General features: G+C 38.1%; 8 protein-coding genes, 5 non-coding genes and 1 pseudogene across 21 annotated transcripts in view; 4 read left to right on the top strand and 10 right to left on the bottom strand.

Moving 5' to 3' along the window:
* The window catches only part of LOC125193417 (scarecrow-like protein 21), a 3,006-nt gene extending 2,995 nt beyond the window's left edge, over window positions 1–11 (top strand). For all 3 annotated transcript variants that reach the window (XM_048091204.2, XM_048091202.2, XM_089056265.1), the window contains one exon: window positions 1–11. This exon is cut by the window's left edge. The gene's annotated coding sequence lies outside the window, so the exon portion shown is untranslated.
* Window positions 12–75: 64 nt separating this feature from the next.
* LOC125193418 (GTP-binding protein-like protein) lies at window positions 76–4,528 on the bottom strand. The gene is made up of 11 exons (XM_048091207.2): window positions 4,213–4,528; window positions 3,729–3,917; window positions 3,566–3,619; window positions 3,147–3,257; window positions 2,369–2,431; window positions 2,022–2,276; window positions 1,748–1,894; window positions 1,638–1,665; window positions 1,289–1,359; window positions 849–908; window positions 76–363 (listed from the first exon to the last, which is right to left on the bottom strand). The coding sequence occupies exons 1-11, from the start codon at window positions 4,438–4,440 to the stop codon at window positions 295–297; spliced, it is 1,275 nt and encodes a 424-aa protein (XP_047947164.1). The 5' UTR covers window positions 4,441–4,528; the 3' UTR covers window positions 76–294.
* Window positions 4,529–8,283: 3,755 nt separating this feature from the next.
* LOC148928664 (uncharacterized) lies at window positions 8,284–9,462 on the bottom strand (annotated as a pseudogene).
* A 13,101-nt stretch (window positions 9,463–22,563) lies between these two features.
* On the bottom strand, window positions 22,564–24,873 carry LOC125191820 (serine/threonine-protein phosphatase 7 long form homolog). The gene is made up of 4 exons (XM_048089242.2): window positions 24,021–24,873; window positions 23,831–23,918; window positions 23,340–23,759; window positions 22,564–23,268 (listed from the first exon to the last, which is right to left on the bottom strand). The coding sequence occupies exons 1-4, from the start codon at window positions 24,461–24,463 to the stop codon at window positions 22,627–22,629; spliced, it is 1,593 nt and encodes a 530-aa protein (XP_047945199.2). The 5' UTR covers window positions 24,464–24,873; the 3' UTR covers window positions 22,564–22,626.
* Window positions 24,874–26,524: 1,651 nt separating this feature from the next.
* On the bottom strand, window positions 26,525–26,647 carry LOC125197701 (small nucleolar RNA SNORD14). The gene has a single exon (XR_007172228.1). It is a non-coding gene; the product is annotated as a small nucleolar RNA SNORD14 (small nucleolar RNA).
* Window positions 26,648–26,913: 266 nt separating this feature from the next.
* On the bottom strand, window positions 26,914–27,000 carry LOC125197668 (small nucleolar RNA snoR116). Its single transcript, XR_007172200.1, has one exon. It is a non-coding gene; the product is annotated as a small nucleolar RNA snoR116 (small nucleolar RNA).
* Window positions 27,001–27,056: 56 nt separating this feature from the next.
* Window positions 27,057–27,131, bottom strand: LOC125197670 (small nucleolar RNA snoR117). The gene has a single exon (XR_007172202.1). It is a non-coding gene; the product is annotated as a small nucleolar RNA snoR117 (small nucleolar RNA).
* Window positions 27,132–29,002: 1,871 nt separating this feature from the next.
* Window positions 29,003–32,491, top strand: LOC125194437 (mitochondrial succinate-fumarate transporter 1-like). 7 transcript variants are annotated; one of them, XM_089057646.1, is made up of 6 exons: window positions 29,006–29,352; window positions 29,437–29,873; window positions 30,859–31,219; window positions 31,318–31,408; window positions 31,654–32,015; window positions 32,104–32,491. In XM_089057646.1, exons 2-4 carry the CDS (start codon window positions 29,481–29,483, stop codon window positions 31,338–31,340), a joined length of 777 nt encoding a protein of 258 aa, XP_088913772.1. In that variant the 5' UTR covers window positions 29,006–29,352; window positions 29,437–29,480; the 3' UTR covers window positions 31,341–31,408; window positions 31,654–32,015; window positions 32,104–32,491. The 7 variants fall into 7 exon arrangements, with proteins under 7 accessions (XP_088913769.1, XP_088913767.1, XP_088913768.1 ...); XM_089057645.1 differs by having other exon boundaries at window positions 31,506–32,015; XM_089057643.1 differs by having other exon boundaries at window positions 29,003–29,352; window positions 30,859–31,408.
* A 6,970-nt stretch (window positions 32,492–39,461) lies between these two features.
* On the bottom strand, window positions 39,462–39,585 carry LOC125197703 (small nucleolar RNA SNORD14). The gene has a single exon (XR_007172230.1). It is a non-coding gene; the product is annotated as a small nucleolar RNA SNORD14 (small nucleolar RNA).
* A 416-nt stretch (window positions 39,586–40,001) lies between these two features.
* On the bottom strand, window positions 40,002–40,076 carry LOC125197669 (small nucleolar RNA snoR117). The gene has a single exon (XR_007172201.1). It is a non-coding gene; the product is annotated as a small nucleolar RNA snoR117 (small nucleolar RNA).
* A 4,231-nt stretch (window positions 40,077–44,307) lies between these two features.
* LOC125196347 (heterogeneous nuclear ribonucleoprotein 1-like) lies at window positions 44,308–47,855 on the bottom strand. Its single transcript, XM_048094838.2, has 5 exons — window positions 47,536–47,855; window positions 47,337–47,463; window positions 46,851–47,075; window positions 44,877–46,059; window positions 44,308–44,786 (listed from the first exon to the last, which is right to left on the bottom strand). Exons 3-5 carry the CDS (start codon window positions 47,070–47,072, stop codon window positions 44,773–44,775), a joined length of 1,419 nt encoding a protein of 472 aa, XP_047950795.1. The 5' UTR covers window positions 47,073–47,075; window positions 47,337–47,463; window positions 47,536–47,855; the 3' UTR covers window positions 44,308–44,772.
* A 2,583-nt stretch (window positions 47,856–50,438) lies between these two features.
* On the top strand, window positions 50,439–52,322 carry LOC125197145 (28 kDa ribonucleoprotein, chloroplastic-like). The gene is made up of 4 exons (XM_048095855.2): window positions 50,439–50,924; window positions 51,384–51,485; window positions 51,702–51,977; window positions 52,112–52,322. Exons 1-4 carry the CDS (start codon window positions 50,523–50,525, stop codon window positions 52,175–52,177), a joined length of 846 nt encoding a protein of 281 aa, XP_047951812.1. The 5' UTR covers window positions 50,439–50,522; the 3' UTR covers window positions 52,178–52,322.
* A 1,608-nt stretch (window positions 52,323–53,930) lies between these two features.
* LOC125191720 (protein SIEVE ELEMENT OCCLUSION B-like) lies at window positions 53,931–57,008 on the top strand. Its single transcript, XM_048089126.2, has 7 exons — window positions 53,931–54,249; window positions 54,326–54,430; window positions 54,627–55,057; window positions 55,133–55,239; window positions 55,326–55,474; window positions 55,552–56,010; window positions 56,101–57,008. The coding sequence occupies exons 1-7, from the start codon at window positions 54,055–54,057 to the stop codon at window positions 56,764–56,766; spliced, it is 2,112 nt and encodes a 703-aa protein (XP_047945083.1). The 5' UTR covers window positions 53,931–54,054; the 3' UTR covers window positions 56,767–57,008.
* Window positions 57,009–57,641: 633 nt separating this feature from the next.
* On the bottom strand, window positions 57,642–59,482 carry LOC125196671 (centromere protein X). The gene is made up of 6 exons (XM_048095278.2): window positions 59,167–59,482; window positions 59,012–59,060; window positions 58,879–58,916; window positions 58,704–58,743; window positions 58,020–58,073; window positions 57,642–57,864 (listed from the first exon to the last, which is right to left on the bottom strand). The coding sequence occupies exons 1-6, from the start codon at window positions 59,188–59,190 to the stop codon at window positions 57,761–57,763; spliced, it is 309 nt and encodes a 102-aa protein (XP_047951235.1). The 5' UTR covers window positions 59,191–59,482; the 3' UTR covers window positions 57,642–57,760.
* Window positions 59,483–69,239: the final 9,757 nt, after the last annotated feature.

Here is a 69,239-nt window from a genome sequence, read left to right as displayed (position 1 = left end):
CATGGATCATACTTCCTTGTGCAAATACATGTGGATCCTCAACAGGTTTAAATTATATGCAGCCGGAGCCGAAAATAGTATAGCACCTTTTTTTATTAGTATAATAAATAAAATCAGTAAATATTATCATGTGAAATGTAAGTGTGGTACATGTAAGATTTAGTAAAAGAATGATGGCAGTATATCAGAAGAAGCAAAAATATGCCGCGGCTAAAAATAGGAAGGAATAAAGTCTTGATGCAAGATTTCCTCATTCCGCATGCTGACCAACTCCAATCAATCTTTCATTTCCTATCAGACGTTAAACCTAAATAGCATCACATCCCCTTCTTGCACCACATAATCTTTACCCTCAGATCTCAACTGCATGATATTCACAAATTAAATGTATAATCAACATGTGAATTTGGAAAAGTAAAGCAATAACTGAAATTGCACAACAATATTATCTTTAAAAGTAAAAAGGTGTGTGTGTAACGAGCATATTTAGATCCTTTTTCACAATCATGCAAAGTGCACAAAATATCAAGACATCCAACAAATGAGAAGTTTAACCTTCCACTTGATCATAAGTATCTCCAAAATCAGTACACGGGAAAGAAAACGATTCAACTATAGGAACTATAAGCACAATTATGAAATATTAGAAATCCCCTTCATATAGACATAGGTTGTTTTCCAGCTAAAACTGCTTAGTATATTTGGAGTGTATTGTATTTTATGTTTCAATAGGGCTTGGGGTTGGGATGGGAGAATTTGACGATACACTGAGAACAGACAAGATATAAGCCTATTAAATTAGTACAGTAGCCATAGGAATAAGAGCTAAGAACGGAGCATCGACTTACCAGACCCTTCTCCCTTGCAGCCGAAAATGAACCAGCAGCAACAAAATCATCATAGGCAACCTAATAAACCAATTGATTTCAAAAGCTTAAATACAATTAGAGATGATGCACCGTGCATTCCTTCTACAATGATAGATTTCCTTGTACATTGCATTACTTAGAAAACTAGAATGCTCATCAATTCAATCGAGCAATCATGGTCTACTTTTAAATAAATTTTTTTACAATATCCACAGATTTAAAGAACACAGTTACTAGATTCTAGGTGATGTCATGATATCAAAAAATAATTGCAGCATAAAGTAGAGTATATGAAATGAATCCTTATTAAGAATATGCTGGATTACCTAATTTTATCACCATTACAGTTATTTGTGAAAAATATAAACAATTGTGGCCCTGCTATAGAAGGCTATAGTGTTTGTATACTTAACTATTACCGTTTCTGCTCTAATAAAGCCTCTCTCAAAGTCAGAATGAATAACGCCAGCTGCTTTTGGTGCAGTCATTCCTGCATATACTGAGAATTAATTAGGAATTTTACATGCATAGAATCAGCATCCATGTACCTTACATATCTCCACCCAGAAGACCATATAACTAATACCCCAGATTTGGCCAACATCATTAGGGCAGAAAACACAATTTCAAGGATTGTTTCCATAAGCAATCTTTCAAATTCTCAACCAAAGTTTCTATTCAGGCTGCTACAGTATAGCAATGACTATATTTATGGTCCGTCTCCATGAAATGTAAATAACAGCTGACAGAAAGAGAAATAGGAACAACCTGCTCGTATGGTCCAAGCTTTTGTTTCCTATATTTAAAAATAAAACAGAATTTTAGCACCAAAGTAAGAATACATTTATTGCTCAAAGAAATATTCAGTTTTGTTTCACCTTCTCGCCAGAAGTGAAATAAGTGCGCAGTCCAAGAAGGCTGTATGTTGCCCTTATCAGATTGCCCAGCCCGCTTTCTTTAACTCCAAGAGATGCCAAGTATTCAATTCTTTCTTCTGGTACCAATTCACTAAGCTCTGCCTCAACCTGAAGTTTGAGAAACATAAACTTAATTATCTGGAAGAAAGGTTCCATGAAATCTGTTTCTGTATGGGTGAGATGTCTTTTTAACAAATTATCTATTAATACGTTCTGATACACAGAAACATCTTACCTGTGCTGAGACAGTTATTAGTCCAGATTGTAAGTCAGAAGCAAGGTTCATGACTTCTTTAACATGAGAATTATTTCCAGGATCAGCTAGATCAGATTCTGCCACATTTGCCACATATATAACAGGTTTCATAGTAAGTAAACAGAGATGCCTCACGGCATCCTTTTCAAAATCTGTCAAAGAAACTGATCGTGCTGGTTTTCCATCCATGAGTGCCGGCTCGATTTTTTCCAGAGCAGACTTCTCTGCTTCCTCCTGCAAGCAAATTAAGAAAATATTCAGGACTTTTTGCTTGCATACCACTTATGAGCTAATTGTAATAGTTAAGAAGAGCATGAAGAGCTAACCTTCACTCTGGACTGTGTATCTTTGGCTTTTCCTTTCTTGAGCTTATCCAATCTTTTCTCGACCTGTACTCTTGCCCAAGGCACAAATTCATGTTACACTTTTCAAACAGGAGTGAATGCTAAGCTCTCAGATATTGCCAATGCCGCTGGGTGATCTTAAAGTGATTAGAACAGGATAGAAGGTGTATTCTCGATTTCTCGGCAGTCGGCACAAGAAGTGGCATAGCGGCCTGTTTAGTGTGTTTTATTGTTCAGTTATTGGTTATTAGTTGCTATTTTATTTACTTAGTACTTTCTTCAAAAGGCTTTTGCATGGGCCTTAGATGAGTCAGTTGAGTCGGGATTTAGATGGGTTATCAGGTAGATCATATTTTGTTGAACAGAAATATATATATAGCTCCTCGAATTCTCGCTGAGTTGCTGCAGAATGTCAGTATAAAAGAGAGAGAAGACTAATGTATTCGATCTAAAAAAAGCCACCAATCAGTTAAGTTACTCTTTACTTTTACTCTTTAAGTTATGTATCTTAAGTATGGTAGTCATGTTTAAGCTCTATCTACTTCTTGGTAGCTCCAACTAATGGATATTAGTACTTTTTCGAATTGGTCGAGATATGAAAGTAGCAGGGAAGTAGATTGATGTTGTACAATTTGGTAGTCATATTTAATTTGTTTGAAAATAATGAGATTGCGTACTATAATCTAGGCATGGACTATATTTTAAATGTCTTATACTACATGATGAAATAAAAATGGAATTGCAGGAAAGTATAGCATACCTGATCTATATCTGAAAATACCAACTCTAAATTGATGACGTCGATATCAGATTTTGGATCAACTTTTCCGTTCACATGAACAATGTCGTTATCATCAAAACAACGCACCACCTATAATATTATGCAAAATTTGAAACTAATATAAATAAATTAATAGTAATATACTCATGAGCTATTGCTATCATCTTGAGATATATGGTTGGTTCATCATGAAACAAGAACCACTTTGAGCTTTCCCCTCCCCTTTCATCAACAAAGCAACCCAAAATATAACAACAAATGTACATGAAACCAACAAAGGCTTCCAATAATCCAAGGAAAGCATAATATAAGTTTTATGTAAGCAACTCCAACAATACACCTACTAAGAAGATTTAATGATCAATGAAGATACTCAAATTCAATGTAAAGCTACATACTTGGAGTATAGAATCCACTTCACGAATATGTGATAAGAACTTATTACCCAAACCCTGCAACCAAAAAATCATAAACAAAACCACAAAACAAGAAAATTAGAATCCTCAACTATTGCTAATCATAAGGTATATACTACTCCACTATCAGATTAAAATGCTTCACCTCCCCTTGACTAGCTCCCTTTACGAGACCAGCTATATCGACAAACTCTATAGATGCTGGAACTCCTCGCTGTGATTTGCTGAGCTCTGAAAGTACATTGAGGCGTTGATCCGGGACAGCAACAATCCCTACATTCGGTTCTATTGTACAAAAAGGAAAATTTGCAGCCTGAGCCTTTCCATTTTCAACCTACAAACAATGTCATTCAAATCATATAATCACTGTACAGCTACAAAGCGCATCCAAATTTATTTCAAAGCATAATCCGAAACCAAAACGCGAATTTTCACTAAAATTCAAAATGTAAAATAACGGAAGCTGAGAAGTGCGGCGAAATAACTTTGAACTAACGAGCACCCGAACCAGAGGGATTTACAGTAATATTCAGATTAAACATGTGCAAACACCAATTGAAATGGAAATATTGACAAAAAGTTGCTCGACGGAAAAGAAAATGAGTTGAATAATTGAGAAAGGTGCATACAACAGCGTTGAAGAGAGTGGACTTGCCGACGTTGGGGAGACCAACAATGCCGGCTCTGAGGCTCATGCTTATCTTGGCGGCAGAGAAGCGGCGGTTGAATAAGAGCATCGACTGAGGGGGTTTGGATAGATTGGGGCATTGGAAAAGGAGGGGAAATTTGTGAGCAACAGATAATGATGCTGATGATACTGAAGGAATCAAATGAGGGCTCAAAATTAATCTCGACATTATTGATGAAGAGATTGTGTCAACTGAAGGTCGAGGTTTTGTGGTGAGCTATGGAATTAGTGTGTGTATTTGTGTTTTTTTTTTTTCTGTTTTCTTGATAAAAATTTCTAAAATTAACAATTTTTTCAAGGTACAACTGAGAGTTAAAATGGGTATTTTCTTGCTTCTGGAGTATTTTCTTTTTAATAAGCATCACCTAACATCTCCTACTACCGCCACTTATTTATTTATGTAGTACTCCCTCCGTCCCACTTAAAATGCAACATTTGGAAATCGGTACGGGATTTTATGTAGTGTTGTTTTGTGAGTTAATGAAGAGAGAGTAAAGTAAGAGAGATGAAAAAGTAGAGATAGAGTTGTTTCCATTTTAGGAAACGTTTCATTTTTAATGGGACAACCAAAAAAGGAAAACGTTGCATTTTTAATGGGACAGAGGGAGTATGTAGTATGAGATGTTATTAGTGACCCCTTGTGTTTTTCTATTTTTTCAAGTTTTCAAAGTAAGTAATAATGCTAAAAATCAAATGTACCCTAGGATTAATTTTAAAAGTACCTTGGTTTATACTCCAAAGTCCACATATTGCTTATTGAGAACTTCATGAATTTTAATAAATCGGTAGTATTGTTTGAAAATTAATACTGAAACCTCTGATGTTAGGCAAATAGTACTTGTATGACTATCTAACTAGATAAATATAGATGAAAAAAAGCATCATAGATTAAAAAAAAATTGCATACAAAAAATTTAATATAATACTTCATTAATTAAAGTATTTCTTTGCTACCAACGGGTTGCAGTTGGCAGCGCGGAGATATGGTGATATGGGTTCAAACCCCACCACCCGTTGGGAGACTTTCGGTCTTAATCCACAAGCTCAGTCGAACAGGATTAAATCCGAATGTAGATTCGGAACACCCGTGAAAAAAAAAAGTATTTCTTTGCTAATCATTCTACATGCTAGAATCAATACTATTCACTCATAACTGTCAAATTGATAAAGTAAAAAAATAAAAATAATTAGTGAATCGATGTTGATGGACAATCAAATCTACTTCAGTTCTAGTACTTTGACTCCACAAAAGTACTCAATTCATCCCTAAAAATTTACTACCTCCGTCCCCCAAATTTACTAACTCATTATCACTCATATTTTATATAAAACTAATACTCCGTATATAAAAAGTAGAACTCACATTTCACTATTTTTTGAATCCACTTTTTATTACATTTTTTAAAAATTGTGTTATGTCAAATGGTGACAAATTTTTGGGAACAAATGGAGTATTAAATTTCTACCTATATTTATTTGTCTAAAGTGATAAAAGTAGTCTCAATTCAAGATTTAGACTTATTTATAGGTGGGAGGAAGTTGTGTGTGCTTTGGCTTTGGACTTGGAAAAATCTAAATTAGCCATTTCAATTAAAATCAGGCATGGTCGCACGGAAAGGTTGAATTTGCTCTATTGTTCGCTAAAATATGAGCGGTCCATGCAGTTTGCCTCCAACCACACCGCACGTACGAAACGTCCAGATCTATTGCTGAGAGATTATGTGGGTTTGGGTTTGGCAGCAACAAACCCCATGGTCTACGTGTTTCATCGTAGAGTGAATAGTGTAAAAAGAATGGGTCAAATGGCTAATCTAGAGAATGGGAATAGGTAAGAAGATTCAAGGCCAATATCGGACACAACACATGGAAAAGGTGCAAGCCACGTCGATCCTTCAGAGGATCACAAGGTAACAATCACAAACACGTTAAAATCCATGTGATGTAGTATACTCCCTCCGTTCCATTGTAGTAGAGTCATTTTTCCATTTCCGTCCGTTCCATAGTAGTAGAGTCATTTCTACAAAAGGAAATAATTAGGGCAGTTAATGACAAATTAAAGGTTTTAATTAAAAACCCCTTATTACACTTAACAATTAAAAAAACAAAAATAAAAAAATTAGAAAATGCGGAACCCACAAAGTCTAATTCTTTGAATCTCTTCATCTCACACCCTTCTCTCTCTTCATCTCAAACCCTTCTCTCTCTCGACCTCACCCAAAAATTCCGGCGATTCGGTCGTCGTTCTGCTTAGAGAACTCTAATCTAACGCTCTATGTCCCAGTCGTCTTCTCTCACCTCCGTTGAGCCGATAAACCTGTGATTCCCTCGATGGTCAAACCCACGCAGCCCCCTCGCCGACGCATTGGAAAATTGGTGGTCGATCCCGCGGTAGAGGTCGTATTCGAGGCAGTTCCCAACACGGTAGAGATCGTGGAGCCTCATCAGCCCTTGTGATTGAGTCTGACAATGTTTCCCCACTTCTTTCCAAGAGAGAAAATGAGAGATATAAGGTTTGCTTTAGTGCTGATTTATTTCCTGGCTACTAGCGTTGGATCTTCCAGGATCCTTTTGCACGAGGTTATTAGTGTCTGCTTTTTTTTTTTTACAAATTTTACACACCATACCGGATTTTCATAAATGCCACCATACCAATTGTAGCAATATACATTAGGAATATAAACTTCTAAATTTCAAAATCCAAACCAAGCTTCTAGCACTTTGAATTTCTTCCGATTGGATGATTTTGATACATCAGATAGATGTGTGTCGCATGGTCCTTGGATGAATCTGTTATAACCTGCTCCTTCGTGTTTTTTGCAGGATAAACTAGATATGAGCCCTATAAGGAGGTCGACGCCAAGTTTTTGATGTAAATGTGCACAAATAATGATTTGGGTGAGATCTTTCTATACTATCTTTGCTTGAATTGTTGTGTCCCTAGTTTAGAGCATAAAATTGTGATTTGCTTGAACTATGGTGTCTCTGCCTCATTTTATTTATGTGGTGTACATTGTTGGCTGGTTGCTTGGAAAGTTGTTTGGAGTTTTGTGCATTGCTGCTTAGTTGTTGGTTGATGTGCATTGTTGGCTAGCTGTTGGCTATTTGTTGGGTTCTAAGCATTGTTGGTTGGATGTTGGCTTATTGTTGGATGGTTGTTGACTGGTTGAGCATGTCATGTGTGTTATATGTGCATTATTGAGGGATTTTGTAAAGCTATTTGATGGGAAGGTTTTGTAAAGCTATTTGATGGGTGAGTTGAACAAGTTTTGCTTAGCCATTTCATATCTGCATTACATTCAAAAAGCTTTACAAAAATATGCATGATTTATGCATTATGTTTCTCAACATAATGCAATACTCATGCAACCCTTTTAGCTTAACAAAATCTAACATGCACTACCATTTTTCACAAAAAAAACCCCATAATGTGCATTGTCATAGCTTAAACGTCTTCAGCCTCTTCAATCACTTTAGCCCCTTCAATATGCTCAGCCCCTACAATCACTTCAATCCCTGCAATATGCTCAGCCCCTTTAACGTCTTCAGCCCCGTCAATCACTTTAGCCCCTTCAATATGGTCAGCCCATGCAATCACTTCAGCAAACACTTCAGTCCCTGCAATATGCTCAGCCCTTTCAATCACTTCAGCCCCTGCAATGACACCTGCCCCTCCTATCTGTTGAATACCCAAAGCTTGAGATATTATATGAAGCCCTTCATTACAGCCCATTGTCTCCAAGTATTCAATAGCCTCAATGGCCAGGTCCACGAGAACCTCTAGATTGGTGGGAAGTTGGGCATGTCTCCTGAGGCTCGCCTTTTTCATATGTGGGATTTTGTATTTGTTTTGTCCCTGGACCTTCATTATCTCCACCATACAGCTTTGCAGGGATAAGAAAACATTCTCCAATGTCCGAGGAGCTAAATCATTGAAAGATTTCTCCATAGCTTGAACTAATTGATCTAAATTGTTGCATGCAGTCTAATGTTGCAATGACTGTATTGCCCTAAACTACCCTAAGTCGTTCACATTAGTGTCAGGTGAGTTTGGTGGTTGTTGAACTAGTGACATTGAGAACCCATTCTGATTGGCAGCCTGTATAAAATCTGGAACATCATTTGAAATGTGTGACTTTGCATTATCTTGTTGTATCTTGATATCCTTGGATGCCCTATCTGGCCATTTTACCATGATGGCAGGGATTATCTGAGTAAATACATGAAAATGATTGAAATGGGGTCATGAATGAAACTGGAAATAAATATTCTTGCACATTTTGCATTAAAACTAGTGGGTCATGAAGTTGTAGGCCCATTGGAATGCATTTAAAGTGTGCATATAGTAAAAGCATTAGGATAATGCACACATACACTTGTTATTAGACAATCCTTGATCACAATCTTTGTGATACTCTCTATGGGCTTTGTCTCTAGTGTGCCTGCGGGTCTGTTCTTGCTTGACCTTTGGGCTGCAACTTGTTGTGTAAAGGGAAAAATCCCAATTTTCCCGTCAAATAAGCATTCACTGTTTGATCCAAATAGTGGTCTGCTCACTGCACACATGAACATTATCTTTGAAATAAATTTCTTATTGCTACATGTCCTATGTGGTTCTTACTCCCCTGGTGCGAGATAGTATCGATCTGAACATTTTGTGATATAAAACCATTTTTCATCAATGTGAATGGTATTGTGCATGTTTTTGAATCTGATCCTATTCAGGATCATATCCAATTCAGGATCATATCCAATTCTAATGCTTCCAAGCTGAATCTCATGCATAGCAGCTTATTATCAGCTGGTAAATCTGGCGGATGGCCGAAGTATGTGGCCTGATCAAACCTGCTTTGACCCATCTCCAAACTGTGGTTTTGGAACATTTTAACCCAGCACTCAAGCTCAAGAGGTTGCTCCTCTTAGAGTACTGCAGGCTCACTAAGAAATCAACATCTAAAGTAACTCTCTTGGGATAATACCTGGTCTTTTTGTTGTTTACCAACTGAATTGCCTGACATGCAGCTTGTTGTTTTTTGGCAGCATTCCACAGCCTTGTGCATGATTGACGGGAAATCTTGAACTTCAGTTGCGCCTCCTTCATCGTACCCCGGGGTGGTTTTCCATTGACGCACTTCCCGACTATGAACTGCACAACCTGGTTTTTAAACTCGGGACGGAATTCAATTCGATCCATTTATTGCATTGAAGAAGTTATGAAGACTTGAGGTTGTTGGAGCATTGAATTTGAAGCATTGAATCTGAAGAAGTTGAAGTGAATGTGTTTATAGAAGTTGTTGAACATAAATTTCAATGTATATTCACTTCTGCCGCCCATTTTTTGGTGGCAAAACTGGCGTCTCATTTTTTGTTAAAATTTGATCTTATTTTTAATTTACAAGTGTTTCACAGGTGCTATTAAACATATTGTATTTTTGTGCATATTTCTTGAATTAATGGAAGTGGGATCTAGTGATAAGTGGTGGTATTAATAAGTGTTGGTAAATGCATAACATGTTATTACTAGCATTAATCGCGTTTATTGCATTATCTCAAATCACATGTTTGCATTATGACATTAATAAGTGTTGGTAAATGATTTAAATCATTTATTGCATTAAATGTGTTGGCAATTGAAACTAAAAATATAACATATAACTGTCCCACATCAGTGTCAAGAGAAAACTGAAACTAGTATATAAGTCTCATGGGCCCTCCTCCTATCACCAATTGGTTTTAGGATGGAACCCATGGATTTCTATTATGGTATCAGAGCGGGTCGCCGACTGTGGGTCAAATTTAACTGACCCAGCAGTATATCTGGGCCGAAACTGAAAAAATGACTTACCCAGTAGTATATCTGGACTTAAAATTTGGGCCAAGTGGTCCAACCGACTGAAAAAAATTTGGGCCAAGTGGTCCAATCGATCAGAAAAGACTTAAAATTTGGGCCAAGTGATCCAACCGACTGAAAAAAATTGGGCCAAGTGGTCCAATCGATCAGAAAAAAGTCCAACCCCTCCAAGGTTCACCTTGAAGGATTTGAGTGAGGGTGTTGGCAATTGAAACTAAAAATATAACATATAACTGTCCCACATCGGTGTCAAGAGAAAACTAAAACTAGTATATAAGTCTCATGGGCCCTCCTCCTATCACCAATTGGTTTTAGGATGGAACCCATAGATTTCTATCAAAATGTTTTAAGGAGTATGGAAAATTGATTATGAAAATAAATATTTATACCTTTTATTACCTCTATAAATATAGCATTAACATGATTGATGATCAAATCCAAAAATTTGCATTTAATGATTTGAATGATATATGGAAAATTGTATCAATAAAATACGTGCACATTTAACACATCCAAAAATGAGGAGTGAAAAGAGGGGGAATTAGCCTTGAATAATCTAAATTTGTTATAAGATGACCAAATAACAAAAAAATGAGTAGCAGTCTATAAAGAGCCTTTAGAAGTCATTCCATAAGTGCATTTCCATATAAAAAGTCATTCCATGATAATTTTCCATCACCAAATTCATTACAGAAACATTCAATACAACAACAAGAGCCATTAGAAGTCAAGTCCCCATTCTATACATGCCAAACTATATTAGCAAAAAACACCATTGATGTAACCATGGGGCAAAAATGAAATAGCACAGTTAGGAGCCAAAAGTAGCAGCAGCAAAAGTGGCAGCAGAATTTGGAGTCAAAACTAGCAACAACAACAACACTTATTTATGGATCACAAGCAAAACTTGAAACCCATTGTTGTTCACATTTGGCAGCAACTGTGGAACAAGTTAGAAAAGGAGAGCCAATAACATTTTAAGTCAAAGAAGAAAGGTCGAATCCGGATTATATGAATATATTAGTCCGGTCATTATCAGTGTTCCAACGATCAACCATACGAAAGATGGATATAATTGCAAATGTTTGCATCATCAAATATTTTTTTACGTAATTGCAAACCTCTAAACATAATGAACAAATATTGAACAGATTTATCATATTGAACAAATATTGAACAAATTCATCAGATTCAAATAATGAACAAACCTCTAAATATTTCAGACAACCTCCAAAAAACCAACATTTAGATTCAAACTCACCTGATTCTGGTGAGATGAACATCTCAGGCCAATATATTGCCAGAAATTCCATGACAACTCTCTCTGAATTATAAATAATCGGTTTTTTAATCCTGTTATCACCTGCTTCAGAAATCTGTGCACAAAACTCAGATTTTTTGCAATAACACAAAGGGAAAATTCAATTAATGGTTACTCTGCAATTGAAATTAAAGAGCTAATCGTTCAACACAAACAAAGAAACCTAAATATCACTGAAACAAGAGACTAAAATACCTTTGTCGATGTGGCCAAAAGCGACTGCGAGAAGTCAAATGGGAGTTTCATCTCTTGCACCACCGTGTCAGATTCGTCACAAGGAGGAATCATCTCTGGCACCACCATGTCGGAATCGTCAAACAAAAGAACCATCTCCTGCACTACCGCGATCAAGTCTTCGAACGGCAGAACGGTCTCCACCGTACCAGAGCCCTCAAACGAAATCAGAGTCTCTGGCACCAACGTTTCCGATTCCTTCACTGAAACATCCGGATCAGGCCCTGAACTTTTAAAATCCGAAATGGGGGCGACAAGAACTCTTCTGAACAAAGAGTGATTCACGATACGCCGGAGTGGAGGGCTGCGGCTGCGGTAACGCCAGGGGGGAGTGTCTGGCACGATAGTGTTCATTTCGGATTTCATTCACAGAAGATATGGAGGGAGATGAGAAGGAGAAAAGATTGATGAACTAGGATCTGATTTATTTTGGGGTGACTGCTTAATTGTTGATTTAGTTTGAATCTTGAGTGTGGAGTGGTGCCTCGATTATTTAGCTTTTAGGAGGGACCCAATTTATGTTGATTAAAATAAAAGGAAAATAAATACTTTATCTACTTTGTTAACAATCCCACTTAATACACTAAACATCCATTTCTTATTCTCAGTGCCGGAAAGAAGTGTCCATACTACAATGGAACGAAGGGAGTATGATTTTGATATGTTCATTATATATCTATATTACTTGCATGAAAACTAATTTAATCACATAATAACCTTAATAGATCCTTAAAGATCTGTTTGACTTTCGCGTAATTACGATATGCAACCCCAATAGATGTGGGGGCTATCACTCACGTGGTTGGATTTGGTGTCGCCACTCGTCGAATATTGGCCCACCCGTCGGACCTTCTCCCAAGTTGGGATATACTTGAAAGGCTTCTTGGCGTCCTATTGGTAGATACTGAGTGTCGACGTCATAACTTCGTTCTCACTTAATCCGCTACCGCATCGCTTCTCCTCATTGTTGAAGATGTCACAAAACTTTGAATCTCACTCGTTCAAAGTGAGAACGAGGCATCGTGTATTTATGGTGGGGAGCTCCAACGGGCTTGGTGGTGTTGTACGTCTCAGCGATCTTCTCCCAAGATACCTTCGAATTTTGTTGGTTGTTGATGATCGGATCCTATGAAATACCGATCAACACTTCAAACAATTTTTGCGTCTCGGACTGGGAGTAGGGCACATGGGCATCGTCGTCCAATTGTGGCTCAGGCACGTTGGACACCAATATTTCCTCCTATTACTGTGTTGGGTAAGTTGTTGGGCATGCGGCATATATGTGGGATATATACGCATTCTCATTTGAGCTCGGGTGGGCCGTTTGTGAGATGACGATCCGGGAATTTGGCGATCTGGCATGTTCAGATAAAATTCACTCCAACCATCGTTGTCTCTGGCGAACATTTTTGCAATAAAATGTGAAAGGAATTGAAGTATATCTGTAGAGAAAATTGAATGAGTTTTTTTTATGTGAAACAAATTCTGGGGTGCATATGATATTTATATACTCTATTAGTCCACCAATACAAGAAGATGACCCAACAGGGATTTTAAGAAGTAGAAAGTTGGTTGAAAAGTTAATTTTATAATAAAATATGAATGAAATAAGATAAAATTAGTGGAATAGGGGTCCATTACCAAATGTAGTGGAATAGGGGCGCATTACTTTCATAAAAATAAAACAAAACAAAATTCTAAACATACAAAAAGTCAAAAGGGTCCCAATTTCCTCTATCTCACTTCAATTATTACACACTCCAACAACCACTACTCATTTCATTTATTACACACTCCACCAATTTCTTAAAACTTAGAATTAAATCTTACTCTTAAACTGGGACGGAGGGAGTAACAAAATGGAAAGATTATTTGTGGACGGAGGTAGTATCATTTTAAAAGAAAAAGTATCATTTTAAAAGAAAATGAATGATTAAAAAATGAGAAACTGCAAAAATGGGTGAAAAATGATACTCCCTCCGTTTTTTAAAAATAGCAACTATTTCTGTTTTTTTCTGTTCCTTAAAAATAAAAACTTTAGAATATTTCTATTTTAGGACATGGATCCCACAATCCACTAACTCTACTTTCACTACTTTTTCTCTTCCTTTATGTTACTTTACTCATTTTTCTTTTCATCTCTCTTACTTTACTAATTATTCTCACATACTTTACCAACTGTGCATTAAAACCCGTGTCGTTTCAAATGTTTCTATTTTTTGAATATGGAGGGAGTAATATAAAAGTTATTTGGAACAAAGGAATAAAATTTGAATTAAAAAATATTTTTCTATAAAAATAAATTACATTTCATAAATCATATAAAAAGCCACTGGGGAAAATAGGCTTCATGTCTCGGAGTGAGGGGTTTGCGGAGGAAGGGCACATGGTGTTACCCATGTTCAGGGTCAGCAAAACATAATGCAACCTCTATTTTGCGAATGCCCTTAATGGCTTAAATATCTTTTAATGTAGAAAAAAACACTAACGTGCATCGCATTAAACATATGGTCATATAATGAATTTTTTCCATAACATTTAGTAATTTTTAGTAATTAAATTCCGAACAAATAAAATTTGTTCACAAATGGTCCTTTTTGGCCTGTATCATCACAAGACTAATGGTCAGCGCTAATTAACTAATTTTTACCTAATTAGGTCCAATTTTTCTTTTTAAAAAATAAGAAATTAAGATTATGCTGCCACCTTCTTCTTCGCCCAGCTGTCTCCAACGATATTCTTAAGATATTTAACTTCAAGTATATTATGCGATAAGCTATTTGACGAAAGAATCAAGGAGACGCTGAAGTCTTTTTTCCGCCGCATCTCCCACTACATCTCCCTCAACGTGCCGATTTAGTCCAATTCAATCAACATCTCCTCCTTCCACCATGCGTCCATGCCGTTACCAATTGGTCACCATCGTTCGTGAATGACAACCTTGGCTGCCCACAAGTGTTAAGTTACAAATTATGGGTAAAAATGATGTGAATAAATTGTCAGTCAAAAGTTATTTTTGGGTTATGTTATGGGCTAAAAATTTGTACATTTATAAATTTTTTAGTAAGTACTCTTTAATTAATGCATAATTGAAGAGTAAGAAAAATAAGTAGAAGAAAAAGTGCATAATTACAATAATAGTGTAAGTAGATAATAGAACTAATATTATTAGTAGTGTTTAATAGTGGATACTAGTGTTATAAATTGTAAACAAATTAAAGTATATGGATAATAAGTTTGGGAGAAATTTCGATAAATGAAAATAAGATATTTTTAAGAGATAGACAAAAAAAATTCCTTATTTTTCTGTGAGGGAATATGTATTTAAGATTTCATGTTATTTTCTCAACTTTCCACTTAATTTTTCATCATGTACGTAAAATCTAAATAAATTTATTGGAACTGAAAATACTCTCTTCATCCTCCATTATTAGCCTCAATTTTACATTTTGATATGTTCGTTATTAATTGTCTCAATTCTAATACTTTTGATAATAAATTGATTAGACAAATATTCCACAAACTAATTACCCCTCTTATTAATAAAACTATTACTCCTCCGCCTAATAAGAATATGAACTCTATCAGACCACCTCCACCGGTGACATTCCACACAATGTCACACATAAAAGACAAAATAAACATAAATAAAAGCAACTGTAAATTAATCAAAAGCAACCGCCACTCATCTCTCGGGAGCATCCTTCCGCCACTAGAAAAAGTGAGGGGGCACATGCCATATGTCTTAATATTATTGGCTGAATATTGAAATATTTCTTATTTTTGTTTTCTCACTTTTTATTATTAATTTATTTTAGGGTTTTTGGTTTTTTAAACCAAAACCTTTCCCCGAATTTCAGTTTTTCCCATAAATTATGAGATTTGTTTTTAAAACCACGAACTTTCATTTCGTTAGGATTTTCCCAACCCGACCCAAATAGCACATTTCCGACCCGAATAGGATAATTCAAAATGTTAAAGTTGTGTTTTGTTTATTCAGAAGTTGTCATTTGTTATGTAATAATTGTGACTGTATGTATTATTGTGCCAAATAGGATCAATGTAATCAATTTAGTGACAAATAGGATTAAAATTGATACGTAGACAACCCGGGTTTCGTCGTTGACCCGCCGGGGGAAAATCCTAACGAAATGAAAGTTCGTGGTTTTAAAAACAAATCTCATAGATTATGGGAAAAACCAGAATTCGGGGAAAGGTTTTGGTTTAAAAAGCCAAAAACCCTTTATTTTATTACTTGATTATTGGAGTACATGTCTATTGTAATAAATTTGCACAATAACAATATAATTCTACATCACATTTCCAATCTATGCACCACACTAAATTTTAATTGTTTTATTAATTATTAATTTAGTTTATTAAAGATTATTACATTTATCTCTATATATCTTTTCAAATATCATGTGAATTATTCTTCAAAGAAAATAAGGTGAACTACTTCATTTTTTATGATTCCATTTTAATTTATTATTTTTTATTATTTGCTACTACATTATATAATCATGCATAATATTATAGTAGAAGATGAACGTGATACATATACTCCCTTCGTCCCAGATAATTTGTCCCAATTTTCCATTTCGATCCATCCCACATAATTTATCCCATTTCACTTTTACCATTTTTGGTAGTGGACCCCATGTTCCACCAACTCATTCCTACTCACATTTTATTATAAAACTAATATGTAAAGGTAGTACTCATATTCCACTAACTTTTTCAACCAACTTTTCATTACAATTCTTAAAACCCATGCCCAGTCAAAGTGACCCGAATTATTCAGGACGTTGGGAGTAAAAATTACTATGATCCTACTAAATTTTTTAAAAATACACCTACAAGAACACAAGAAGGAAATGATGAAGCTTTTTGCTACTCAACTCAACAGATCAGGAGGCTGTTTTCTTATATAACAAATCAAGATCAATTCCACAAGCTAATATTTCCTATTGAGATGATTTGATTGAGCACATTTAGAAAAAATTTGGAACAAAATAATGAATGTGTAATATTTATCTTTTTTAGTAATCCTTCTGTCCCGCTTAAGATGACACGTTTTCCTTTTTAGTTTGTCCCAACTAAGATGACACATTTCCTTTTTTGGTAACTTTCTCTCTCCAATTAATACACTCAACCACTTTTTCTCACTCCTATTAAAATATTCATCTTTCTTTATCGGCTAAATTCTACAAATGGGGTTGTCTGGAAAAATGCTTCCATCAATAGGTGGTTTTTTTTTTTTATTTCTGAGAATGGGTGTTACGCATTCTTAGAATGCGTGTTTAAATACGCATTCTGACTTAGAATGCGTGTTTAAATACGCATTCTCAGAATGCGTATTTAAACACGCATTCTAAGAATGCGCAACTAAGTGATTTCGGCAGTCAAAACAGAAAGTCAATAATTCAAACTTAAAAACGCATTCTAAGAATGCGTATTTCATACGCATTCTTAGAATGCGTATTTGACCTGAATATAATTGGGCTTCCAGAACAGAATCGGGCAGAAGCATTCTGCCCTTTGCGCGAACTCCAGCCTCCTTGCCCGCGAATCTCTTCCAAGAATGCCACATTTCCGTCCGATTCTTGCATAAATCGCCCAAATTCATCTAATTGTTTCTCCCTCAAGGTAAGTTACGTGCTTTCTTCTTAATTTAGCATTATATCCATAGTTTGTGGTGAAAATTGTGATTCTAGGGTTTGTGGCTAAAAAAACAATTTAGGTTGTTGGTATAAATTGTATGTTCAATGTGTGTTATTAAATACTAAGATTTGGTAAGTAGTGTCTTTTGAATTGTTAATTCGTAAGATTTGGTATATAGTTTATTTTTAATTATTTAAATTTTGAGATAAAGTTGTGTATGTATTGCAGGATTATGGACACAGAATCTATTTGTGTCCTTTTATATTGGGATGGAAGAATAGTACAAATTGGAGGAATTGGTTTGTCTTATGAGCCACCCGTGGAAAATGCATATCTTGTCTTAGATGAGTTTCTTCCATATAATGAGTTGGTTAGCAGAATATGTGATTGCATTGGAATCAATGTGAGTGAGTATATGATTAGTTTGACATGGAAACGTGCAATTCAAGTGGGTAATGGATATCACTTTGTGGGCGTTCGACTTTGCGATGCATATATGAGGGATATGTTTGCAACAGCTATTCAATCAGGTCAAATTGAGTTATTTGTTGACTATCAAGCTAATTTAGCACAACAACGTACTCCACATACGGTCGTTGTCTATCAATCTAGAAGGGGACAACGAGAAGTTCAAGATAGAGTACAATATGATGATGGGCCATCTGGACATAATGAAGTTAGTCGCGATCCGGATAATGTTGGTGATGATGGGTATGGTTTTGGGGATGATGGGCCTGGCTTTGGGGATGGTGGGTCTCGTTTTGGGGATGGGGGACTATCTCCCCATAATGAAGTTAGTGACGATTCTGAATCTGAAGACCTTGTGTCAGAAAAATCAACAACCCCACCTGAATTGAGTGAAGAATCAGAAGCAAACCAAGATGCATCCGACAATGAGACATTGAATGTGCCTCGTAGGTACGTCCCAGTAGTCCCGCCAAGTGAGCAGGAGTATGAGCATCCAGGGTTATCTTATTTTCGTACTCTACCGACGACAGAAGGTAACTACTATGAAAGTAACCATGATGATTCCGAATCTAGCAGTTGGTTTTGGGATGAGAAGAATCCTACACGGATTGGGTTAGGAACCAAATTTGATACCAAGCTACAATTGAAGACTGCTGTTACTTTGTGGCATTTGGAGTCATCCACAAAAGAATACTACGTGGTGGAAAGTAAACCAACAAAGTGGAATGTGGAATGCAAAACTCTGAAGCCACCCAAAGAGTCGGAGAGCACGAGCTCAAATAGGAGACGACACAATCAAACAGGTTGTATTTGGAAACTTCGGGCAATATTGAGGAAGCACGACCGCAAATGGGAAATCAGACAATGGACTGATAGACACACTTGTGTAGGTAATCCCAACTCCAGGGACCACGCCAACGTCTCATCAGATATGGTGGCTTTGTGTGTTAAGCATCATATTCTAAAGGACCCCGGGTATACACCTAATTCCATTATTGAGGATGTGAAGCAAAAGTATCATGTTGAAATATCCTACAAGAAAGCATGGTATGCCCGGAGGATGGCTATAGAGCTTGCTTTTGGTGGATGGGAGTCATCATTCGAAGATTTGCCTAGTTATATGATTGAGTTGCAGAAGCGCACCCGTGGAACAATTGTTGAGTGGCATCATGATGAACGACATAGTACCGAGACACGGAAGTTTTTCAAGTATGTATTTTGCGTATTCGGGCCGTGTGTGGAGGCTTTTCAGCTTTGCAAACCAGTGCTAGCAGTTGACGGAACTCATTTGCGGGGCAGACTCAAAGGTAAACTTCTTTGCGCTGTTGGATTTGATGCAAACAAGAAGGGTTTACCTATTGCTTATGCAATTGTTGATAATGAAACAAGTGATAGTTGGAATTGGTTTATGAAGTTAATCAAACTTCATGTTATGAAAGGCGATAGAGATGTTTGCATTATATCTGATAGACACCCAGGAATGTTGAATGCAATGGAGTCTGATATATGGGAACAACCACCCCGAGGAATACACCGATTTTGCTTAGTACATGTACGGAAAAATGTGTTGCAACATCACAAGGGTGTGAGGGTGAAGGGTCTAGTGTGGAAAATGGGGATAGCCACAAAGGTGAGAAAATATTTCAGGAAAAGACGCCACCTAGGAAATGTTAGCCCAGAGGCAGTTGAGTACCTTGGGCGTATTGATGCAGAGCAATGGACAATGGCATACGACAAAGGTCGTAGATGGGGTGAAGCAACGACGAACATGGTAGAGTGATACGCTCGGATTTTGCACTGTTTTAAGGCCATTATTTGGTCCGTTTTTACTATCAAAATCACTCTACATGTCCATTATTTGCATATTTTATACATTTTGGTATTTTGACGTGTTTTGTGAGAAATGTGCATATTTGAGCCGAAAAGGGGAGTAAAAACGCATAGTCTGGAAATCTGGAGTCAGACGGCGACCAGCGACTGCCGCGAAGTTGTACGGCGACCGCCGGCGCCCGGCGGTCAGAGCCATGTGGTGGTCCGCCTCGGAAATTTACGCTAGGAGAAGAGTCTCGCCCGGCGACCGCCGGAGGACATGTGGCGGTCCGCCACCGAAGGGTCAGAGTCTCTGGACTCCAACGCGGCGACTGCCGGCCAAGGTGCGGCGGCCCGCCGGAGAAAGGCGGCGAATCCGACCAGCCCTAGATTTGCTCCAAGACTTACCAAATTTTGAAGATCTTTTCCTTCTATGATGAGGAATAATTTTCCCCTATAAATAGGACCTCAAGCTTCATCAAAAGAAGAGAACACATTCATAGAGAAAGAGAGTTACTACTTGCAATATTCATAGAGATCAAAAGCTAGAGTACTTCAATTGTGCAAGGAGTTGGAGAAGGATTTCAAGAACATCAAGAACGACAAGGATTCTACCTACGGGTTTTATTTGCTTTAATTTTATGTTCAAATTGTTTTCCCTTCAATCTATGTTTTTAGTTTATTCAATTATGTGTAACTAAACTCATAGGATTCTAGGGATGTGTTAGTAGCAACTTTGGTTATACAATTCCGTTTTCTATTTAATATCCGTTTTGTTTTTACTTTGTTTCTTCCCTAAGTTAATCATGATGCTTCGTAATTGAGTGACACAATTATGTATGATTTAATATAACTTGCTTCATAACTGTGACAGAGTTCTAGCGAGTTAGATCCACTTAGTAGACACACGGCACTGTTAATTGAGAGTGAGGACTTTTCAAGGGTCTTAGGAGCTTTTTGGAGTTACGTATTAGGATTGACAACCCTAATGTTAGTAATCAACGTTTGTATCGCATGAGCATAAGCTAGGTGACTCGTCCTTTCAAAGTATTAACTGTGCTAGGGTATTGTAGTTTGGAATTTGTATAACCATAAAAGTGAAAGCACATCCCTGGAATTCCCTTATCTCTATACTTTTCTCTCCGTGATTTGCTTGCATTTAGTTGTTTACTGCTTTTAATATTTTCTGTTTTCAAAAATTTTCAAAAAAATTCTTGTTTCTCCAGATAGTAATTGAGTTCTAGTAGGAGATAGACACTTTGTGTACGTCTTCCCCGTGTTCGATATCCGGTACTAACCTTTTGCTATACTATACCTACTCTGTATACTTGCAGGTATTTATAGTGCAAATAAAAAGTGCATCATAGAGGCATATAACAACGTCTTGAAAGGAGCCAGAGATCTACCTATTAGGGCTTGTATCGATTTAACATTTTGGAGAACAATTAAGTGGTTCCAGACAAGATCAACAGAAGCGGCACAATGCCAAACTGAGTTGACTCCGTGGGCGCATGACAAATTGACTGAAAATGATGCAAGAGGCCGAAAACATGTGGTTAGACGAGTCAACACTCTGGAGGGCAGGTATGATGTCTTATCGGAGGCACGATCCAAAGGGAAGGGTGGAAACTCTTATGAGGTCAAGTATTTGAGAAAAAAGTGTAGTTGTGGGAAATGACAGATGTGGAGGTTGCCTTGTTCTCACGCTGCGGCAGTTGCTAGAGATCGAGGAGATAACATTCTACGCCTTGTGAGTAAGAACTATTTGAAGTCAAATTGGGTGAAACAGTATTCTTTTGGTTTTCGTTCACTTAGGCACCAGGACTACTGGGAGATACCACCATGGACATTGGAGTGTTCAGTGGGGCAATTTGTTCCTCGTTCCCGCGGTCGGTATAGAAAAGCAAGAATACAGAACCAGATGGACGAAAATGAACCTGATCAACCCAGGCGACAGAGGAGTTGCAAGATCTGTAGACAAGTAGGGCATGACAGGCGTAACTGCACAACGGGGAGCACTGTGTGATTTAGTTGGACATTATTTACTACTATTTTGATTCGGTTTGTAACTAGACATTATTTACTAGTATTTGATGTTGTTGGTTTGTAACTAGACATTATTTACTACTATTTTGATTTAGTTGGACTTTATTTACTACTATTTTGATTTAGATGGACTTTATTTACTACTAGACTTTATTTACTACTATTTTGATTTAGTTGGACTTTATTTACTACTATTTTCATTTAGTTGGACTTTATTTACTACTAAACTTTATTTACTACTATTTTCATTTAGTTGGACTTTATTTACTACTATTTTCATTTAGTTGGACTTTATTTACTACTATTTTCATTTAGTTGGACTTTATTTACTACACTTTTGATTTAGTTGGACTTTATTTACTACTATTTTCATTTAGTTGGACTTTATTTACTACTATTTTGATTTAGTTGGACTTTATTTACTACTAGACTTTATTTACTACTATTTTCATTTAGTTGGACTTTATTTACTACTATTTTCATTTAGTTGGACTTTATTTACTACTATTTTGATTTAGTTGGACTTTATTTACTACTATTTTCATTTAGTTGGACTTTATTTACTACTATTTTGATTTAGTTGGACTTTATTTACTACTAGACTTTATTTACTACTATTTTCATTTAGTTGGACTTTATTTACTACTATTTTCATTTAGTTGGACTTTATTTAACTTTATTTACTACTAGACTTTATTTACTACTATTTTGATTTAGTTGGACTTTATTTACTACTATTTTCATTTAGTTGGACTTTATTTACTACTATTTTCATTTAGTTGGACTTTATTTAACTTTATTTACTACTATTTTCATTTAGTTGGACTTTATTTACTGCTATTTTCATTTAGTTGGAATTTATTTACTACTAGACATTATTTACTATGGAAGAATGGATTAAAAATTAAACAAAATGTAGTTAAGTTGAATATCACAAATGTTTACGTCTAACAAACAACCACAAACTACTTGTAACCACTTGGTGTAAACTTGTTTGCAGCTACCCCTTTGGATGTACGCGAAGATGTTCTCCTAGTAAAGAATTTTGTTATAGTCCGCGCCAATCCTTTACTGGAGGAAGCTGCCTCTAAGTCCTTACGAGCTTTCTCCCCAGAGTCATGATGAGCCTTTGTGCGTGACTCGCGCCAAGTATCATCATCTGAAGCGGCCTCCTGTGCCTCATCTTCCTCAGCATCATCATCCACTTCAGCCTCATCCTCCTCCGGTGTTTGTAATCTGACTCCAAAATATTCATCCAGGTTAACATCAGCATAACAATCGGCACCCCTCATCTGTGAAGAGGATCCAGCATGCCAAGAAGCACGAGGTGGGTCACTGCATCCCGTGCCCAGCTGCGATAAACCTGCATCCCGTCTAGACCCCGGTCCGCCCATACGGACACCTCTCCTTCCTTCGCGCCTACCCTTTTGAATGATTGGTCTTGTAGTGTCAATCGCTGATCGCTGGGTAGGCACAAAATCTAGACGATCAGCCTCCCCACATGTTCTCATACAAGACGACACCATGTTCAGAGCACGTTGGATGTCCGGATGATATGTCGTCTCAGATCCATTAAGGCAATGGTAGACATTGACCAACGTCTCCATCTGCACATAACAAAGTCATTTTAGTAATGATAATGCATTATAAACACAATGATAAAAAAAAAACTTATTACCATCATCGTATGTGTAGAGGTAGTCTCATGGATGCCTGGCTGGCCATGGATGCCGGGTCTAGTAATGTAAGTTACAGTGATGGTCCGAAACCAATTCATGTAGTCCGTATTCGAGGCTTCTGGATACACTCGTTGTTCTATTTCTCCCCGGTTACTCCAATATTGGATGTAGTTAGCATGATGAGCTACCCAATTTGTGGTTGACTTACCTCGCCGCGTACTGTCCCATCTCTCAAACACGTGGAATCGAGTCTCATTAGGAAAAATATGTTGGGGGAAGCCAAACTGTCGCGTAACCCGATGACCCCAATGCGGCTCCACAATATGATAGCAAATGAGGTAGTTAGTGCATCCCCAAACATTCATCCCACGCTTGCACTCATCTGGTAGAGGACGACCCAAATACGGCTCCCAAATAAACTGAAAGAAAAAAGGTTAATAAAAGTAAAATTTTCAAGAAAGGAGATTATGAAATATTTTAAAAGTGGCACCTGATTGTCATGCAAATGAGCCAACTGTTCCCTATAATAACTTTGGACATGTAGCGGCGCTCTACTCACATTCAATCGCCCCCTCCAACTAATTATTCCAAAACAATAATTCATTATTCCAAATAATACGAAAAAATTATAATCACGTGATATAGCTAAGTTATTGACAAAGAATAAAGATTTAACTTACATTATGCCACAAGGTGTCGTACCATCATACTCAACCCTATCAACAATCTCGGGTCGAATATTGGGTATCCTCTCCCAAGCCCACATCTGTAGAAGGGCCAATGGGCCACCGATATCTTTCCTCTTTTGACATGAAGCTTCACAAAGATAGTGATATAAAGTGGCAAGCGCTGCTGCACCCCAACTCAGTTGTGAACACTGATCCTCGTCAACTAGTAACAAAATATGGTGGAAGGGAATTTTTCTCCCCGAAGTGTCTGGGATGATCAAACAGCCTAGCAGGAGTAGTACAAATATACGTGCATGCTGCATGTAATAATGCTCAGGTAGATCGTCGTCAAGACGGTGGCGAACAACATCCTTCAGTGTAGAGGCATTAAATCCTCCCAACTTCAACTCAGCCTGACTTGGTTCGATACCCAAAAGCGACAAACACGTTTCCATCCAGTACTGCCTCGGGTAGTTCACTTGTGGAAGGATAACTGGTTCACCATCGACCCTTAAACCCAAAGCACCTCGATATCCTGAAGGGTCACTGTAGCTTCACCAACTGGAAGGTGAAACGTGTGTGTCTCAGGACGCCACCTCTCAATCAATGCCCCGATAAGTGAAACGTCCAACATTTTCGGTTTTCCACAGTGGTATATGCCACCAAACCCCATCCGCTCTATATGCCCCAACACACGGTCATGCATTTGAGCTTGAAAAATGTTATTATCCAATTTGCGCGGTTGGAAGGGGTCTGTATCATTCTCAGAGATTATGCTTTCGGTTATGTGATACGGTTGCAAGTAAAGTACGCTCGGGTCTTCGGGACCACAATACAAAGGATCCTCCCCAGTTGATGATGATGCCATTGCTATATATACATTAATTAAATTTTGTTAGCATTGAACATGCACAATAACATACTACTAGGAAAATCTAAATTGAAATAAGTAAATTTATGCATCAATTTAATTTCCAATTCCACCATTGTTCTATTTGCATTGCCTAATAAAGAATTAATGCATGATAATGTGTCACAATCTACATGCTACAATTAAAGAATCAATTCATATATACAAAGAATGCACAATAACCCAATTCCACCATTGTTCTATTTGCATTTGCATTTCTTGTTTCAATTCTTGCAAAAAAACCCAATTATATACAAACCCTAGGGCAAAGGGGAAACATGGATAGAGAGAGAGATATAAATACCGTGGAGGAGGCAGAAGGTCGGCGGCGGCCGCGGCGGCAGAACGTCGGGGGCGGCGGCAGATCGGCGGGAGGGGCGGCGGCAGATCGATGGAGGCTGGAAGTTCGCTTCTGCCCGATTCCGTTCTGGTAGGGAATTATATTTAGGTGAAATACGCATTCTTAGAATGCGTTTTTAACTGTGGTGTTTCACTTTCTGTTTTGACTGCCGAAATCAAGTAGTTGCGCATTCTAGGAATGCGTATTACCCATTTCCAGAAAAAAAAAAAAAAAAACTAGCCTATTGGTGGAACCATTTTTGTAGAAGACCCCATTTATAGAATTTAGCCTTTCTTTATCTCTCTACTTTAATACATACATCCATCTTCTCTCTCCAATTAAATACTTTAACCAATAACTCCTAAACCCCGTGCCGGCTAAGCAATGTGTCATCTTAGCCGGGACGAAGGGAGTATTTCACTTTAGTAGACTTGGCTAGTTTATTTTCTATTGTACCGTATTTCATTTATTTGTGTAATAATTTTCATTATAAATTTAAATTAAAAAATAATTTATATAATTTTTATATGAGTTTCTTAATATTTGAATAAATATAAAATTTATATTGATTGAAAGTATATGAAAAAGAAAATATATACCGATGTTGAGTTGGGGTCATTGATAGAAGTAAAAGTTCTAACAAGTTAGGGGTTGTATATGTGGATAAAAGAGAAATGAGTATTTTATTCAAAAATTGACTGGGATGAGGTTGGGTGAGTAGCACCAATGAGGATAGTCTCATATTAAAACATTCTCACAAGAGAATACACTTTCTAATTTTGTTTTCTCTCTACTAAGGCGAGCCTTACCCCTCTTATTAAAAAAACTATTACTCCTCCCCCCATAAGAATATGAACTCTATAATTTTTAAACATTCTCACAGAGAATACATTTTTTAATTTTGCTTTTACACTCTAGTGAGGTGAGACTTCCCTCTCGTACTTGAAAATTTATATATTAAAACTCGTGCTAAACTCAAATAACCTATTTCTATGGAACAAATGGAGTATTAAAAAAGCGTTGGAGTTATTACACAAGGAGTACATTAAAAGGTAGCAAAACAAAAACGAAAAAAAAAGAATAACTAAAGGAAAAATTAAAAGCATTAGGACAAGAAAATTCGTGAGCAGTGTGAATGTATCATAGATCGACATCTCAATGGAATGTGCTAAAAATTTTATAATCAAACAACGATAGTAAAAGCGAATAATTAAAAAAAGTTTATAGATTTGGGTTTGAATGGAATAAAATTTTGAAATAAGAGAGCAGATCAGACATCCAAGGAAGGAAAAAGCAGCATATGCTCTCAAGCCTGGCGAAGGCGAAAGCACTTAGGCGGCCACTGCGAATGTTTTGAGAAACAAGCCTTTCATTTTAGCATCATTGCGCCCTAATATCTCAAAATTAAATCATCGGTTACTACTGAATGGACTACATAATAACATAGTAATATAGACGCATCTGAATGCATTAGCTCAAGGGAAAATAAGCCAATGCCAGAATCTCAGCACCCTGTGAATTTGCTGTCGGCAACGTACAGCGCTGAAAACACCATTGAATACAATGCACCAGCGACTCTAAAACATTGCCTTTTTATTGGAACAAAAACTGACTTGAAAGTAAACACAACATAGAAAAAATAAGATCAAATCGAAAGGCTCAGAATAGTTAGTAATTCGCATCAACAAGCCAATTACGATGGTTCTCATAGTTTGATGGTATATGTTTCGACATCACCGCCTATCACCAAAGAAATCACAATCCGAGTAACAAAAATTCCGAATAAAAGTATGAATTTCGGCCTCAGAAACAATCGAGATCGATACATCAAGGAAATCAGATGGTACGGACAATTCTCTGTGCATCACCGGCCAAATAAATATTGATGATAAATTTCTTCTCTATCACAACAGACTCACTCACAAACATGATAAGTAATTGTATTTGGCGACAGAGTAGAATTGGAGCAGGTGATCTCGTTGTGATGATTTGGTTGAAGTCCCCTGATTGGTATTTAAAACTTTAAGCCAGAAACCCTAATTGTGTATTTGGACATAAATACCCTTGGATATATGGGAGTGGATCCCTGCTGTCGAGAAAAGAGAAAACACACCGGGGGGGCAGCTGTGCTAATAATGGACGGCGTTTTGTGGGAAGTTTCACAAATTTTACTAATATTATTCAAACCAGATTCATTAAGTAATCCAAGTGATTTATATTGAGCATTCAAATATTCCACCGTCCACACCCACCACTTTCTCCTCATGAAATAAAACAATTCTTTGCTAAATACTCTATCCGTTCCAAATAATTCGTCTCAGTTTTCCATTTTGGTCCGTCCCACATAATTTGTCCCACTTCATTTTTATCATTTTTAGTAGTGGACCCCATATTTCACTAACTCATTCCTACTCACATTTTATTATAAAACTAATATATAAAGGTAGGACTTACATTCCACTACCTTTTTCAACCCATTTTTCATTACAATTCTTAAAACCCGTACCCGGTCAAAGTGACCCGAATTATCTGGGATGGAGGGAGTATGTTTTTTCTATATGGAACGTTTATTTTACTAATTAGAATTTCAATTTTTTAATTAAGTTGCATCATGATTAGCTATAATTGAAAGTTAAATAAATTTAATCATACGATTAACTACAACTTAGCTATAATAATTATAGCTAATCAGGATTTGCGTTAGTATGCTAACTAATATACAATAATAACTAATAATTTTCACTTAGAGCATATTCAGTTGGAGGACTTCTCCGACGCCCTTCCGTCGCCCTTTTTAAATACACCTCCTGCCACGTCATAAGGATTTCCCACCCTCATGCCACGTCATAAGGATTTCCCACCCTCATGCCACGTCATAAGGACTTCCACTGCACAATCCGTCCTTCCCATCTCCTTCCCGCGCAGACTTCCCATAATTAAAAAATATTCACAAATTCACAAATATTCAATTTACGTTACGAATTAAAATTTCAACGAGCCGTATATATAGAGTTTTTTAAAAAAAATAAATTTAAAAATCGGACGTACGCGGCGGACGTCCGCGCCTCGCCACAATGGCGGACATCCGCCCGCCCTTCCCGTGTCCTCACGCGTCCGCGTCCTCCCCTCCGAGCCACAATGGCGCCCTTCCCCGGTGGACTTCCCCGAAGCCTATCCGAAGGGCGACGTGAAGTCCGCCATTGGAGATGCTCATATGTGTATTAAAATTATCAATACAAGGTTATAATTATATCAATACATGGAAATTCAAATATCAACACAACATGGAAATTCAAATATCAACACAAAGACATAAGTTTATCAACACAAGAAGATTTATAAATTTATTTCTTTGTGTTGATATTTATAATATACAAAATTAATATTAGTTATTAGTTATTACTGTATTTTAGTTAGTATTTGATCACAGACGTATGATTATATTATAATTGAAAGTTAATAAGTTTAAATTTAAAATAACTTTCCAAATTTGATGATTTTTTAGTTAAAATGAATTATAACTAGTAATTGTAATTGATAACTCTGCAACCGATTAGCTATAACTATAATTCTAAATAATATTATATTAATTTGTCATAATATTAATAGTTAAATAGTATCGTGATGCAACTGAATTAAAAAAATTGAAATTCTAATTAGTAAAATAAACGTTCCATATAGAAAAACATACTACTACTATTCAGCAAAGAATTGATTTATTTCATGATGAGAAAGGGGCGGGTGTGGACTGTGGCCGGTGGAATATTTGAATACTCAATAAAAATCACTTATTTATGGATTACTTAGTGCTGAATCTGGTTTGAATAATAAAATTTGTGAAACTTCCCACAAAACGCCGTCGTATTATTAGCACAGCTGCCCCTGCTGTGTTTTCTCAACAGCAGGGGATCCGCTCCCGGCGGGCGTCGCCGCCTACACCGGCAATTCTCTCGGTTACTGCTTCTCTTTTTCTCCTACGTCTCCTTTTTTCTTCTCGCCATTATCTCAGATCTCTCTCGGTATCACGCCCCACCGCAATTGTTGCAGCCACTGCATTCAGCGTCTGGACTCGCCGCCGTCACCCACTGTTCCTGGTAAGATATCATTCTCTTAATTTTGATTTCTTTTTTTTCAAATTTGTAAAAATAAACCCAATATTTTGGTGTTCAAATTTTTAGAAACCGAAAGATATCCACAGATCGTCGGTGGTGCTCCAAATCCGATGGTGGAGCAACAGGAGAAGCAGCCCAAATCCATCCCGCCCTACATGAAGGCTGTGTCCGGCTCATTCGGCGGCGTAGTCGAAGCCTCGTGCCTGCAGCCAATTGACGTCATCAAAACCCGCCTCCAGCTCGACCGCACCGGTTCGTACAAGGGGATCCTCCACTGCGGTTCCACCATCGTCCGCAACGAAGGCGTCCGCGCATTGTGGAAGGGCTTGACTCCTTTCTCTACGCATTTGACGCTAAAATACGCGCTCCGGATGGGCTCCAATGCTTATCTTCAGTCAGCCTTCAAGGACTCCCAGACGGGGGAGCTTAGCCACCATGGCCGATTGTTGTCTGGATTCGGTGCCGGAGTGCTCGAAGCTCTCGTTATTGTCACTCCATTTGAGGTTAATTCGAATTACTTGGGGATTTTAGCCACTTCTGCTTAATTGTTGAATTTGATTGCATTCCGTTGAATTGAGAGTAGTTGAATGCATATAATTGAAAATTGATTTATCATAATACCTATTTGAAGATCAAATATTATTTCCTCTATCTCTGCAGGAGTGCAGGTTATGGTACATTGGTAGTTTAGGTTTTGCTGCTGCAAACATTTTGCAGTTGATGTGCTTTTCAGATTGCAGCTAAGTTTTTCTTAGAATTGTACTGAACTTTTTGACTCGGAGTTTACAAAGAAATGTTTAGTTTACAAAGAAATTAGGAAGATGGATCTCTACACGTTTTTTACACTTTTTTTTTTATCTGTTTATATTTAAAAAGGGACTTCAACTTCAAAGTATTAATTTTTAAACAGTATTTTTGAACTATGTTTAGTTCACTAAAACATAGTTCAAAAATTCTCCAAATGACACAGATTAGTGTATTAAGTAGATAGATAACAAAGTAAGAAAGAGAAAAAAGTAGATAGAACAGAGTAGAAAGTGATAAGAGTAGAGGGAATAAAGTAAGAAAAAGTAAAGAGTGAGAAAAGTGTTAATTATTACTCATATGGAAATGACTAAACTATGAGGGTACTCACAAAATGGAAAAATGACTCAACTATGAGGGAACAGAGGGAGCATGATTTATTGTAACTGGATGTGTACTTTTGTTGTCATTCAATATTTGCCTTTGATAATTGAAAATATACTGCAGTGCTCTCCTTCTTCTGTTAACAGATAACTGAATATCCAGTGTTATCATTATCATTGTCTGCTTCAGTCCGTCCTGCCCTTTTTTCGTGCTTGTTTACAGTAATTGTGTGACTTTCAAATTCTACCTATTTGGTTTGTTTCCCATGAGTTGAAATGTAGCATGAGGCGATCATCTAAGTCTGTTCATTCAAACTTGTTCTCAGTAGCTAGAAAGTTGAACGCGCTTGTTCAAATGCAGGTAGTGAAAATTCGACTGCAGCAGCAGCGAGGATTGAGTCCCGAACTCTTCAAGTACAAGGGACCTGTACATTGCGCTCGTATGATTGTCCGTGAAGAAGGGTTGCGTGGTCTGTGGGCTGGAGCTTCCCCAACTGTGATGCGTAATGGAACAAACCAGGCTGCCATGTTTAGTGCTAAAAATGCATTTGACGGGTTATTGTGGGGGAGACGCGAAGGTGATGGGAAAATCCTCCTACCTTGGCAATCTATGATATCGGGATTTCTTGCTGGAACTGCTGGTCCAGTATGTACTGGGCCCTTTGATGTTGTGAAAACAAGGCTCATGGCTCAAAGCAAATCGAGCGGGTTGAAATACAGAGGTATGTTTCATTGTATCACAACTATATATGCTGAGGAGGGAATTCTTGCATTGTGGAAAGGATTATTGCCAAGGTTAATGAGGATCCCACCTGGACAGGCAATCATGTGGGCTGTGGCTGATCAGATAACTGGATTTTACGAGAGGCGATACCTACAAGCCTATTGAGCATTCTGTAATTCACTTGGAGGTGAAAGTTTCAGTGTTTTTGATGCCCTTTTTAGCTCGTGGGGAACTGAGTATATTCTTCGTTCTACATATTTAGCTTTTACTTTATACATTTGTAGGACATTCCTTATGTTATACTAGCGTCTATATTTGGAGAGCAATGGTGAAATGCTTAGCATCAACGAAATTGACGGGTGTTAGAATTTCTGCTGGATTTGATTCATTGAAATATGTAATTCATTTTAGTAATTTGGATGATTTTATTAGAACTCGAACTGGAAATGCTGGAATAGGTAGTGGCTTTGGAAGTATAGGAGAGATTTCGGGCTGTTCACCTGTTGCTGCTAAAGGCACAGAAGCTGGCTCTGTAAGCCGAGAAAACATTGCTTATGGCCATGGGGACTATAGCTTTGTTAACAGAGCAAGTTATAACAGAGAAAATGAAGGCATTGCTGGCTCTGCATCTTTTTATTCTACGCCAAATAATATTTACGAAGAGAACTACAGGAACTTGTATGAAGACTCGTTTAATGGGGATGAGGCCTGGCGTTCTTCATCGCAAGAGCTTGAGGTCGCATCTGAAACTGCAGCTGGTTATGCTGGTGGTTATAGTGTTAGATCAGATAGAGGTAAGCATCGGATTCAATCTCCACTCGCTATATAAGCATAAGAATTTGACAGATGCTCACAAGTTTCTCTACTGTTTAATTGTGAAAGGGATCGCAGCCTAGGAAATTTTACATACATGAAGATTATATGTACAAGGTGAAGCAAAATATACGGAGGACCATCATGCTGGAGATATGGTTACTCGTAGAGTGCATTCGATATAGCTGTACTTATTCAAGTGAATTGGTTAGCATGAGCAGTCAAGAATAGTTTTCTGTAAGGTCTGAAACTGCGTTACTTTTTATAGGTTCTGTTTCTTTTTTGTGAATTGCTTGAATGCATCGCTCATTTACATTGGTCTTGCCGACGGGGGGGTTTCTGTAAGGTTTGTTATAATCGTTTCAGTATCTTGCTGTCTGAATATTACTAGTAAGTACTGTACATCTTATTTAACATTCATTTCAAGGAAGTTAATTGTATTATGTTTACTCTTTTATTGTAGCTTCTCTTTCTAATTTTGATGTGACATGCTGACTTTAACACATAAAATTATGTAGATTTTATTATATATTTAGAATATATAAATAATTCTGAAATAGCACATAATCATAACAAAATTGTAAAGGTTGGATGGCGCAAGAATTTATACAGAAATCGCTGAATTGAAATTCAAATCAGATTTTAAACATAAAGTCGTTTATGTTTATGGTCATGTGGTAATTTATATGTTTTGAATTATGGCAGAAATACACGTAACATTATGTACACACATCAGCATGCCACGTTGAAGCTCTGTTGAATTTTTGGCTCCAGGAAGTGATACAAATGAAATGACGAATTGAAGTCTTGTAAAGCTGAAAAACGCCACAATTTTCCTTTAGGACAAGTAATCTTTTTTTTTAAAGGATTTTTCATGTTTTATTTTCAGCTTCCACCTTAGAGCACTCCCAATGGCACTCCCTTATTTCTCCCTAACTCCTGCCACATCAGCGCCACATCAGCATCACATTTTATTCCCAGTTTTTAGCCAACTGCTACATTGGTTTCTCCCTTATTTCTCCCTAACTCAACATTTCATTTTTACATTATTATTTTTTATATTATTTAATTTTCCCTACAAATGTATTTAATAAATAGACTAATAATGAACAATTCATCGTTGTATTAATCATTGGAAAATATAATACAACGAGAAAAAAAAACTACAAATAAAAAACGCAAATAAACAAAGATTTAAAAAAAAAAAACTAAGACGGAGGGGCCGGAGGGGCGTCGGGATCGAGGCCCATCGTAATCTGCAGGCTTTGGATGCATTTCCAGAGGGCCGCCTTTTCTTCAGGGGTCCCGCCGCCGGTGAAGTACAGCGTGTACATCTGCGTCAGATTGGCGACATTGCTCGAATAAGTGGCTTTTTCTAAGTCGATGTGGGGTTCCGACTCGACTTCCGACGTTGTGCCCTTCCCCTTCCGCCTCCCCTTCGCCTTCTTCGCTCCCTCCGGGCGCTCGTGCGGACCATCCCCACTCAAGTCGATGTGGGTCGCGCTCCCCTCGCTCTCCGAAACGCTAAGTCGCGAGCGCACCGATTTCCCGTGCAGCGCGACGTGCATCCCCGTCCAGAATTTGGGGAGATCCTTCAGCTTATCGTAGATGTTCCAATACTTGAACCCCTTCGACAAGTACTTGCCACAATACCTCTGCATGGCCTCATCTCGGACCATATGCTCGTTCTGGCCACTGGGCATGTTCGCCAACAAGTTAGAATAAATACCGTTGAAGTGGCCGCAGTCCCTCATGAGGCGCTCCCAATGCCGACGGATCGCCTCGCTGCCATGGTCCTTCATTGAGGCAGTCTTGTGGCTCCTGTACTTCGCGGCAACCCGCTCCCAGAATATGATCTCAGTCTGGTAGTTGCTGCGCTCCGCGTTCTGTGATGTGTCCGCCCAGCAGGTGGCTATCAGCTCGGACTCTTGCAGAGTGTAAGTAGTCCTTACCCGCTTCGGCCTCTCATCGGAACCCGTATCAGTCGCAGCCGACGACGCCGGCGCCTTCCCCCTCCCGCTCCTAGAAGGCAGCTCGGTGGGCGTTTCTTCCATATCAAAGTCCTCCGCGCTCAGTGTCGCGGCCTGAGATTCTTGGTCGCCTGGGGTTGATCCGGGGGTGTCGAACTGGGGCCGATACACATCGTCGGCTGGAGAGGGCATTCTGCCGGCGGAGTTGAAGTACGGAGAAAGTCTCCGCGCCGGAGGAGTCTGCAAAGGAGACGGACACGCGTATGGAAGTTGGCCGGGAGGAGAACCCATCGCCAACAACGAGTGCATCCACTGCTCGTTTGCTTCATCCGTGTTGGGAATTTGTGAACTCGACTCTTTCCCCTTACCCTTACCCTTACCCGAGCGGGAATTTTTCTTCCAAAAGCTCATAATTTTTGGAAGATTGATGAAGATTGAAGATTGGGAGAAGAGATTGAAAATGGAGAGAATGAAGATTGTGGGTGATGAATGGAGGAAGTGGAGGAAATATTTATAGGGGTGGGATGTAAAAATAGCCGTTGGGCCGAAAAAAAAAAAAAAAAATTTAAATATCGCCGATTTATCGCCGAGCGTCGCCCACAGTGGCCGGCGATCGCTCGGCGATAATCCGGCGAAAAAACGCCGCTTGGCGAAATAACGGTAGGATTATCGCCGAATTATCGCCGATTTCACCACAACGGCCGGCGATAATCCGACGATGTTCGGCGATTTTTCGCCGGATTTTCGCCACCCCCATTGGGAGTGCTCTTATAATTTGGACAGAGGTTATTACCTTTTAATTGGGCTTCTTAATTTTATATTTAATGTGTTTTCTAAATTAACGAAAAATGACAAATCACTAGCTTTAACTTTAAGCCATAAAAGATGTAGGAGTGTCCACTATGAGAGCATCCATAATAAGAATAGGTCAGCCATAGGCCAGCTACTCTCTCTCCTTGCCACGTCAGCACCACTAAAAATCCACCTGTCACGTCAGCATTTACTCAAATAGGCCAGCCATAAGCTAGCCGCAATAAAAATAATTCAAAACAACTACATTTACGGAATTAAATTTACGATTAAATTACGGAATTAAATTTACGAGACATATACGGGAAAATTTATTAATTGCATTTAAAAAAATAAATTACATAATAAAGAAAAAAAACTATTGCCGTGCGGTCTTTCGTGCCCACAACTCTTCAATTATATCATTTTGGAGTTGAATATGAGCATCCACTTGGCGCATGTCGGCATATTCCTGGAGGCGGCCGACTTCATCGAGAGGTACCCCATGTCGTACGCTGGGGGTGGCCGTTCCGTGGCTTGGACCAGCTTCATCGTCATTGGCCCAAATAGTCAGTTGTACGCCTTCGTCTTCGACGATCATGTTGTGCATGATAATGCAGGCGTACATTATATCAGCAACGCATTTGACATCCCACAAACGCGTTAGACCCTTAATTGCCGCCCATCGACATTGGAGCACACCAAGTGCGCGATCCACGTCCTTGCGCGCCGACTCCTGCCGTTCCGCAAAGTAGGCCTTCTTGTCATCCGCCGCGTGCCTAATCGTCTTCACAAAGACATGCCACCTAGGGTATATCCCATCCGCCAAGTAGTAGTTCATATCATGCCGGTTGTCGTTGGCCACAAATGAGACGGCTGGACCGATGCCCTGACACTTCTCGTTGAAGAGGGGCGACGAGTTGAGGACGTTGAGGTCGTTGTTCGACCCGACTACCCCAAAATACGCATGCCAGATCCACAGCCGGTAATCAACTACGACCTCGAGGATCATCGTGTGATTCTTTCCCTTGTAGCCGGTCGTGTAGGCCCCTTTCCAGGTAGTTGGACAGTTCTTCCACTCCCAATGCATACAATCTATGTTGCCTAACATCCCGGGGAACCCATGTTGCTCCCCGTGCATCTGCATCAGATTCAATCTTGGGGGGGGGTAGGGCTTCGAAGGTACTGCTCACCGAAAATTTGAATCACGCCCTAACAGAAAAACTTCAGACATTCCAGAGAAGTCGTCTCACCAATGTGGAGGTACTCATCCCACATGTCTGTCGCGCCTCCGTAGGCCAACTGCCTGATTGCCGTCGTACACTTTTGGATAGGGGTGTGGCCGGGTCTGCCAGCCGCATCGTGCTTGAAGCGGAAATAAAGATATCGACGCTCCAAAGCGTCAACGATACGCATAAATAACTCCCTGCACATTCTAAAACGCCGCCTGAACATGGTTGCTGGAAACCGCAGGTCCGGAGCGAAGTAGTCGTCATATAACCGCTGATGTGCAGCTACGTGATCCCGATCAATCACTGCTCGGCGGTGGACAACCGGTGGAGGGCGAGGTACCGCCTGCTGTTCGACCCTTCGCATGTACCGCTCTAGCTCGCGGTTCATGTAGGCCTTCATAGCCTCGTTCATCTGCTGTTCGTACTCCTCATTATCCCCACCACTACCACCACTACCACCAGTGCTACCACCCGCGTTACTCATCGCTCGATGTTGCTCTTGTACAGAAATTTAGAGAGAGAAAACTCGTTAAAACAAGTGGTGCAAATGAAAATGAAACTAAAATCGCGTATATATAGGTTTTCAAAAAAAAATTTTTAAAAAAAAACGAAAATTGGCGCCGGCTGATCGCTGGCCGATCGGCACGCCACAATGGCGGCCAGCGCACGCGAATCGGCTAGCCCACGCCGATTTTCTCGCTGATTCTCGGCTGGCCGGTTGCAATAGTTCGACTAGCCGACCGGCTAGCGATGCGAATCGGCTAGCCGCTATTGTGGATGCTCTAAGGCACCACGGCCGCCATTTGGATGAGGTTATTACCTTTCAATTGAGCTTCTTAATTTTATGTTTTACATATGTGTTTTTTAAGTTCATGGAAAATGACAAATCACACTAACTTTGGCTCTAAACCATGGAAGACGTAAGAGTGTCCAATATAGGGGCGTCGCGGCACCTATTGCACGTCGAGGATGAGCATGATAGCCTATTGCACGCCGCCGACCGCCACAACACCGTTTTTCGTTTTCTTAATTTATTTCTATAAATACAATTTATTCCTCATTTTTTGCCCAATTAAAATATATCAATAGTTGATAAAATAAGTGATTTGTGGTTGTGGCGTGGCCGGATAAGTTTTTTATGGTTGTGCCGCTTTAGACACTCTAACAAGTCATTTTCTTTACCCTATTAGTATCACTTTCAGGTGTAACCTTTTAGTGAAATTAATACCATGTATGTCAATTTTATAGTACATTATTACATTGCAATTTCTTTTTAATGTTTAATTGATTTTTTTTCACATAGGTAATGCGTAACACTGTTAAGTTATAACTGAGTGAATCTTTTATATAATAAGTGATCCGTTACTTCACCTATTATACAAAATTAAAATCAAAATAAAAGGTTGCTTGAATTGTTACCAACGTACAACTAGGGGTGGGGTAGGAATACAGATATCTGATATTGGGTTTACCCGTACTTAACTCGATATCTGATATTGGGTGTTATTGAGGTGTAGATGCACAGTTTGAGGACTACTGCATAGCGGACGAGCAATACAGGGATGATGAGCTGATGTACGCAATGAAGTGGGCGTGCAGCAACGGGGCAGAGTGCAGCGCTCTTGAAGAGAATAAGCCGTGCTTCTACCCCAACACCACCAAGGACCACGCCTCTTACGCATTCAACAGCTACTATCAGAACACCAAGCACATTGGAGGCAGCTGCTACTTCATCGCTGCTGCACTTTTGACCGCTCTTAATCCAAGTAACTGTTTCTTCTCCACGTCTTAGATCTGAAACCATTTCAAAGTTTTGCAAAAGATAAACTAGATAAGATCTGAGTGATACTGCTAGCTGTTTGAATGATATACCTAAACATATTGGACTTGTTCAGTAACCTCTTTGGTTTTATTCATACGGTTGTTAATTTTTTTTATACTACTAAGAAGTGTGACTTATTTTTTAGTGCACATGGTGCAGGTCATGACTCATGCGTATGCTTCCGCCTCCTCACACAAAAGTGGTGCCCAAAGTAGCAGCTCCTGCTTTCCATCAAGGCCGGTCTTTAGGGGTCTTCAATCTTGATTTTAGCTAATGAGGCATCCAACGTGTATAACTAAAGTTGATTAGTTAATGATAATGAGACTACATTTCACGGTACTCACGGCTGCGGCCGCATATAAGATATTTGATTTTTGACTATTTTGCTCACCCTTATTTGAATTCTAGACTGACTATTTTACTCACCCTTATTTGAATTCTAGTATATCAAATATAAGTTGAGTACCAATAGGACAAATAAATAATTAAAAATAATACATGAAAATTTTACAACACTATTATTAGGCGCTGGTATTTTCACGGATAATTCTTCACACCCCTTCGGTTTAGGCGTGATTCTTCGTAGTTTTGTTCTTATTCCAAGGTGATGATAATTACAAAAGACCAAAGTCACATGGAATAGGCCCCATAGATCTTGGTAAATAGAGCATCACAAGGGAATCCTATCAAGAAAATAAAATTACACAAATTTTAGTATGCAACTGATAAAATAAGAATGAATAGAGTAAGAGATAAAGACTACCTTAGTCCCATTTTTTCATTTTAGTTTGTCCGCAAATAGGGAGTCCCGGTTCACTTATGGTAATATGGTCACACTACCTTTCTTGACATTTATTAAAACTCTGCCCATAAATATTACTTCTAATGGTAGAAGGAGGGAGCAGTTTTAATAGATTATTGAGGTCCACATTAATATTTATATGTTTAAAGCTTTCCACGTTTAGTAATCAATCAAATTTTATTGGACCAACCAGTGTATTTTTCTTAGACAGACCCAATATTTTAAAATCAAACTGATAAGTGAAATGGCGAATCCACTGAATCGACGTGGAATTAGTATTACAATTATAACCATTCAATTTAGTTATTTGTAAAGTTGAGAATATCTCAAATGGGCATGTGGTCTAGTGGTTGGGAAGGGGGAGCCGTGTCGTTCTGAGAGCATTCACGTTGGAGGGGGAGCCGTGACACACTCAGAGGCGCACTGGGGAGGGGCATCTCAACGCCCATTGTGGACGAACAAGCTGCAACAACAGAGGGGTGAATATTCATTTTGCATTTTAAATTCAGCGATTAGAATTTATTTTTTATAGTAAAAATATATTTCAAATTCAAATGTTAATTTATGTCATTTTTATGTATTTTAATTCCAATTATCAATCTCTACGTTTCAGAGATTTCAAGATAGTACCACATATTTAGTCAATTAGAAAAACTATAGTAAACAAAAAATAATTAGTGAATGATGAGTAAAGAGGCCACCGAAGACTTCTCAAAGTCAATGACATTACGATTACTTTTTTTTTTAATCAAAATAATCTTAAATTTAAGTTTCAATTGATCAAAAATTTTAAAAATGAAATAGTGAGAGAGCAGCTCAGACATCCAAGGAAGGAAAAATGCAGCATATGCTCTCAAGCCTGGCGAAAGCGAAAGCACTTAGGCAGCCACTGCGAATGTTTTGAGAAACAAGCCTTACGTTTTAGCATCATTGCGCACTCCATCTGAATAAGAAACTGATCAAATAATTTGCAAAATAAGGGACTAATTAAAATAAAACAGTTGTAGGTAGATTTTAGGCGCATCTGAATCTGAATGCAAAAGCTCAAGGAAAAATAAGCCAATGCCAGAATCTCAACACCCTGTGAATTTGCTATCGGCAACGTACAGCGCTGAAAACACCATTAAAATACAGTGCACCAGCGACTCTAAAACGTTGCCAATCAAATGGAAAAAGAAAAGCTGAAGTCAAAGCAAGCTATATAGGAAACAAAAGATCAAATCACAAGGCTTCAGAATAGTTAGTAATTCGCATCAACAAGCCAAATAACAAGGCTTTCATAGTTTGATGGTATCTATTTAGATTTTAGAGAAAATCACAATTAAAGTCTAAAAAATAAAACTAGTTAGAAAGAGCCTCAGAAACAATCGAGATTGATACATCAAGGAAATCAGATGGTACGGACAATTCTCTGTGCATCACCGGCCAAATAAATACTAGTATTAAAAATATTATACTACTTACGATTAGTTTGTTGAAGAAGGTGATCTCCTGCGGAACCGAAGAGGGGATGATTGGTATTTAAAGCTTTAGGAAAGAAACCCTAATTGTCTATTTGGACATAAATACCCTTGGATGTACACATTTTGGGCTTCATCGAGTCTTTCATTCTTTGAGTTTTGACTTTTGACCCGATTGGAAAAACTATAATACTCCAAATCATTATAAGAGCATCCGCAATGGGCGGCTAGCGACCGGCTAGCCGATTCATCGCGCTGGCCGATCGGCTAGCCGAACCATTGGAGTCGGCCAGCGCGAAATCGGCGAGCCGATCGGCGTGGGCTGGCCGATGCGCTGGCCGCCATTGTGGCGGTCCGATCGGCCAACGCCGAATTTTGTTTTTTTTTAATTTTTTTTAAATTCTTTTTTTAAAAAAAATTTAATTCTTTTTTTTTTATTTTTGAAAAACTATATAAACCCGATTTTCTCCATCTCTAAATTTCTGTACAAGAGCAACATCTAGCGATGGACAACAACAACTAGCCCAATACAAAATACCCCCGTTCGGCTAGCGGCAAAGTATAACAGATTCAAGGTGGCTCGTGTGTGGAAGCCCGGATTTTTTTTATTATGTTATTTTTATGATTTTTAGTTAATGTACTTTTTTTTGTATAAATAAAATTAATGAATTTTCTCGTATATGTCTCGTAAATTTAATTACGTATTTTAATCGTAATTTTAATTCCGTAAATGTAGTATATTTTGAATTATTTTTATTGCACCTGGCCTATAGCTGGCCTAAATCTGATGTGGCAGGTGGATTTTTTAGTGTTGCTGACGTGGCAGGGGAGAGAATGGCTGGCCTATTGCTGGCCTATGGCTGACCTAAGCACCATTGCGGATGCTCTAATGTACATTACTCATTTCCAAGCTTTATACATTACTAGGTTTCAAAGAATTAGACTTGTCAAGAAATTAGATCCAACCTAAAAATAAATGAAGAAAAAAGAACTAGGAATATGATGAAATGTCGCCTAGGATAAAGGAAATCATTATAACTCCTGTTTTATTTATAAAAACTTACAAAACGGATATTTTAAGTTTGTCAAATTTTCACTATTTTGAATGCCATTTTTTCAAACCCCAACTTCTGCACAATTTGAATCCCGGTCGTTTTGTTCGCATTTTCTCGTTAGCAATAAACTCGTTCATTTGAGGCTTTTCGTTCTATTTGTTGCCATGATGTGTTGAACTTTTATCTTTAGGCTTCAATATTTGTATGTGTTGATTTTGGAGTTATGTCAGAAAATGATAATAACGTGAAAAAACCGACTTCATGGCTTCAAGTCAAAACTAATGTGATTTGTCATTTCTTATGAATTTTAAAAAAACACATGTAAAACTTAAAATTATGAAGCCCAATTGAAAGGAACCTCATCCAAATTTATAAGGTGGAAACTGAAAATGTAACAAGGAAAATCCTAAAAAAAGTTACTAAAGAGTAAAAAGAAATTGTAATGTGATAATGCATAAAATTGACATACATGTTAATTTCACTAAAAAGTTATGCCAGCAAGTGATATTAAGGTAAAGAAAATGACTTGTTACGTTTTCAATGATTTCAAGTATAAGCTAGTGTGATTTGTCATTTTTCATGAATTTAAAAAAAAATACATATATGTGAAACATAAAATCAAGGTGACCACTTCAAAGGCAATAACCTCATCCAAATTTATAAGGTGGAAACTGAAAATATAACAAGAAAATTCCTAAAAAAAAAATTACTAAAGAGTAAAAAGAAATTGTAATGTGATAATGCATAAAATTGACATACATGTTAATTTCACTAAAAAGTTATGCCAGCAAGTGATATTAAGGTAAAGAAAATGACTTGTTACGTTTTCAATGATTTCAAGTATAAGCTAGTGTGATTTGTCATTTTTCATGAATTTAAAAAAAAATACATATATGTGAAACATAAAATCAAGGTGACCACTTCAAAGGCAATAACCTCATCCAAATTTATAAGGTGGAAACTGAAAATATAACAAGAAAATTCCTAAAAAAAAAATTATTAAAGAGTAAAAAGAAATTGTAATGTGATAATGCATAAAATTGACTTACGTGTTAATTTCACTAAAAAGTTACGCCAAAAAGTGATATTAAGGTAAAGAAAATGACTTGTTACGTCTTCAATGACATCAAGTATAAGCTAGTATGATTTGTCATTTCTTATGAATTTTAAAAAATACATATATGTGAAACATAAAATCAAGCTGACCACTTCAAAGGCAATAACATCATCCAAATTTATAAGGTGAAAACTGAAAACAAGAAATATCCTACTCCCTCCCTCCGTCCTACAAAAGATGTCACACTTTCCCTTTTAGTTTGTCCTAGGGGTGGATCGATATGATATATCGTATCGAAAACGTTGTATCGTGTTTCGTATCAAAAATATCGATATGAAAGAACTTTCGATATGGATAATATCAGTATCGTTATTGTATCGATATTTTGATATATCGTAAGATCGATACGATATATCGAAATATCGTTTCGTATCGAATACCTGTATATCGAAACTATAATTTCAAAACTGAAAAATAACACAAAAATTAATAAAACTTCAACACAATAAAATAAATAGTGTTCTTATTAGGGTTTCATATATATATTTTCTAAATATATGAACGAATTAAATGGATTTATATATATTTATAATTTTAAACTTGAATATGTATTGAATTTCAATATTTTCGATATATACGATGTATATCGTATATTCGATATAAAATGATATATCAAAAATATTTATAAGTATCGTATATTCGATATAAAACGATATATCGCGATATAAGGAAATTTATATCGTTATCGTATCGAAAACTTACGATACGATACCGTATCGTATCGAAAATCACGATATACCAAAAATTCGATAATTTTTCGATATTTTTCAATACGATACGAGCGATATATCATTTTTTCGTTATTTTTCCCCAGCCCTAGTTTGTCCCACAAAAAATGTCACATTTCCATTTTTGAAAAAAGTTCTCTCTCATATGAATATAAAAATAATATTTTCTTTCTCCATTTAACACATAAAATAAAACCTCCTAAAATCTCGTGCCGTTCCACAAGTGTGACATCTTTTGTGAGACAGATGAAATACTAAATTTGTGGCGTTTTTAGAGCATCCGCAATGGTCGGCTAGCGACCGGCTAGCCGAACCATTGCAGTCGGCGAGAGCGAAATCGGCGAGCCGATCGCTCGGCGCTGGCCGATGCGCTGGCCGCCATTGTGGCAGCCCGATCGGCCAGCGCCGAATTTTGTTTTTTTTTTTTAATTCTTTTAAAAAAAAAATTTAATTCTTTTTTTAAAAAAAAATTAATTCTTTTTTTAAATTTTTTAAAAACTATATAAACGCGATTTTCTCTATCTCTAAATTTCTGTACAATAGCAACATCCATCGATGGACAACAACAACTAGCCCAATACAAAATTAAGACCTAAAACAGAAACATGTCATACCGTCGGGAGTAGAGTGGGGCGGTGGCTCGTGTGTGGAAGCCCGGATTTTTTTTTATTATGTAATTTTTTTTTATCTATGTAACTTTTTTAAATGCAATTAATGAATTTTCCCGTATATGTGGCGTAAATTTAATTCCGTAATTTAATCGTAATTTTAATTCCATAAATATAGTATATTTTGAATTATTTTTATTGCGGCTGGCCTATGGCTGGCCTAAATCTGATGTGGCAGGTGGATTTTTTAGTGTTGTTGACATGACAGTATAGAGAATGGCTAGCCTATTGCTGGCCTAACCACCATTGCAGGTGCTCTTAGCCTTCCAAGTCCTCATTTCATTTGTATCACTTTCTGGCGCTGAAATTCAACATAGCTTCGACGTGGCATGCTAACGTGTGTACATAATGTTACGTGTATTTTTGTCATAATTCAAAAAACATGAATTACCACTTAACCATAAACGATTTTATATTCAGATGAGATGAGATGAGTTGATTAAAAACTGATTATGAATTTTGATTCAGCGACTTCTATCTGAATTATTGCGCCATCCAACCTTTACAATTTTATTATGATTATGTGCTAATTTCAGAACTATTTATTTCTTTTAAATATATAAAAAAATCTACATAAATTTGTGTATTAAAGTCAGCATGTCACATCAAAATTAGAAAGAGAAGCTACAATAAAAGAGTAAACATAATACAATTAATTTCCTTGAAATGAATGTTAAATAAGATATTCAGGCTGCAAGATCAGTGAGGATCACTTACACCTTTTCCTGCGCCATTTCCTACTCCACTCCTCACAAACATGAATAATGAGCCCACCATCATATTTTATGGCAGCAAGATACTGAAACGACCATAACTAACCTAACAGCAGAATACCCGAAGGAAAGACCGTGTGCAGATGTCAATGTAAATGCGCGATGCATTCAAACAATTCACAAACAAGAAACAAAACCTATAAAAAGTAACTCAGTTTCAGACCTTACAGAAAACTATTCTCGACTCCTCATGGTAGCCAATTCACTTGAATAAGTACATCTTTATCGAACGCACTCTATGAGTAACCATATCTCCAGCATGATGGTCCTCTGTATATTTGGCTTCACCTTGTACAGATAATCTTCAGGTATGTAAAATTTCCTAGGCCGCGATCCCTGTTTCACAATTAAACAGTGGAGAAACTTGTGAGCATCTGTCGAATTCTTATGCACATATAATGAGTGGAGATTGAATCGGATGCTTACCTCTATCTGATCTAACACTATAGCCACCAGCATAACCAGCTGCAGTTTCAGATGCGGCCTCAGCAGTGCCACTCCCACGCCCATAACCATACGAGGCAGATCCCTCAAGCTCTTGAGATGAAGAACGCCAGGCCTCATCCCCATTAAACGAGCCTCCATACAAGTTCCCGTAGCTCTCTTCATAAAGATTATTTGGCGTAGAGTAAAAAGATGCGGAGCCAGGAATGCCTCCATTTTCTCTGGTGTAACTTGCTCTGTCAACAAAGCTATTGTCCCCATGGCCATAAGCAATGTTTTCTCGGATTACAGAGCCAGCTTCTGTGCCTTTAGCAGAAACAGGTGAACGGCCCCAAATCTCTCCTATACTTCCAAAACCACTACCTATCCCAGCATTTCCAGTTCGAGTTCCAATAAAATCATTCGAAGTTGCTGAGTTTGTGACAAAATTAGGACTACCATTTCCCCACATGTTCCGGTTAGTACTGCTCATAAAAGAACCAGTTCCAGCACTGCCTAAGTCATATCCATTTGAACTACCATATCGACTAAAGTCTCCACTAAAATAAGAATTCATCCCATTTCCATAGCCCAAACCAGAATCCCTACTAACCCCATGGTTCAAACCGAGTCCAGAATCCAAATTCAGTCCAAAGTTATGGTTACTGGGGCTGTAGGGAGGATATCCACTTCGACCAGCAGTTACAGGACTAAAGCGACCATCCATTCTCATTCCATATCCACTTGTAGAATTTGGATTATATCCAGGCGAATAAGCATTAAGGAAACTGCTTGCTCTACTCAGGCCATAGTTATAGCCAGGGGAAGGGCTCCGCGTTGGTCCTGGAGATAACTCTTTGGGAACAGCTCTCTTAACCTCAACCATTTTCCCGTAAAGCTCATGAAAGGTTTTGAATAGAACTTTATCAACTGCTTCTTCTGACTCATAAGTTATAAAACCAAAGCCTCTAGGCCTTTGTGTATTGTGATCATACATCACAACAACATCAGTTATTGTTCCAAATTGATCAAAATACTTCTTGAAGTCACTTTCTGTGATAGTAGATGGTAAACCTCCCACAAAAATCTTCTTTGTGCGGACGTGACTCGGGGAACCTTGGATGCTCCCACTGTTTCTGTTGAAGTTCTGGTGATCATCCCTCGGAACAGCTTTCTTTGCTTCCACCTGATGAGAATGAAAGACAATAACTAAATACACCAACCATGATATTTTTATTGGAAAGCATTTTATAAATTCAATTTACTTAGGATTGCCTCTATAAAATGAAATCATTTAAAACATAAAAAACACATAAATCACATATAACAAGCAAAAGTTAATATTTCAGTAATTGGTTACTGAACAAGTTCCAGTTAGCATGTATGTGAATCAATAATCAAAAGTTCAAAACTGAGATATTCCAATTTAGGCTTTAGCATACCACGTGAAAGTAGCTTAAGTAAGTCTAATACATTTATTTGTAATACGATGATAGTACTTAGGGGGGGGGGGGAAGATCAAGTGGTAAAAGAAGACGTAATTGCAATAGTCCTCTTGAAGTGTTAAAAATTCTCTATTTCAATCATCTTTGTGGTAACATCAAGTAAAGGTTATCATAAAACAATACAACAGTCAATCCTCATAGTGTTTCGTCAATATGTACCATAGGCATGTCTGATCAACAGTATTTATTTAGTAAAAAGCTAGCATTGTCAAGCCGAAATAGCCATTTCTTGATTCGAAAGATAATATCCCATCTTTCCAAAGAAGAGGAAAATGCATCAAACATCATACTTAGTTTAAGAGTAGGAATTTAAATTCTATCTGCTCAGAACGTTGTACGACAATATAATCTGAATGTCAATGAAACAAACCATTCCACATAATGAGCTTAGAACAAATTCAAAATAAAGAATGAGCCATCAAATTCAATAACAAAAAGGGATTCGATAAAAAGGTAAGGGTGCGAGATTTACGGTTCTGCCATCTATGACATGCTTTTCTTTCACAACTTTTTCAGCAACAGAAGCATCGGCAAAAACAATGAAACCAAAGCCACGAGCACGGCCTGTAGCACGATCCTTCATTATGACAGCTTCCACCACTTCACCAAAAGCTTGGAAATATTGTCTCAGACAGTCCTCGCTCGTGTCCCACGGAATCCCACCAATAAACAGCTTCCCAGCATCCATTTCCATTCTCTGCCAATCAAAACGATCAAACACAAAGTAAGTGTCCACATCAACAACTATAAAGCCTCCATATTTCCACAACGATCGATAACAATCAATCGAATAGGGCCAATTGGTAAAGGTAAGTGCAAGCAATCCAGATCACTAAACTACTTAATATCACAATTCAATTCCAATATCCAACAAAGCGTATTGAATATCACAATTCGCAACAACAGAATACTATGATTACGAAACGCAGCAATGTAGAGTGAACAAAGATGAGAATACCTTCAAGAGAAAACTCAAACTGAAACAGGGAGATTTTGCTACTTAAAACAATAGATTCTTATCCAACAAAAGAGCATATGATCTTCGACAGATCGAAACTAACAGCACCCCCCAGAATCCAGAAGCCCTGAACAAATCAATAAGATTCAGATTTTGAGTTGAAACGATAAAAGAGAACAAAACACCAGTTTTTATTTACCAAACAAACAGGAGTATATCGAATTCAAGATCTGAGAGGCTCCACTTCAAATGGAGAAGACTGAAGCGCCCTCTTCCTTTCCTTCCTGCTTTTGTTTTACCGAAATTCAGTCTTTGTTAGAATTCCCAACGATTGTAGTCCTATATTTATAGTATGTTTATGTGAGAGAGAAGAAAAGAGAGAGATATCGTTATCACAACCGAATATGGGCAACGATGGTGTTGATAGCGCGATTGAGTTTCTGCGCATATATAGCTGTATTCTAGAGAGAGAAGAGAGAGAGGCCTTTGGCTATTCTCTCACTGTCAAAATTGTTGAAGAGGAGAGGAGTCTGTTTATAATACAACTAGATTGTTTAAAATTTAAATAACAATTAAAAAAAAGGGATGTGTGCAGCGAGCCAGCAATTTCAATATTTTTGCTTTATTCAATATAATGTCAAAGGTGTATTCTATATTTATATTACTACTACTTCGTCAATAATACCAAATCAACTCGCTTGCTTCAATGTATTTTCACATTATCTATATTAGTATTGATAAGTTGGGTCTGTCACAAAATTAATACTCCTAGTACACATTTTAATAAACATCAAATTCCTTAAGAAAAACAAAGCATTGGGCAGTGTTGATTTTAAAAATCAGAATCTGTGTAAATTATTGAGCAGTCCGGTGTCCAAAATTTAATGTAGAATGCCTAATAAACGTACTACATTTAATGTCATAAGAAAAGGCCACAAATTGATACAATATCATATGCCATTGTAGCAATTATGACCAGGATTAGTCTGTTAAAGGACTCATTTGAAAACATTCAGATCTTCTACAGTGATTTTTCCTCATTTCTTTTACACGTTTTTAATTTATGAAAGAAAATTATGAGAGATTGTATATTTAGACCCCTAAATTTTTAGTGTTTGACATTTTTTCAATTATACTGTAAAGTCAAATTTAGTTTTGTGTTTTTTTTTATGAAATATGTGTATTATAGCTACTGTAAAAATTTTATGAGACACATACTTAAAAAATAAATTTAAATTTAAATTAAATGATTGGAGTGAAATTATAATTTGGTAATGCATACTTAAACATGAATTTGAATTAAATGTAATAATTAGAGATGACTCGACAAGAAGTTCAATCCATATGGGGCCGGGCTTGGGATATATTTATTATATTAGGCCTTTGGATTTATTGCAAATCAAATATTAAATTGAGGGAACATCTTTTTAAGTTCATGTTAAATTATTATTTATGGTCCGTAAATTTTGAAAATATTATTTTAGGTTTACAAACTATGGGTTAATATTATTTGAGGTATTTTAATTTTTTTTGGATGAAAATGCCCTTAAGACCTTGAAAGGTCAATTTGGACAATTCTTTCGCTAATCATCTTGCATCAGAAACATAGAATCCAACAATTTTTAACGGCAAATTTTTATATTTAAATTCAATTTAGATGTTAATTGATCTCCATTTTGAAATTCATCTCCGGATGACAATCCAAATTAATAGGTATCTAATTTCAAAATAAATAAACTAAATAGAATTCACTCTTCACCTATAGCAAGTTATAAATGCAATTTAGATTGAAAAAATAAAATAAAGTATCAAGTCCCAATTCACTATTATTAAATAATTAGTCATCTACTAATTGAAAAACTAACATATATTTTTCCTGCAAATTTTAATTATATTTAAATTCAATTTGGATGGTAACTGAATTAAATAGTAGTAAAAAAATTGTTGGACTATGGGTCTTTGATGCAAGATGAGTAGGGAAAGAATTGTCCAAATTGCCCTTTGAAGGCCTTAAGGGCATTTTTCGTCCGGAAAAAAAGTTTAAAATACCTCAAATGATATTAACTTATAGTTCACGGACCTAAAATGATACTTTAGTAAAGTTTGTGGACCTAAAAAGATGTTCCCTCTGGATTGAAACCGTAAATAGTACCGTAAATAGTATTGTGGGCCTTGTTGATCTCCAATTTATTTTGGGGTATTTGAATTATGCAACTTTTCCCTAATTAGTCATCTTACCATATAAGTGACGGCTATTCCTAAGCTCGAAAATAAATAAAAAAGAACATAGCATGTTCATCTTATCTATACTTATGCAGATTTAAACTTTATCATTGGAATACCTAAGTATATAATTCTTTATATCAACGAAGCCACAAGTAAAAAATCTAGGAAAATAAGTGTTCATACACTTCTTGAGTTCGTTTCTAATTCATGCCCAACATAAAAAACATACATGATGTGGTAATGGAAAATTCTACGATGATACCTCCTCCGTTTCCTTATAGTTGAGACAAAACTTTTCAGCACAAAATTAAAGAAAAGAATGTTGAGTGTGCTAAATAAATAGATAAAAACATACTAAGAAAGAGAAAAAGATAGAGATAATAAAGTAAAAAGTGAACAAAGTAGAACGAATAAAGTAAGAGACAAAAAAAGTTACTATATATAAAAATGACTCAACTACGAGAACTTTTTAAAATAGACTAATGACGAGAGATTATAATCCATCAACAAATTAAACTTTGTAAAACTAAATTTAAGAGAATGCTTCATCAACTAAATTGTAGAAACATATAGAATGAAAATACTCCTATATAGTTAAAATTAATGGATAGTTAATTTGAAATTCCACTCGACACGAGAAATACCTAATAGGAGTAATAATTTCTTGTCAAATACAAACCGAATGCAAAAAATAACTTAGTATTGCCTCAATTGTCACGTGTACTTAAACAAAATGGGGTATTAATATTCTTTCTAAAAAGTTAGTATAAAAAATGTTAATTTATAAAAACAAAAATGTGATAAATACTACTCCATGAAAACAAATTATACGTAGTGTGTATATTTTTAAATAAATACGAGTAATACCATTATCCTCATTTCGCGACCAATCCATTTCCATTCACCACAAACCCTACTAAACCCCTCCTCTTCCCCATCTCTACAATTTCTACCAAAACAATGGCGTTTGCAGCAAATACTGCGTTGATTTCAAGCCCTACGCTCTTCACACCATCAAAAATCTCATCTTCTCGCCTTTATCTCTCCGTACCGTATAAAACCACGAAATTCCAGCTTTACTGCAAGCCCATTTCCTCACTTCCTCTCACTTCTTTATTCTGTCTCAGAAGGAAGGAGAAAAGCGTTTTGTCAGCTCTTAGTGATGATTTTCCGGCTGTTCTTGATGAAATTGAGGGGAATTCTAGCTGGGATGTGGCCGAGGAAGGAGAAGAGGGTGAGGGGGGTTTCGTCGTCCAGCCACCGGAGGAGGCGAAAGTGTATGTAGGGAATTTGCCTTTCGATGTTGATAATGATAGATTGGGTCTGCTCTTTGGCCAGGCTGGAGTTGTTGAGCTTGCTGAGGTATAATTGTTTTCTTCTTGTTGGTTTTGAAATTTATTTTATATCGGCGATTTAAATGTTTTTGTTGGAATGGTTTTTGGTGGGTTTGATATGTGAAATGGTAGGTTGAGTACTTGAGTTTATTGTTTTTGGATTTCCATGGTTGTTTTATGGCTATGAAGGTTTATTCTATTCCATGATTTGAAATGGGATGAGATAGTTATGTGTAGATTTCCTTTATTGTTTGTTGGCTTTGAGTATATCTCCCATATCATGGACTAATTTGATGATGTGAAATGTGTGGTGTGAGTTGACTATGTTTGATTTCCATATGAGCTTGTCATACTTGGGAAGATTTTCTTTGGTCTAATGTTTGAGTGGGAAAATTAGATTTCTTTTAGCATGGATTGGGATGTGATGCAGAGGATAAATTTATGTGTAATGAGTTTGTTGCGTTTTTTGTTTTGTTGATTTATGCAGGTTATCTATGATAGGATAACTGGTAGAAGCCGTGGGTTTGGTTTTGTGACAATGGCCACTGTTGAAGAGGCTGAGAAGGCCGTGGAGTTGTTCAGTCGTTATGTAAGTTTGATAGCTGTTTTAAGATTGGTGTTTGTTATGCATATAGGAACAGGAAGTTAGGAACTATGGACTTCATTACATTATGCCCCTCCTTGAAATTGTCGAATTATGTCTGATGTGATATGAAAGTCATATACATGCTTCTTCCAAATGAGCAAGCAATAGTTCATTCTTTGATGATTCTCCACTAGTGTTTTACCTTCCCTTCTTGAACAGGATATGGACGGCCGGTTCTTGACCGTTAACATTGCTGCTCCTAGAGGATCACGGCCGGAACGTGCTCCTAGAGAGCCCGGTCACAGAATATACGTTGGAAACCTTCCGTGGTCTGTGGATACCAGCCGTCTTGAGGAGCTTTTCAGCGAGCACGGTGCGATTGTTAGTGCACGGGTAGTCTCTGACAGGGAAACTGGAAGGTCGCGCGGTTTTGGATTTGTAGAGATGTCGACGGAGTCTGAGATGAATGATGCCATTTCCAGCCTTGATGGAGAGGTGAACCCTTTTGCTTTCTATCACTAAATATGGAACATTTGTTGGATGATAATGATTAATTTAGGGTTTATCACAAATGTGTTTGTTGGTTGATGTGGAGCTAATAATCTGCAATTTCAATTGGGTTGGTGCAGGTTTTGGATGGGAGGCCGATTAAAGTAAATGCTGCCTTAGAAAGACAAACCCGGGGCAGGTTTTGATTAAATGTCTTTGCCTTTTTGTGATGAGTTTTTGAGTCCAATTGAAATTGAACAAGAGAGTTTTTTCATATTTAGCATCTTAATTAAATCATTATGTGAAACACTGTGTTATTTCATTACTTGTATGAAATCTTGCTTTCCGGAATGAATGAGCAAGTAGAAATCTCTTGAGCTTATAGTACTATTATCTTTGACACTATTTCATTCAAAGGATTGATTGCTAAAAGGTTCTTAAACTTTAAACTAATTTTTTTTCTCATGATTTATTAAACTATTGCAACAGTACCAATTTTCAACTTACAGACAAATTTGATCTAATGTTGTTTTTAAACATATTTTATAAACTACTGTAATAGTAATACTCTAGCTTATAGTAGTAAAATAGGCACAGTTCATTTAACATCCAATTTATTTTTTTCTTCTGAATTTGCAACACATGGATATAATTTCAATGACTGAGTGCTGAATTACCAATTTTAGAGTGTTACTTCTCCCGTATTCTGTCATGGATTATATATAAATCCAGGAAAACAGGAAATGACAAATCACATAATTAGAGTACATATTCAAATCATTTTGGAGTCTCGCAATCATCCTCTAGTGTGCATCCAGTTATTGCTGGGACATGTTCGTGTCTGTAGAAACAATTTTTCGAGGTATCCGAGGCAGCACAGCTTGAACCGATGCATCTTCCATTGTCCCAATCCTTAACATTCATTGATGCAGTCTCTCTTCCAAAATGCCTCCACCTTCTGGTTGCATTTGACAATCAGATCTTTTGAGTAGGCGTAAACTTCGATGATCATCCTTGTTTCCTCCAATAGGATCTATCTTCGGAGAGTTGGATTTTGTCCAATGACTGCACGGGGACATCTGGCATGTTAGACATTTGGGGGAGGTAGACACGTTGGGGTGACAATGGGTGGGGCATCAAAGACCCGACATAACTGGGAGTACGCACATGTAATGAGCCCGTAAAAAACGAGTTGGTATGTACCATGTCCATGTTTTTAAGAGCCCAAAGTCTCGTATTACCTCAACCCAACCTAACTTCATATATTCATTTGATGAATTTGGACTACCTTCACACGCTTTACATATGATGTGACATCATAAAAGATGCAGGAGCAATAGGATAATTTCACTGAAGCTTATCAGCAGCAACAGTGAAAGCTAACTGGATTTCCACATTTCAAACATATATAGATATCCCTTTTACTTTTGCTGCAGCTAAGTAAGGAACTATAACTTGTCTTTATGTAAAATGTGGCAATATTAAAGTACTACTACTATAAAAGCATAGAAAAACAGACTCCACATCGATATACAATCCTCCCTCCCCCTCACCGGAAAAAAGTAAAGAAGCATCGTGTGCTTCATTTCATTTCTTTATGTTTCAGTTTCACCTTCTTTCCAATTAAGTTCTTGAAAAATAAAGTAAAGTTACTCACTTATTTGATGGTGACTCACTTTGATTAATTTGATTATTCATTTTGTGTTTCAATAACTACTCCATTTAACTATATATTTCCCGTCCAATTCAAGATGACCATATTCTTGAATGACACGAGAATCCAAAATTTATATCAAAACTAAGGCCAAATATGGATCTTTCTAATTTAATCTAAAAGTCGGACTCAGTGGCCAGTGGTCTCTAGTATAGGGAAGTTGGATCGAGGGCCACACTGGAAATTGAAAATAGTAAGTTCCTTATCCGAATTTTAAAACGACTTTAATCATTTTAGACCATTTTACAAGCAAGGAACTTAATACTCCCTTTATTCCCCTGCTTCGCCCCCTATATAATGCATGCATTTTGTCGTTAAAAAACATCACACAAAATCCTTGATAAAAAGCAAAATACATAAACGTAAACAATGTCAACCGCTATTGTCCCAGCTGGAAATCCGCAGCTCCTCCGCCACGACCGCCGTACAATGTTTTCCGACGACGTGGCCCTGAGGAAGCAAATTCAGGCAACTCATGCTTACGATGAGCGTTCCATAGACACAGAATCAATTCTTGTCATAGTTAAGGATATCTTCAATGTTGTTACCCCTGGAATTCACAATGTAAGCACTTTTTAATTTTTTTTTGTACTTGGTTTGTTTAGATGTGCCTTAAGTAGTAGTTGTTGTTCATGATCAGGGCTCGACGGATCACACCGGAATCCACGGTGAAACGGCTGCACTGACCAGCTCTGATTGCATCGGCGACGGATTAGCCTTTTTGTTGAACAAGATCTCTATTGAGGTTGATCTTTAATTTCAATCTTGCTATATGTTTACTTTTATTTAGATATATTTGATCATTTAAGGTTCGTTAGGGTTCAAACCATCCCACGTCGTGAAATTAGAAAATATGCAACTTATATATAAGTACAAAGCGAACAATATCATACTAATTTGAGTTTGGGTTGTTTAGTAAATATGGTGTTTCCTATGATCAGTTGTCGTGCAAGTGCTCGGGCGGAGGCGACAACCATACTCTGGCAGTGGAGATTCTGAACGCTCTGTCAAGCTACACTTGGGAGGCGAAAGCCGTGGTGGTCCTAGCCGCACTCGCGGTCAGCTACGGCCAGTTCTGGCTGGTCGCGAACCACTTCACGACAGAGCCGCTGGCCAAATCGCTGGCAATGCTGAAGCTTGTTCCGGATATAGTTGATACGATGAAGTCGAGATTGGAGCCCATCAACACCCTAGTCAAAGTGTCGCTGGAGCTAACGAAATGCGTGGGTGAGTTTCGTCGCCTGCCTTCGAAATACATATCGAATGAAGCAGAGCCGATGGTAGCGGGCGCGAGTCACGCCCCAGTTGCTGTGTATTGGATTGTGAGAAGCCTCATTGCCTGTGCCTCTCACATTCTTGGCCTCACTCAAATGTAAGACTTTACTGGTTTAAATTTGGGGTTGATTACTTTGTATTTTTGTGTTGATTTTAGGCCTAAAATGTGCAGCCATAGTTCGCATGGAGAGACATGGGAGCTCTCAAGCTTATCGCACAAGTTGGCCTTCATACTAGAGACTCTCAATACACAACTCCAACTCTGCCATCGACATATAAGTATTAAATCCATGACTATTATCAACTTAGTTTTATTAATTATGTCATCTACGCGTATCTGATGATGATGATCTCGGGATTTATAGATGAGAAGAAACACGCTGAATACTACGAAACAATCGGGCATCTATTTGAGACGACGCCCCACATCGACAACCAGAGGATACTGAACAAGATTCTCCATTTGAAGGATGATTCCCTCCCTCTTGCAATAGCCAACAAAAGGACAACAAAGGTATCCAAATAATATAGAATATATTATAATGTTTTTTTGATAGTACCAAATTTCTAACACAAATCATTATCATTCAGGTAGGGGTGGAAATTCTGAGAGGAAAGACAGTGTTGTTGCTGATATCGGACGATGAAATCTCCCAAGACGAGCTTCTCATACTCGGGCATATGTATAGAGATTCAAGAACGAAGCAAGAGTTTGAGTATGAAATAGTGTGGCTACCCATGTTGGGAGAAAATCATAAGCTAGAGCAGCTGTTTCCGCAGATGCCATGGTACGCCTTGCATGACCCGGCCTTGGTAGAACCGGCTGTGGCTAGGTACATTAAGGAGGTGTGGCGCTTCAACAAGAAGCCGATGCTCGTGGCACTGGACCCGCAGGGCAGAATGGTTTGCCCTAACGCGATTCATATGGTGTGGATTTGGGGTAATATGGCCTATCCTTTCACTAACAAACGTGAATTGGACTTGTGGAATCATGAGGAGTGGAGGCTGCAGCTTGTTGTCAATGGCATTGATCCAACTCTATTGGATTGGGTAACTATTTTTTTTTTATAATTTATTTGACCTAGACCTTGTGATACATTTTTAACAGTTTCTTTTTTTCATTTTTTTGGTATTGACAAGATTCGTGGAGAAAAGGTCATATGTTTGTATGGTGGTGAAAATTACGAGTGGATCCGGGATTTCATCAAGACAGCAAGAGAGGTTGAAGTTGCTGCTGGAATCAAGCTAGAGATGGTGCACATTGGTAGGGCTAAGAGCAGCGAGGAGCGTTTTAGAAAGCTCAACGACATTGTGGCTGGCCGGAGTGAAGTATGGGACGATCCGACATCCAATTGGTATTTTTGGAAAAGGCTCGAAAGCATGATGTACTCAAAGATTCACCATGGTGCCAAAGTTGTAGCAGAGGAGGCAACAGGGTCAACGGGCAATCCTGTTGCTGGCGACCACATCCTTGGTGAAGTGCTCACCCTGCTCACATTTGGCGGTAGTGAGCAGGGTTGGGCACTGTTCAGCCAAGGTGCGGGATTGGGGACCGGGCAGATGGCTCGGGCTAAAGATGACCAGATGCTCAAAGCCCTAGTTGAATTTGGGAAATGGGCCGAATTAGCTAGACAGCCCAACAACTTTGTGCCGGCCCTCAATGATTATCTAGCTGGCCTTCACACGGTGGAGCACTGCAACCGGCTTATTTTGCCGGGGCTCGATGACATCCCAGAGATGGTGGTCTGCACGGAGTGTCACCGAACCATGGAGAAGTACTACATGTATCGTTGTTGCACAGATTGAAAGTGCGATTTCGATTGAATTTGTTGCTTTGTTGGTAGCATGTTGCATGAGAATAAGCATATAGTATTCTATGTTTCATTTCATATATAGTTTGTGTGTGGGGTTTATTTTGTAAGATTGCGGTGATAAAGACTGGTGAGTAATGTATCAGTACAGTTGATTGATTTAAATCTTGTGTTTTGGTATTGTTGTTGGAAATTTGAGTGGCACATCATATGGGATAATATCTAATTTTCCTACTACTTGTTTGTTTAATTTTGTATTCCTTTTCCTTCTACAAAGTTGGTGTAATGTATGCATTGAGCACAAACGTTGCCTATCGATTGCTGATGCGTATGTGCCAAACTAATTGGAGTATTAGCTTTAGTCAATTCACTTACATTGTGTAGCAAATGACTCAACCATTTACATACTCCATTAAATTAGTTTTTTCTTTTTTTCTACCTAGGAATCTGATCAACTTGATGGGTAAAAAAATTTATAATAGGAATTTGAAAGAAACTACTCCATATATACATCAATCTAATAGATTTGTTTTACCTAGGAAAACAGGACCCAGAAGTCCAAATACTAAACTTTCCTAGCTTAATCTTCTCCTTCTAAATCCTGCTGTATGAACAGTAAACTCCTCACCTTTCATCAGTTCACTGTTCACAAGGTTCAAATGAGACCGGGAAAAGAACAACAAATTAGATTTAGATACTAGCTAACCTTTTACCTAATCCGGTCACTCTCGATGTGCATTGAAAAGAAGTTCTAGTATTCGTCATCTTTTAACAAGAAAACATATCAGACTTTTTACAACACAAAATAGTAAAGAACTTATGACATGATTATAGAGACCATGAAGAATTTCAGTGGTAAAAGAGTAGACATTTTAAAGGATGGGAATATGATTAAATCATCTGAATCAAAATATGACTTTCAGGAGCACTAATTGGGTTCAATACATGACTGGAAGTAACTCCACAGAAAATCAAAGCTCAAAGGTACCTCAAAAGTCTAAAAGTAATTGAGGAAGTATCCGCTCTAGATGAGTTGCTTCTATTTTCAATGAGCCCTCTGCTTCAGCAATGGCAGCAGCACGCTGGATAGCCTCTAGAACGTCATACACAGAGGAGAAACAGTACCGAATGTCATTTGACAATGCAAAATATTGCAAAAGATGGAAACTAATTGAAATACATAGAGAACCGCTTTTTCTTCAATAACAATAATTGAATAACAAAGCTGCATGGGTTTCTACTACTAACCTGCCACAAAAACTCGGAGGAGTTCACAGCTCAGCTTCAGTGCATTCCCGTTGGCTGTATTTCATTAAGAACTAAAGCATTATTCTTAGGTAGGTGAAGATGTAGAATCAACAAGCTTCTTCATATAATATACTCCATTTAACTCCGAGGATTTGTTCTCGGACACTAGACCCAGCTAACTGAACTATATGGGGAAGGAAAGTTTGGCACTCAATCAGTAAAGGAAGTGGTACTTGTTAAACACAATTCTTAAACAAACTCTGCATTACTCTAAGACTCCTCAAGAAAATGTCAAGATTCTAAACACGGTCGAGCAGAAGCAAAAATATATCTCTAAAACACAGGTTTATTCAACAAGGGAAATACACACACGGTATAAATAAAGAGTAATCAATCAAGCAGTACAAAGCTCAAATTCATTCCATCAGGCGAGGTTCACTAAACTTATAAAAAATGCAACCTTCTGAACAAAAAACTTTTACAAGAGATAATTTCTACACGGCTTGCTGATATTCCAACAAATACTACTTAATTTTGAGTTGAATTAATGCTTATATAACTATCCACCATCTTCCAATCAACCATTCTACGTCTAAATCCGATTGCTTCACAGGAATAATATCAAATACTAGCTACTTCCAAATCAATAATCAGTAGGCATAAACAAAACAACAGAATTCTCACCAGGAATTAGCCTGCTTCTCTTGGTCGTACTTGGTCCAGCCTACAGATAAATCAAATTCACAGTGCAACAAAGAAAACCTTACACGGTTGTTACATTCAGCATATACATATCACGGTGGAATGAAATTGAATGGAAAAGGGAAACTTTTGTACATAAATGCAACTGAAATTGAACCTCTGCTTCATTTTCTGAGAGTTGATTCTTCTCCCGTTCTGTCCACAACGCACAGAAGCGCTAAATGTTAATTTGAAATTTGAAAATTATTCAAAAAGAAGAAGAAGAGAACATTAACTAGAAAATGGTATACCTGCTCCTCGTTTTTCCCAGACGAGTTTGAAAATAGCGCGAATTAAATCCTATTTCATGAACAACAGCAAAATTAATTGAAAATCACAAAGAAATTCGAAAAACAAAATGCGATCAAAAACATAAACTAAGTGTCTAATTCTTGGTTAATTTTACCGGATCGAATGAATTTTCCTCCATTGACGGCGAAGATTGAGCACAGGAGAGTAGCAGAGGAATTTTATTAGGATTTGGGAAAAAGTAAGTTATGCAATTTGTAAACTGTCAGAAATAACACAAAACTATCGTCTCTTATTTTTGGTGTTTATGTTAGAATTTATGTTAACAACAGAAAATACTGATTGTGCCCCAAATAAAATGCAATGCACTCCACCCAACAATTTCATCTATTTCATGAATTATTCTACAAAATAATTAACACTCCATTAAAATCATCCACAACCCACACTCCATGACACCTTCTCATTCATCTCATTTTCCTTAGTTCATAGGACAACCTACAACTTTTATAACCTCATCATCTTTTCACTACCACTCTTACCTCTACTTGAATAAATTTTCTCTTCTTTTTTCCAAATTTCAATAATATTCAACTTTGCAAAAATTAAATAAACATATAAATAACAAAATTACTTCATTAAAATTTATTAATATCGGCTTGGAGACGACATGGACTTGTTCCTCACGTAAAGAAGCCTGAAATTCTGGAGGTGCACCTTGAGTTGTAGGCTCGCTTGCAACTCTCGAGGTAGAACCGCCTGGTTCATCCTACTAATTAGTCATGCTATTTTATTCGTCTACAACTGTCATATTATTCATTATAATGCATACCTACATGACGTCGAAGATGCACGATCAATACCACGAAAGTATCGGGCCGTAGACTATCACCCAATGGTGGATGGAGGTGGTAACAAGGGGGTTCGAATGATCCCCCAATTTTTTTTTATTTAGTACTATTATGTATATATATAGAAAGTTTTAATTTTATATTAAAATGTGCCCCTATTCTTATTCGACTACTCCTATTCAGTATGTTATATAATGATTTATCATATGACTCGTATCCCCGAATATAAATTCCTGGATCCGCCACTGTTATCACCCAACACAGTCAAAGCACTCCTATGGCATGCTACACGTATTTCCTTATCGCTTCCTATGTTTGAGCAAAGTCATATATCTTCAACTCCCTCATACATGTGATCGATTTCACGGACAATTAAAGGTAGTTGACAACTACTACTACTACATATCATTTGCACCATCACAAATTCGAAAATACACTTCAGTATAACATTGCATTTACATTATCATAATATTAAATAAACATCAAGTATATTAAGCTCACGATAATTAAGGGTAGTTATCAACATATCATTGAATATAGTTCAGCTAGGAATGTCAATTCAATATAAAACCCATCAATGGTATGAATAGCCTCACAATTTTATAGGTATCATTTATATTCGGATGTATATACATCCTATCTAACAAAAGTTTTTGCAATAAATTTAGATTCTTTATATGAATGTCTGATACAAATGAAATTTGTTATCTATAAGTTTCACACTTCTTATTTTCTTATGCAAACTTTTAATTTTTCTAGTTTCATGTAATAATTTAACTACAAAAAAGTTTACGCATTTTCTAAATAAACAGTTTAATGACAAACTTTATGTAATCGATATCCGAGAAAGTGGCCTCTAACTCTAAGTACAAAATGACATCTCATCACAAGTGAAAATTGTAAATGACAAAGCTAATTAAACTTTGGGATTAAGCATATTGGACAACGAAAACAGCTCATTCTTCATAGAATTTCTTAAAATAAAGATGAAATCCATTAGGATCATGTGGGCTATTGTTCTTAATACTAAGGGAAGTAGCACATCTCCCTCTTTTTGATCTTAAAACATAAAAGCTAATTCATGGAAATAATATATCTATATATGCTCATGTGAAGTTGGCATCCCCAAAAAAAGGGGTGATAATCTCCGGCTTTTTAAATTTTGAAATACTAATATATATAGTGTATATATTTGTGGGTATTGTTTTTTTTTTCTTTTTACAAGATTCAAAAGATTAGCGGTGAAACCAAGTGGAATCTATTCATCTTTCGGCGTCGATATTGTCGAGTTTGAATGACTATAGTGAACTTAAATTAAATTACTTCGTTACAATCTCCTTAACGTCATATTTTTGCAAACTATTCACCTACTTCTATTCTTGAATCATAATTAGCTGTAACACCTGATTATAAATACGTAATGATCTTTAACTTTAACGCTTGGTATTATCATACGATCACTGAAAACCTGTTTTCAGTTGACAAACAATCGTATATTTGATTATAACGAGTAGTTTAAATTTTTTTGCATTGACATTCCAAGTCAAAAGTAGAGAACTATAGTAGACAATTATAGTAAGAATTTAGAACATTATCGAGTTAATGAAAATTCGAATTATCTCTATTAAATATTATGTGCATGGTTTTATTAGTGTTACTAATACTATGTTAGTTATCTTATTTTGATAGAAACAAGAACAAATATTCTAAGTTAGACCAACATGTCAAGCCACATTCCCTTTATGCAAATCCCAATAATTGGGAGCCAGCTCATTAAGTTGAATTATATAGTAATTTTGACCAGTTTTAGGAGTTAATATTTCAATAATTAAGCCATCTTTCTGGTGCAAAGTGTCATAATTAAATCATCTTCTTTTCGGTTATGAGGATGACTAGTGAGTTGTGATGATGGTGGATAAGTAAATCCCATACTAAAGAACCCAAGGCATGTCGTATAAGGTTGCTAGGCCGATGTCAAATTAATATATGTATTCCATTAGAATATGACTGAGTTCACTCTCTACTTTTGTTTCATTATTTATTGTCATAAATCTTATAAGTCGAATGCGAGCATGGTCGATTTGAATATACTCATTCCCCACCTCTATATCGATTAAAACTTTCACTTTATATACCCTTTTTGTATACAAGCATTGCTTCGTATGGGATCTATATGAAAATTTATAATATTGATGTTTCCTACAAATTCGATTTGATTGTGCATTGGAATTAATGTTTACACAATTATACAACAAAGAAAAACAAAGAAAAAAAAGTAGTGCTCCCATCAATAGCGGATCCAGGAATTTCAGATTGGGGGTGCGATATTAATTAAATCGACTTGAAGATATAAATTTAATCGATTTTTCCCCATTACCTCAACTTTTTTAACAATTCACTTCATTGTATATAAAAAATAGATGATTTTTAAGTGTTATTACTTAAAATATTTCCACTATTAAAAATGGAGGGTTTTTTTTTTTTTTTTCATAAACACCTTCATGGTGGAGGGTTAAGTAGGACCCTCATCCCATTTATATCATGAAAAAACGCGTGAAATTACAATCAGCCAATCCCGAAAGCAGATGGCCTAAAACAAGGCGGATGCATAACAGAAAACTGCCATCCCCTTAAACAAAACCAATCCTCAACAAATCAAAACAAAAGTCTATCAACCAAACCTAAAATTAGGCATACCAAGTTGATCCAATCGTGCAAGAGCTCTCACCCGGCCAGGGACCGAATCTGCTCGAAACTTCATCAAGGAGACGCTCTCTTTACCAAGGGCAGCTAAGTGATCAGCTGCTTTGTTACCCTCTCTTCTAATGTGTGTAATTTCCCATGGAATCTCTCTGAGTGCAACTCTCACCTTGACCATTTGATGTCTTAGTTTTGCCGGCCCCAGAAGTCCCCTACTCAGCATGGAGCACACCACCTCTGCATCAGATTCAATCCATATGTGCGTGCTATGCTCCTTAGCCAACAGATTCCAAAAGCGCTTTCATCTCAGCTTGCAGCCCCGACTATGCTGCAAAAGGGACACAGAAGGCTTCCACAATTTCCCCCCTGTGGTCTCGAATCAGGCCGCCTCCACCCGCCCTGTTTGTGCCCCCCACAAAGGCCCCGTCCACATTTAATTTGATCCAAGGCCAGTCCGGGGGCCTCCATTGAACCTTTTCCACCTTTCTGATCTTACTCCTCCATGTTGTTGTTCCCATGAAGTCCACCTTCGGCTCACACCCCTTCCAGTGCTCCGGTCCAAGATGTCTAGCCAAAACCAAATTTCTTAAATGTAGCACCACCCTCTTGCATACTCTTTCGACCTTGAACTCTTCCTCACGGTGCACACATCCATTCCTTTCTGTCCAAATATACCACAGAATTAGGCAAGGAATAAGGGCGCAAATATGGTGATTATCTGTGATTCCCAACTGTCGTTGCCACCATCTTACTCTCCCTTCCAAATTGTGCCATGGCCTGCCAAAGTTCGGAATCTGTGGGAACCAGCTCGCAAAATGGTTCCAAATATCTGAAGCTGCATCACCATTGACGAACAAATGTAATCGGGATTCAATGTTTGACTTCACGCAGCACCTACACTTAGAAGCAAGATAAACACCTCTCCATTAAAGTTTAGCATCCACTGGGATTCTGTTAGCGAGAAGTCGCCAGAGGAACACTGAGATTGTGGGCATAATCCCTTTGTTCCAAATGATGTTATACACCTCAAAAGGCTCCCCTCTATGTCGTAGTAGGTTCCAGGCAGAGGCTAACGTGAAATTTCCATGCGGCGTCAAGTTCCACCTGCACTCATCTTTCACAGCCTTGTCGACAGGAGTGAGTATGATCTCCTCTACCACCTCTCTTGGTAATTTCCATTCATCTATCAAGCCAAAAAGGGCCTCCTTGTTCCAGCCTGTATCCATCCAAAAATCTTCAACTCGTACAAAATCAGGGACACCTCCTCCTAGACATAGGGAGGAGATCGGCTGGTCCCTTACCCAATTGTCTTCCCAGAAACTCACCTTTCCGTCTCCCAACATCCAGCTAATAAATCTCTGACATTTGACTCCTACCATAAACATTCTTCGCCAAGATGGGCTGAACCGAGAAGAGCGGTAGATAACCATGTTGGACGAAAACGACCAATACTTTTTGTGCATATACTCTGCCCAAAGATATTTCCTCTCCCTAAATCTCCACCAAAGTTTAAAACTGAAGGCTTCCACTGTATCAGCCATACGCCTTAGACCGAGTCCCCCCTCTAAAGTAGGACGACAGACATCCTCCCATTTAATCCAATGTGTCTTTGACGCGGTATTGCAAGAACCCCAAAAATATCTAGCTAGCACCTGCTCCATCAGTTTAAGGGCTCCTTTCGTTGGTTCTAACACTTGGAATATGTGGATAGGGATAGACTCAAGGATGTTTTTGATTAAGGTAAGTCTCCCTCCAAAAGAGAGATGCCTATGAGACCAACTGTGAAGCTTTGCTAACATTTTATCTCGTATGAACATGAACAAACTTGTTTTCTTGCGCCCCCGAAAAATAGGGACACCAAGATATGTGAACGGAAAGCTTCCCTGCTGAAAACCTCCAACCCTCTTCACATCATCCGCCCACCCATCATACTTTTTGTCCATATAGAAGCAGCTTTTACCTTCATTAATATTCTGCCCCGAAACCTCCATATAATGCTTGAGGCATCCCTTAAGTTTCCGGAGGGTGGCTCGTCTAGCTTGTGTAAAGACAATAATGTCATCTGCATAAGCGAGGTGAGACACTCCCATTGTATAACGGGCTGTGATAAGGTGATCCAAAGCTCGGGAGAGATAGTCCGCAGCTAGGATAAATAAAGAAGGTGAGAGGGGATCTCCCTGTCGCAGCCCATGAGAGGATTTAAAAAAACCAGCCGGTGATCCATTGATGAGTATCGAGAACCAGCAAGGATTAACACATCTCTCAATCAATCCCAACCATCTTTCAGATAATCCCATTTTCTTCATAACTTTCAACAAAAAAGGCCATTGAACTCGGTCGTATGCCTTGGCCATATCCAATTTAAGAGCCAAGTTTGGGGACGGGTTGCATTTCCATAACTCATGAAATAACTCTTTTGCAAGAAGAACATTATCACTCAGCAGGCGCCCTCTGATAAAACCGCTCTGGTTTGGGGCCGTTACCAAAGGAAGCAAAGGAGCCATTCTTGTTGCAATAAGCTTAGAGATGATCTTGTTCGCAACGTTACATAAGCTAATAGGTCTGTATTCTGACCACTTAGTTGGACTCTTCTTCTTGGGAATTAGAATGATCATAGTAGCTGCAATTCCTCTCGGCATATTGGCCCCAAGAAAGAATTCCCTAACAGCCTCAAGGACGTCGACGCAGACAATATCCCAGCATTTCTGAAAAAAAAGCGAGGAGAAGCCATCTGGCCCCGAAACACTTTCTGCTTTTATGCCAAAAACAATGTTCCTTACCTCTTGCTCCGTCGGCTCTTTCTCCAGTTCCAGCCAATTAAAATCTGTAGGTAATGTAGCCAGCAAATTCAGGTTCGGTTCACTGAGATGGTCAATATCAGAGTTTAACAAGTCTTGGAAAAAAGAAACTGCCGAATTCCTGATTTCTCCATCCTCAGTGATTATTCGGTCCCCTTCTTCAATTGAGTGAATCCTTGCTCTTTCTCTTTTTTGTTTGACCCACCCCTGAAAAAACTTGGTATTCCTCTCACCATCGACCGACCATTTGATCGCTGCCTTTTGTTTCCAAAAATCTTCTTCCATTTTCAAACACAAAGTCAGTTCTGCCGCTGCCCGATTCATCTCAGACCTATTGACCGGGGATTGGCATTGCTCAAACCTCTCAAGCGTTTCCCGCGCTTTCTCCTCTGCCATCTTTAGCTTATAAAAAATATTGCCAAATACCACTTTGTTCCAAGCTTTCAAACTCATTTTCAACCGCCCCAATTTGAGTTGCAGATTTACCATGCCTTTCTCTCCTGTGCCCCCCTCCCAACACCTTTTCACCTCATGCAAGAAAGTGGCATGCCTCACCCACATGTTTTGGAATCTGAAAGGAGGCCGAATCGGCGGCCCAGGAAGTTGACATCGGATGAGCAGCGGGCTGTGATCTGACATAACCCTTGGCAAGTTGGTAACTCGAGTTGCAGCAAATAAATCCGGCCAACCATCCCCAATTAAAGCTCTATCCAGCCTTTCAAAGACGTCCCTCCTCGCCCATGAAAACTGAGCTCCATCTGCCCCAAGATCAAGTAGTTGGCAGTCATGTATAGCATCAGCAAACTCCACCATTTCTCTTGTCTTGTTTACCTTGCCTCCCTGCCGTTCATCTTCTGATAAAAAAATATTAAAGTCTCCCCCCACTAGCCACGGGATGCCCTCCATACGAACAGCCAAGTCTCTAAGTTTGTCCCAGAGAGGATGCCTTCCTGCCCTGGAACACTTCTCATATACCACTGAAATATGTAACGGCACAGGAAGTACATGAGTGGAGAACCGAGCATGGAGGACCTGTTCCGAAATATCCCACTGATCAACTTCAATGCCCTGGTCCGCAAAAATCCAAATTTGGCCATTATCGTTCACCCCCTTGAATTGAAGACCAAATTTCCTACTAAAGAAATCTGGTCTAGGCTGAGTTAACGGCTCAATGATAGCCAAAATCGAAATTCTATGAATTTTAATCATATATTTGATGGAACTCTGAGTGTTTGCATTGGCTACACCCCGAGCATTCCAAATCATAATGTTGTAAGACATATTATCACTAAGAAGGGACTCCCGAGGATTCAAACCTCCCTTTCTTCTGTTTACCATCTTCGAGCATATTCTGAGAGCCCCCTGCTATGGCTTCCCTCTTCTACGGAGGCTTCCCTGGATCAGTTTCTTCATCCTCCATATCTGCCTCCCAATCATTTTTATCCTCATATTGTTCCGTATCAAAATCACCATTCGGTAACATTTTAAAGTACTTTGGGTTGTGGATAGAACTTTGTGACGGACCCTCTCTGATCCCATCGAGGGAAAGCCAAACTATCGAAGTTCCTTGTTATAGCCCTAGACGAAGAACCCCCCAAATGCAGCCTCCCTCCTCCCCTACCATGATCAAAAGAAAAGGACCTCCTAACACCCCTCCCTCCACCTCTACCCTGCTTCCCTCTCCTGCTCCAGTGAGTGAAAACCGGCCATCTCCACCTCTGCACCCACGGCATACGGTTCTATCTCCTGAGGAACCACTATACCCGCCAACCCTGTTTCAACCATTGTCTTCTCTGGTACCATCTCTTTTCCCATCTGAGGAGGCCTAACAAGCTCGTTCCCCAACTTACTGTTCAAGCTATTATCTTCCTTTTCCTTAGCATCTGGTTGTTGCCATCTCGGCTTAGCGTTACTGTAGTCTCTCTTTGCCGGTTTTTCACCTTTACCATTTGCATAACACGCCTCGGTGGAGTGACCCACATGCCTACATTCCTGACAGTATTGTGGAATCCTATCCCATTTCACTCTCTGCCGTAGTTGTCTTCCTTGAATGTCAATCACAATCTCCTCCGGTGGAGTCATCGAGATATCTATTTCAATACATAGCCTTGCAAACGACAACCTTTTCTGTGTTATGGTAGCTTGGTCGACTTGAATTGGTGTCCCCAACAAACTTCCTATAGCAAACAATGCTGATTTCTCAAACAAATGAATAGGTAATCCTACGAGATTACACCATATTGCTGCTATCGGGGACTCAAAAAATGGATCAAATTCCGGGGTCCATTTAAACACTCTCATCGGATGACGATCTACAAACCAAACAGGCATCCCATTTGGACCACTGAGCAATTTTGCATAATTTGCAATCAGCTTGAATTGAACTAAGATATGCTTAGCATTGATATAGCTCCATGTATACTCACCAATAAACCTCAGCCCCTGAAGAGTCTTCTGAATGTGTTGTGAGGAAGGGATCGAATGAGAAAACTTCCCTACAACTGCAAAGCCAAGCTTCTCCGCGAGAAAGGCAGTGTCTGACCCCGAGAAGTATATCGATGGCAATCCTGAACTCTCACCAGGTATACCAATTTTTTTGATCTTTTCTGGCTCAAAAGAGACCGGTTCATAATCATTCGCCTTAAGAATCTCTGCTAAAGAACATTTCTGTTCCACCTTGCCATTCCCTTTTACACTCGCTGGCATAGACTCATGATGTATCTTTGAGAGACCAGCACCCTTCTGTAAGTTCATCGAATGTTTTCCTGAAATACCAACCCCAATTTTTGGGTGTTGATCGAGCTTCCCCTCTTTCCCCTGTCGCAAAGCCACCTGTGCAGCCTTGTTCTTTCCACCTCTGAAGTTCTCCTTGCGTAGAGGAGGGAAATCCTCATCTCGCCCCTTCTCCTCAGCCTCTTTATCATGAGGAACTACCTCTCCCTGTTCCGCCCATCTTACACCAACACCGCCACTCCCCCTAGGTTTTAAGAACTCCATGTTCTGCAGCGGTTGCGCTTCGATAAGGTCGAAAGCATTATCCATATCAGCAATGACCAGAGAAGACTCCACAGATCCTCCAACCTCTGGGGGTTTATTTTGAGTTAGACCCAGATCGTCTTCCTCCCCTATGCTGGCCAACTGTACCTCCACAGCCATGTCTTCAGGACTATCAACTCTCAGAGGTAAAATCTCAAACACCTTCTCAGCAGAGACAACAGTCCCCCCCTCCTCAACCTCCATCCTTCCCCTGGCGACTGTAGCGACCTTCCCCTCTGGGTGGTCTCCAGAAAACCCCTGCTCCTCCCCTTCTGATCCCTGCCTTTCCTTCTCCCCCACTACCACCAAGACCTTGTCCATAGAGTAATCATCCATCTTTCTACCCTCCTCCTTCGGATCCTGCTCAAAATAGAAACAATTACCCCGAGCATCAATCTTAGGAGAAGGATTAAGATTCGATTTGTTCCGATTAGACATCCTCCTAGCAATCTGAGAAACTGACGCGCCATTGCTCTCCGGCGACAAGCCCTTGCGCCCACGCCGTCCTGCCCTCTTCATATCCACCAACCTTAATCGAGGCGACATTGATTTATGTCGATTTACCCTCGAGGATCTTCGCCGGCCCCCAATTTTTTTTGCAATTGCATTCTGACTCAGGGATGCCACTCCCACCTGTACTAAACCCTCCGATTGCGCCTCCGGAGGACCACCATCCAACAGATCTTCCATTAAAACCAGCTCAGCAACCCCACCAACACAAAACCCAACTCCCAACACCACCAAAACACGATCACTCACAAGCGAACAACAGAAGCAAACGAAAACCTTCTATGAAACAGTAACCAAGAAGCAACTATTTGTGTCAAAAGGTGAAAAGGTGTGTG

Source organism: Salvia hispanica, chromosome 4, assembly GCF_029641045.1.
Source record: "Salvia hispanica isolate PSC_SH4W2 chromosome 4, Shi_PSC_v1, whole genome shotgun sequence".
NCBI lineage: Eukaryota > Viridiplantae > Streptophyta > Magnoliopsida > Lamiales > Lamiaceae > Salvia > Salvia hispanica.
The sequence above is the reverse complement of the archived record's forward strand: the minus strand, read 5'-3'. Positions and strand labels throughout refer to the sequence as shown.

What these genes read in the sequence shown, in the direction of transcription:
- LOC125194437 (XM_089057643.1), top strand. Translation starts at nt 29,481, where the DNA reads ATGGTGGAGCAACAGGAGAAGCAGCCCAAATCCATCCCGCCCTACATG. An exon ending in TTATTGTCACTCCATTTGAG is followed by an intron (nt 29,874 to 30,858) that starts GTTAATTCGAAT and finishes GTTCAAATGCAG; the next exon opens with GTAGTGAAAATTCGACTGCA.
- LOC125191720 (XM_048089126.2), top strand. Translation starts at nt 54,055, where the DNA reads ATGTCAACCGCTATTGTCCCAGCTGGAAATCCGCAGCTCCTCCGCCAC. An exon ending in ATTCTTGGCCTCACTCAAAT is followed by an intron (nt 55,058 to 55,132) that starts GTAAGACTTTAC and finishes TAAAATGTGCAG; the next exon opens with CCATAGTTCGCATGGAGAGA. An exon ending in CCAACAAAAGGACAACAAAG is followed by an intron (nt 55,475 to 55,551) that starts GTATCCAAATAA and finishes ATTATCATTCAG; the next exon opens with GTAGGGGTGGAAATTCTGAG.
- LOC125193418 (XM_048091207.2), bottom strand. Translation starts at nt 4,440, where the DNA reads ATGTCGAGATTAATTTTGAGCCCTCATTTGATTCCTTCAGTATCATCA. An exon ending in AAGTGGATTCTATACTCCAA is followed by an intron (nt 3,258 to 3,565) that starts GTATGTAGCTTT and finishes ATAATATTATAG; the next exon opens with GTGGTGCGTTGTTTTGATGA. An exon ending in TATTTTCAGATATAGATCAG is followed by an intron (nt 2,432 to 3,146) that starts GTATGCTATACT and finishes GCAAGAGTACAG; the next exon opens with GTCGAGAAAAGATTGGATAA.
- LOC125196347 (XM_048094838.2), bottom strand. Translation starts at nt 47,072, where the DNA reads ATGGAAATGGATGCTGGGAAGCTGTTTATTGGTGGGATTCCGTGGGAC. An exon ending in ATGTCATAGATGGCAGAACC is followed by an intron (nt 46,060 to 46,850) that starts GTAAATCTCGCA and finishes CATTCTCATCAG; the next exon opens with GTGGAAGCAAAGAAAGCTGT.
- LOC125197145 (XM_048095855.2), top strand. Translation starts at nt 50,523, where the DNA reads ATGGCGTTTGCAGCAAATACTGCGTTGATTTCAAGCCCTACGCTCTTC. An exon ending in TGGAGTTGTTCAGTCGTTAT is followed by an intron (nt 51,486 to 51,701) that starts GTAAGTTTGATA and finishes CTTCTTGAACAG; the next exon opens with GATATGGACGGCCGGTTCTT. An exon ending in TTTCCAGCCTTGATGGAGAG is followed by an intron (nt 51,978 to 52,111) that starts GTGAACCCTTTT and finishes GGGTTGGTGCAG; the next exon opens with GTTTTGGATGGGAGGCCGAT.
- LOC125191820 (XM_048089242.2), bottom strand. Translation starts at nt 24,463, where the DNA reads ATGGAAACGTGTTTGTCGCTTTTGGGTATCGAACCAAGTCAGGCTGAG. An exon ending in ACGACACCTTGTGGCATAAT is followed by an intron (nt 23,919 to 24,020) that starts GTAAGTTAAATC and finishes TGGAATAATTAG; the next exon opens with TTGGAGGGGGCGATTGAATG. An exon ending in CTCATTTGCATGACAATCAG is followed by an intron (nt 23,760 to 23,830) that starts GTGCCACTTTTA and finishes TTTTTCTTTCAG; the next exon opens with TTTATTTGGGAGCCGTATTT.
- LOC125196671 (XM_048095278.2), bottom strand. Translation starts at nt 59,190, where the DNA reads ATGGAGGAAAATTCATTCGATCCG. An exon ending in AGGAAAATTCATTCGATCCG is followed by an intron (nt 59,061 to 59,166) that starts GTAAAATTAACC and finishes TTCATGAAATAG; the next exon opens with GATTTAATTCGCGCTATTTT. An exon ending in CCTCCGAGTTTTTGTGGCAG is followed by an intron (nt 57,865 to 58,019) that starts GTTAGTAGTAGA and finishes ATGACGTTCTAG; the next exon opens with AGGCTATCCAGCGTGCTGCT.